The sequence below is a fragment of the Dipodomys merriami genome, unplaced genomic scaffold (assembly GCF_024711535.1).
Source record: "Dipodomys merriami isolate MVZ:Mamm:240054 unplaced genomic scaffold, mDipMer1.0.p SCAF_29, whole genome shotgun sequence".
Classification (NCBI taxonomy): domain Eukaryota; kingdom Metazoa; phylum Chordata; class Mammalia; order Rodentia; family Heteromyidae; genus Dipodomys; species Dipodomys merriami.
Genome location: NW_027204381.1, coordinates 4,506,790 through 4,575,852, shown reverse-complemented (window position 1 = coordinate 4,575,852; position 69,063 = coordinate 4,506,790). Strand labels below are relative to the sequence as shown.

At 39.2% G+C, this 69,063-nt stretch overlaps 1 protein-coding gene across 2 annotated transcripts; it reads right to left on the bottom strand.

Moving 5' to 3' along the window:
• Positions 1 to 16,288: 16,288 nt before the first annotated feature.
• On the bottom strand, positions 16,289 to 68,618 carry LOC138838842 (coiled-coil domain-containing protein 15-like). 2 transcript variants are annotated; one of them, XM_070038228.1, is made up of 14 exons: positions 68,069 to 68,618; positions 63,824 to 63,973; positions 62,879 to 63,058; positions 50,575 to 50,625; positions 45,860 to 45,982; positions 43,153 to 43,272; positions 40,867 to 41,457; positions 39,825 to 39,944; positions 37,273 to 37,395; positions 34,404 to 34,496; positions 32,412 to 32,515; positions 21,140 to 21,313; positions 20,227 to 20,375; positions 16,289 to 17,339 (listed from the first exon to the last, which is right to left on the bottom strand). In XM_070038228.1, exons 1-14 carry the CDS (start codon positions 68,246 to 68,248, stop codon positions 17,164 to 17,166), a joined length of 2,334 nt encoding a protein of 777 aa, XP_069894329.1. In that variant the 5' UTR covers positions 68,249 to 68,618; the 3' UTR covers positions 16,289 to 17,163. The 2 variants fall into 2 exon arrangements, with proteins under 2 accessions (XP_069894329.1, XP_069894330.1); XM_070038229.1 differs by lacking the exon at positions 68,069 to 68,618 and having other exon boundaries at positions 16,294 to 17,339; positions 62,879 to 63,061; positions 63,824 to 63,909.
• Positions 68,619 to 69,063: the final 445 nt, after the last annotated feature.

The following is a 69,063-nucleotide window of genomic DNA, read 5'->3' as shown; positions in this document are numbered from 1 at the left end:
AAAAGGCAACAGACACAAATAGCAGGCCATGTAAGGGGCTGAAATGCCTGGAGAGAGTTAACACAGCAGCTCAGCCAGATCCTAGGAGTACAACCATTTAAGTCTTTCAAGTCAGTGAGGTATTATTCAGGGTAGATGACTTGTGTGCCCGCGGCAATCCCAGAATGTATGATGGACACCTCTGGGGTTGTCCAGGTTAACCCCCCTGCCCCCACTTACTAAAGGATTCTAGAGTGAGCTGGCATCCCAGCTCAACCATCAGGCTGGAGTACAAATGAACCAAAAGTTGGCACTGGTGGCTCATGCCTGTAATCCTAGCTACTCAGGAGGCTGAGAACCAGGGTTCAAAGCCAACTCCAAGCAGAAAAGTCTGTGACTCATCTTTAACCAGCAAAAAGCCAGTTCATTATTATTATTGTCTGTTGTGGGGCTTGAACTCAGGGCCTGGGGGTTCTCCCTGAGTCTCTTTATGCTCAAGGCTAGAGCTCTACCACTTAAGCCACAGCACCATTTCCAGCTTTTGAGTGGCTAATTGGAGATAAGAATCATGTGTGGAATTTTTCTGCCCAGGCTGGCTTTGAACTGTGATCCTGAGATCTCACCCTTTCAAGTAACTAGTTACAGGTGTGAATCACCGGCATCCAACTCATCCTATCTTTTAAGGCTGTCTGTATGCATGTGTGGGTGCGCATGCACATGCACAAGAGTGCTCCTGTGCACATGCTGGTCCTGAGCTTAAACTCGGGGCCTGGGCACTGTCCCTGAGTTTTCTTGCTTAAGACTAGTGTTCTACCACTTGAGCCACAGCTTCACTTCCACCTTTTTGGTGGCTAATTGGAGATAACAGTTTCATAGGCTTTTCTATCTGGGCTGGCTTCCAACCACCATCCCCAGATCTCAGCCTCCTGAGTAGCTGGGATTACAGGCACGTGCCACCAGTGCCCAGCTCATATTAGGCCTTTTGATACCAAAAAGAACATGTGCTTGGAGTCAGAGCCATTTCTGTCTCACTTACTCACTTACTTCTATGAACTCAGTTCCCATTTCTTTCATACAGATATCAACCCTACAAGTTGGCTGTTAAGAATGTATAATAGTGCCTGGCCATATTATGTACATTTGATAAGTAAGGAATCATTAAGTGTGCATGAGCTTACATATTATATTAGGGTTAGCTATGACTACACTATGAGAAAACCCAATGGCCATAATAAATGAAAACAGAATATAGGGTTCAAAAGATCAGAGTCCTTAAAAGAAGTTAATGAGTTTAACAGGTTTGACCTGCAAAATCTTTTTTCTTTTTTCTTTTTTTTTTTTTTTTGCCAGTCCTGGGGCTTGAACTAGGGGCCTAGGCACTGTCCTTGAGCCTCTCTGTGCTCAAGACTAGCACTCTACCACTTGAACCACAGCACCACTTCTGGCTTTTTCTGTGTATGTGGTACTGGGGAATCAAATCCAGGGCTTCATGCACTCTAGACAAGCACTCTACCACTAAGCCACATTCCCAGCCCTGTAAAATCTTTTTTTTTTTTGTCAGTCATGGGGCTTGAACTCTGGGCCTGGGCGCTGTCCCTCAGCTCTTCAGCTCAAGGCTAGCACTCTACCCCTTGAACTACAGTGCAACTTCTGGTTTTCTGTGGTTTTATTGGAGTTGTTTCATGGACTTTCCTGCCTGGGCTGGCTTTGAACCGGGATCCTCAGATCTCAGCCGCCTGAGTAGCTAGGATTACAGGAGTGAGTCACCAGCTCCTGGCTTCTGTAAAATCTTAAATAGCATGTGTTTATATACATCGTAACTCATTGATGATTGTAAACATGTGCTGAACATAAAAGAAGCCATTGTCTTAAATGCCAGATGCTGAAATCTCATAAGAGTTCCTGTTAAATTCCTCCCAACCAACACAGTCAGCAGATAAGCAAGGTGACAATGTATCCAAAAGGATTTTGTTTCTTGATGAATGTTAATGATCTTAGCTTGCTCGGTAACCTTGATAGAGTTAGCCAAAAATAGAGGGTCAGCTTACTGAAGATGACAATGATGATTAATAATGGCCTGAAGAAGAGGCTTTAGAAATCTCATAAGCCAACCACAAGGCAACATTGTTTTCTAGATCATCGTAGGATGCCAGTGATAGAAGAATGTACATAAGACCACAACCTAAAAGCAAGTAGTCTTTACTGAATGGAAGAATAGGGGCAGGGAAATGTTTGTTATAATTTTCCAATGTTTCTTTGTTTAGAAGAGAGATAACAAGGACTATATGGCAATAAGAAAAGTGAAGGCGCCTCAGACAGCCTATCTTCACAAGCTGGGACAATTTTTGGTGGCTCTAGTCCTTGAATCATTTACTCATTTAACAAACATTTGTTGATTGTCAGCTATGTGCTAAGGATGATGCATGGATGAATAAGATAAGCATTCAAAGATTAAGCCAGGAGCTAGTGGCTCACACCTGTAATCCTAGCTACTTGGGAGACTCAGATCTGAGGATCAAGCTTTGAAGCCAGTCCGGGCTCACAAATTGGAGAGATTCTTATCTCCAATTAGCCAACAAAAAGCCAGAATTAAGAGCTGTGGTACAAGTGGCAGAGCACCAGCCTTGAGTGAATAAAGCTAAGGGAGAACACTCTGGTTCTGAATTCAAGCCCTAATAATGGCACAATTGTTTACTTATATTTATTTATTCATGGCTGTGGGGCTTAAACTCAGGGCCTGGGTGCTGTCCTTGAGCTCTTTTGCTCAAGGCTAGTGCTCTACTACTTTGAGCCACATCTCCACTTCCAGTTTTCTGGTGGTTAATTGGAGCTAAGAGTCTCACAGGGACTTTTCTGCCTGGGCTAGGTTGGAACTGCGATCTTTAGGTTCTCAGCCTCCTGTGTAGCTAGGATGACAGGCGTGAGCCATGGGTGCCCCGCTTTTTTTTTTTTTTTTTTAAATTACCTAACACTTCCTCTGCACTTCTGGATGATAAGGAGATAGCACACATCCCATTCTTCAGATAAGGAAATGTAACTTGCAGAGGAAAACAGACATGTCTGAGTCACACAGACAATAATGATGCAAAGATATCAGCTTTTTCATAGTCACTCCTCTTGGAGGATCAGACTCCCCCTTAGCAATGGGGTCGGCTTGTCACTGGGACCCATTCACCCGCAGACCTGTGGACATGCCTTTCTGCGCTACACTAGCACATTCTTGAATCTACAGGTCGGAATACACTCTTAGTGTCATGTTGTTAAGCAAAAGGAATCAAACAGGGACAACAGGTTGAACACATCAACATTGGACATTAGGTTTAGCAATCAAAAGCATAGGACTTAAAACCTAGGAGGCGCCACATAAACAAGGGTCCGGAGGTCTCCAAGGAAAGAGATTTACTAGCAAGATTAAAGGTCTGCATATACAAAGCAGCCCTTCAGAAAAAGGGCTGACACTATTCCTGCAGCCCCTTGATGTCTACAGCCGCAGGCAGACTCCAGCTCTGGACACACTCTGACCATTTTTTAATTTCCTCTGGTCTAGCAAAACCATCTAAATTCTCTAAAACCAAGTGGAGCTGTAGTTCCAAGTGGTAGAGTGCTAACCTTGAGCAAAAAAAGCTAAGGACAGCACCCAGGCCCTAAGTTCAAGCCCCATGACCCAATGAACCTGCTAGGTGTTGGTACCTTACATCTAAGAGGTTGAGCTCTGAGGATCACAGTTTGAAGCCAGCCCAGGCAGAAAAGTCTGTGAGACTCTTATTTCCAATAAATTTCTCAGGAAAAGCCAGAAGTGGTACTGTGGCTTAAGTGGTAGAGTGCAGGTCTTAAGCAAAAGTTGCCCAGAGACAGAACCCATCCCTAAGTTCCAGGACCTGCTCCCCCCCCCCCCTGGCTTCCAACTCCCTCCCCACCAAAAAAAATTCTCTAAAACCAATCTGAGAGCTTCGTCTTCCTACTTTATCACTGGCATTCTTGGCTGTAAAATATATACAGGACAAGCTGTAGGACTTAGAAACTAAGTCCAGTGTTGCAACTGAACTCAGGGCCTGGGTGCTGTCTCTGAGATAGATGTTTTGCTCAAGGCTAACGGTCTACCACTTAAGCCATCGTTCCACTGCTGGCTTTATGGTGCTTAACTGCAGGTACACTTTGCTGCCCAGGCTGGCTTTTAACTGCAATCCTCAGATCTCAGCCTCCTGAGTAACTATGATTACAGGCCATAGGCGTGTTCCCTTCTTTAAATTTCATCTCAATGTTTACAATATGTCAAAGTATGCCCATTTTCCCCTATTTTATGAGCACTTTTTAGTAAATCCTTTCACTTTCCTCCCTAGAATTGGAACAGGTTCTTTCCAGTTAATAATTGAGCTTTAGCCAGAGAAGTAGACAGGCTCAGCTCTAGAAAAATTAGAAAACACATCAGTGTCTTTCAAGTTCTTTTTTTTTTTTTTTTTGGTTGGTCATGGGGCTTGAACTCTGGGCCTGGGTGCTGTTCCTGAGCTTTTCAGCTCAAGGCTAGCTCTACCACTTGAGCCACTATGCCATTTCCAGTTTTCTGGTGGTTAATTGGAGATAAGAGTTTCATGGACTTTTCTGCCTGGGCTAGTTCTGAACCTCGATTCTCAGATCTCAGCCTCCTGAGTAGCTAGGATTACAGGTGTGAGCCATCAGTGCCCGGCTTTTCAAGTTCTTACCATGTCTTGTTAAGTCCTTGTCTCTTGCAGAGTGAGATTTAAGGCCCAGATACACCCCAAAATTTAAAAACCTAATTGTGTTTAAAACAAATGAACTATGAATTAACATATAAATCCAGTCAATTAGTGAACCAAAGCTGAGATTACTTATAAAAACTTCCCACAAACCAACACTTTTGCTGCATCTATAGAAATAAATAGATTTGATCTATTGAAAATAGGCTTACCTTGGTTATCAAGCTTTTCTTTGATACTTTTTTTAAATCAAAACTTGGGGGGAGCAGTAGAAAAGTTTTATATTTTGATAGAAAATCATGTCTTCCCTGGAGGAAACTCATCCAAAGTAATCTCATTTTAAAACTATTTTACAAATCTTTATATTGCAGAAAACTGGAAAAGGGCCGTTTGCCTCCACCTGGGCATTTCATTCAGCATTCCTTTATCCACATTAATTTCTATATTTTCTTAAAATCAATTATAATATCTACTTACTTCATGAATGAAGTCTTTAGCATTGATCATTTTTGACTGTGAGTCATAAACTATCTTTTTCTGAATTATCTCTTAGCAATTATGGGCAATTTTGTAAGACAGAAACCTATGTGCTAAACAGTTGTAGGTGGAATACTACAGTTGGACAGGTCATTGAGAAAACAAGTAAGTTTCCATACAGCTGGAGGTGGTAGTATTTTGTCTTGAGAGTGAGTAGGGCTTTCAGGCTAATTCAAAGGACATTTCAGGCAAGCAGAAGGCCAGTTAATTCTAAGGGACACTCCTGCCAACTAACATAAATGCTAGCATTCAGTTCCTGTCCTAAGGAAAAGCCATTAACCCCATGAGACTGAAGTATGGTCAGTACCCAACTCGGTACTGATCTCAGTGAACCTCCCTATAAATCATCTTACCTGGCAAAGCCCAGGCCAACTATGTGAAACATAGGCATGAGGCATAGCAGATGAGTGGGATGAGTGGGTCATCAGTTCAAGGCAACAAGTCCTGAAAGGATTCAATGGTCAAAAGAAAAAGGGGGTAGAGCAGGGGCTTCAGACAGTAGAAAACAGAAAACACATATTTACAACCATGTTCCTTGATCAACAGTTTTTCCAGGCTGAGCCACCATATGTAAATCTGTTAGGCTAATAACAAATATCACGAAGTCTTCAAAGACCAGGACTAGCATGAACTGCAGATTCTTATCGTGTTGCTTCAAGCTTCAATCCTGTATTACTTCTCTGGATCCATGGTTAATCTCAGGTCTCCTCCTTCCCTGTGATCCCCCTCCTAGACTTACTTGTTCTAGTCTCTTTATTTGTTGCTAACCAAAGTTCCTTACATTAAGAACAAGGGGTTAGAGCTACATTGACAAAGCAACCTGATCTCAAGCTCTTGTATAGGATATAAGTTTTATGTATAGGATATAAGTCCAATGAGCTTTATGTATAGAATATAAGTCTTAAAAGAATGTATTTGTTACCTTTATGGTAAATGCTTTGAACTCCTTGAAGAAAACCCTATGCCCACCTGGGAACAGAAGGCAGGCATGTTTTCCTTTGAACTATAAGTCAATCCTAGCAATATGATAAGGTGGGTGGATCTCAGTTAGATGAGGGTACCTAGAGCTTTGAACCAGGAAGGATTTAAACACAAACATCAGTTAACCCTCTGGTTGAGCAAGAGAGAGGGCCTGACTTACAATTTAAAGACACACCCATCTATTTGGCAAATCTCTTCCCTTAATCTTCAAAAGTCTTGTACAGACTTTTAGTGTAAGATGGAGCAATGAATAAAATCAAATAACCAAATGCAAATCAAATGCTATGTAACCTAGGGACATAAAAACTTCTCTTAAGCTGCAATATAAAAGACCAAACGGGATGTGCCTATGTTTCTATACTCAATTAGCTCATTCCCAGCAAAAATATCTGAACCAGCAAGGATTCTATGTACAACCAACCAATGTAGGAGAAAAAAAGCTTTGCTTCTTGAATGTGAAAGAATAGTATCTACAATGACTGACAGGGAACATACAATGGTAGTGATAATAAGGATAATGTAGGTAGTAGTTCAGATATTAGCATTTAATACTTACTATATTTACCATGTGCCAGACCCTTGGCTAGCTATTATACATGCACCATCTCACAGATTTCTCATAACTCTATGAATTAGCATTATTAGTCCCATTTTACAAATGATGCAGTTGCAGTTCAGAGAGCTTCAGTAACTGGCTTTAAGTCACATAGCTGTCATGTGATAGAAAGTAGGACTTAAATGGTGACCACAGTCTGTGTGTGTCTGTGTGCGCTGCATGCATGTGCTGGTCCTGAGGCTTGAAGTCAAGGCCAGCGCACTGTCCCTGAGTTTATGTGCTCAAGCTCGCATTCTACCACTTGAGCCATGGTGCCACTGCAACTTTTTTTGGCGATTAACTGGAGGTAAGAGTCTCATGGACTTTCCTGCCCAGGATGGCTTTGAACTGTGATCCTTAGATCTCAACCCCTTGATTTGCTAGGAGTACAGATATGAGCCACCAGCATCTGGTATGACCAGTCTTAACCACAGCAGAAAGTATGGCACAGCTATAGAGTCTTCGGAGAGCAAGAAAAGAGCTCTGACATCAAAGAGCAACTTTGTGTGCCAGTAGTGGGGCTTGAACTCAGGACTGGGGTGCTCCCCCTAAGCTTTTTTGCTCAAGGCTGGCACACTACCACTCGAACCATACCTCTACTTCAGCTTTTTGATAGTCAGAGACAAAAATCTTTCAGATTTAGCTGCCTGGGCTACCTCTGAACCTCAATCCTCAGGACTCAGCCTCCTGACTAGCTAGGATTATAGGAGTGAGCCACTGTTGCCTGGCTTTCAAAGAACAACTTTCCCATCTCTAGAGAGTCTATTCAATGCAATTGTTCTTTTCTGCCATTCCTGAATTCAATGGCATAAATATACTCAATGACATAAATATACTCTCTCACCTAAAAGTTTCAAGCTGCCTGTACTAAGTTACCATTTTGTCCTTTCTGTCTTCAATTCCTCATGCTCTCTGTGGCTTTGCAGCCTTCCTCCCTTCACTTTTGTAGATCCAAGAATGTTCCACCAGATACACTCTATAAAACCAGGTGGCAAGCTGGTTATCTGACTGCTCTGGGTGTGAGCTACGTAAAGGCACTTCCATGCAGACCTTGTCTCTGGAATGAACCTCATTTATATTTAATGAGTTTTTCTTATAGAAAGGCCATAAAAATGTTGTGACCTCTAGGGTTAGTCACGACCTAACAATAACTATGTCAAGTCTCAGGACCGAGGGGGAATGGAAGACAGTGATGGTGGTAACATTCCAGGCACAAGGTTTTGATTTTTTAATAAAATGCCTTTTCAATCCAAACAAACATGACAGTGAACAGTGTAATGAGCCCTACAAAGTTGTCAACAGAACTATTATCAAGATTCTGCTTCACGAACTTCATCTACTTTTTTGTCCCATCTTATTAAAGTAAATCTCAAGGCATAAATTATTTCATCCAGATATACTTTACTAGCTACCAAAAATCTCTGTATAGATGTTTTCTTATGTATAACCACACACCATCAACACACCTGACCAAATAGTTTACACGCTATTAAAATTCTTCTAGTGTTTCCAACCTACCCTTCCAGACTGTTCAGTCACATCAGGATCCAAATAAGGGCCATACATATTTGGTAGCTACTGCTACAAATCTGTTTTTCTCTAGAACCATCTCCCCATTGAAAAAACTTAGGCCACTCACAGACAAAACTTTATCAATTTCCTAAAAAATGACTCAGGTTCTAGATTTCTGCTTCCTTAGGGTATAATTTGTTTCTCCCTATTCCCTACAAATGGAATTTGCAAGGCTTTTCTTTTTTATATACTCATCATCTAGACTAGAAAATGATCTATTTCTCAATCCTCTCATGATGGTATAATAAGTACCATTCTAAACAAATAGAAATTAACTTACTAAATACAATGGACTCCTGAGAACATTAGGGCTTAATTTTCTTCCAGAATCTATTTTTAAAAGGCTGAAAAACCAGGCATAGTAGCTTATATCTGAATTCCCAGTTACTTCGGGGGCCTGAGTTTGGGAGGATCATGGTTCAAGACCCGCTCAGGCAAGAAGTTAGTGAGGCTTTATCTCAACCAATAAAGCAGCATACATGTATGCCATCCCAGTGACTCAGGTGGTGTAAATAAAAGGATTATAATCCCAACTGGCCAGGCAAAACACAAGACCCTATTCAAAAATTAACTAAACCAAAAAAGCGCTGGTAGCAGGCAAGGCCCTGAGTTCAAATTCCAGTACCATCAAGAAAAAGGAAGGAAAAAAGGAAAGTTAGCTTAAAGGGTTGAGCATATTCAGTTGCAACCTTTTTGGGGGGCAAAACCAGTTTATTGAAGGCAGGAGGTACACAGTAACTGCTTCTTTTTTAGTGATGCTAGGATGGATTAGTGAGTTCAGAGAATGACCTTATCTAGTAGGTTTAGCCATGTGATAGCTGTTTTCGTGTGTGTCTATGACAAGAACTGAATGAAAACTTTTAACAAGAGCGATGTCATCTTGAGACGTTGGAAGAGATGACTCATGAGATACAACACTGAATTGCCTTAATCAAAAAGAACTAATTGGATGTGTTCTCCTTGACGCCTTCCCTTAACAGTTCATTCCCACCTCAACAAAGCTTTAAAGACTTAAATCAACATATTTATAATCTTTCACCACCAGAAAGGATTCAGGATGCCCTGGGGACACTTGTTTTTGACCTCTTTATTTCCAAATTGCTCAAATGCTTTTTGTCTTAAAAAAAAAAAAGTCTCAAAAATATCAGTGATTGGCCACCAAGCACATTATACTCATTACACTTAAAAGAGAAATCATAGGAAATATCTTACTGCCAAAAGTGGAATATAAGTAAATAGAGAAAAATCTTATCTACCCTTTATTACACCTTAAATGATAAGATGATAAGTAGAAGCTTCTAGTCTGCACCTAATTGTTCACAGTCTCACTTCTGCCTATTATAAAACACCTAAGACAAGGTAAGGGTGAGGCCTAGATAATTAAGTAATATACTGAAACAACCCAAGGGAGAGGACGCACAAGTTTCCCAAATCAAAGCAACTAAAACAACATGACTCAGGTTGGACTGGATTGGCAAACAGATCCTACATGGTTTTGATGGTTGTTAGTACAGAAAACTGGTATTCTGGCTACTGTCACAATCCTAAATCTGTCTCCATCATATACATGACTCTGTCACCTGATATGGGTTCTGGAAATGAATAAGTTCCCTTGTGGGTAAGAGGTAAATCTGAGTTTTCAAGGAGTTGTGCCCCTCTTAACTCTTGCCTATGCTCTCCATGCCCTTCTGTTCTGCCTTCCTGTTCTAGCTGAACCCATAGAAGTTGATCTACTCTGATACGATCAGTGTTGGAGTCACAGAAGAGGAGAAAGAACACAAGGAAACCTACCACTAGTCCAAGAAGAGAAATAAACTGAAAAATGTGAGTCAAAAGTATAAAACATAATTAAAAATTCATAGACTGTTAAGAGGTATAAACCTCTCTTATTTTACAGATGAGAAAAGTATTGCCCAAAGACATTATTTGCCCTAAATCAACAGTGGCAATGAGAGAATAGAAAGCAAAGCAAAATGATTCCTAACAGCCTTTCTGAAGAAAGATTACAACCATTAGGGAACACAACTAATTATATAGAATTACTACTGATTTTAGAGAGGTCCCAACTGTCCTGATCACATATTATCTATAGAAAGCTGGGGAAGGCTCTAGATCGTATCTATTATCATTTTGATTCTGTGAATTGATTATTGGGAAAAGGAATCATATGTCATTGATTGTGAGGCATAGCCTTCACACTGAATATGCACTGAACAGAACCAGGCAAAAAAATCCCTTTAGGGACTAGGCAATTTAGGAAGAGAAAAAAATAGTCACTAATTAAATATGTATGCTCTACAGATATAAATGAATGCCATGAACAAAAAGTGGAAAAGGAGATAGGGATTGCTTGCATTGGGGAGTGAGTGGGAAGATCACATTTTTCAAATACAATGGAGCCAGACACTGGCGGCTCACACCTGTAATCCAAGCTATTCAGGCTGAGATCTGAGGACTGAGGTTCAAAGCAAGCCCAAGCAGAAAAGTCCATGAGAATATCTCCAATTAACCAACAAAATGCTGGAAAATGGAGGTGTGGCTAAAGTGGTAGAGCACCAGCCTTAAGTTGAAAAAGCTAAGGGAGAGCGAGATCCTGAGTTCAAGCTCCAGTAACAGCACATGCACGCACGCACACATATACTACACATATGCACAAGTAATATATGGAAAGGTCTTAAAGTGAAACTATTCCAGGTCAAAGTGGCAGATAAGAATGAGCAAGAAACTGGGCACCATGGCTCATGCCTGTAATCGTAGCTACTGAGGCTGAGATCTGAGGATCACGGTTCAAAGCCAACCCGGGCAGAAAAGTCTGTGAGACTCTTATCTCCAATTAACCACTGCAAAACTGGAAGTGGTGCTGTGGCTCAAGTGATAGAGCACTCACCTTGAGCTGAAGAGCACAGGGACAGCACCCAAGCCCAGAGTTCAAGCCCCATGACCGACCAAAAAAAAAAAAAAAAGAATGAGCAAGAGTTCTGCAAGAAATTGCAGAACATAAGGCTTCAAAAGAAATCAGGATCAGATTTTGTTTTTTTCCCCAGTCCTGGGGCTTGAACTCGGGGGCTGGGCATTGTCCTGAGCTTCTTTTTGTTTAAGGCTAAGTACTCTACCACTTGAGCCACAGTGCCACTTCTGGAACCCTGAGCTTCATGCAAGCTAGGCAAGCACTCTACTACTACTACTACTACTACTACTAAGCCACATTCCCAGCCCCCAGGATCAAATTTTGTAAGGACTCCAGCTTTTCCTGAGTAAAATGAGTAGCAAAAAGGAAGTTTGAGGCAGAGTGGCATGTGATCTTATTCTGAAGGACTGCTCTCTGAGTGCTGTGCTAAGAACAATCTATAATGGGCAAATATAGAAGAAAGAAAATCAGAAGGGAGCTAATGCAGTAACTTAGGTGAGACACACAATTTAGATCATGGTTGTAGCAGGGTTAGTCATGAAAAGCAGATTCATTTTGATTGTACTTTCAAGGAAAAGTCAACAGACTCCGCATATATATATATATATATATATATGTATGTATATGTGTGTGTGTATATATACGTATATATATATGTATATCGTATACATGTATATATGTATATATATGTATATATACATATATACGTCCCTTAGGTCTTCAGCTAAAGGTAAGAGGTCTATCACTTGAGCCATAGTACCACTTCCAGTTTTCTGGTGATTAACTGGAGAGAAGAGTCTCAAGGACTTTTGTGCCTGGGCTGGCTTTGAATAGCGATCCTCAGATCTCAGCCTCTTGAGTAGCTAGGATTACAAGCGTGAGACACCAGCGCCCCACTCAGAATCCATACTTTAATGGTCCAAAAAGTAGAGGACTGAGTTGTCTTTTACTGACATGAAGATGACTACAATAAGGGACATTTATTGTTCATTCAATAAATGAATTTTTTGTTGTTGCTGTTGTTTCTTTTGTTGGTTGTGGGGCTTGAACTAGCTCAAGGCTAGTGCTCTACCACTTGAGCCATAGTGCCTCTTCTGGTTTTCTGTGTAGTTTATGGGAGATAAGAGTCTCACACTTTCTTGCCTGGGCTGGCTTTGAACCATGATCCTTAGATCTCAGTCTCCTGAGTAGATAGGTTTACAGGCATGAGCCACTGGTGCCCGGCCAATAAATGAATTATTTACTGGATTATTAGATGAAGGAATAGAGAGCATAAGATTGGTCTGGATGTTAAATTCAGCTTCTGAGAAAATATGCCAGGTGTAAGCAGAGTGATTACTTAGAAAACCTAATAATCTATGAGAAAAGAGGTAATTTGGATCAGGTATCTGGCAGTGAAGATGTGAAATGTAGGGATACTCAAAATTTGCTGATGGAGTGATGAAGGACAAGACAAAGAAGAATCACTGGTCCATACAAGGTTTTGGGTCTCACTAACAGCTGGAACTGCTGGGCTAACTGACATGGGCAAGACTGTAGAAAGTACAAATGTGAAGGAAACTAACTTTGCAGAAATGTCAACTAGGCTCTATGAGTTATAAATCTGGAGTACAGAGTAAAGGTCAAAGTCCGAGAAATAAATTTGAGTTATCCTTATACAGATGATATTTAAAGCCATGAGACTAGAAAAAGAGCAAAAGAAAAGATGGGAAAGAAATCCAAGGACTAAGCTGTGGGACACTATATTGAGATCAGAGATGGGGGTAAGGAGAAGAAACTGGGAAGTAATGGCCAGTTGAAGTTGGGAGGGAGATCAAAAGCTCTGGTAGTGCAGAAGCTAAGTGCTAGTATACTTTCAAGGGAAAAGACAGATCAAGTGTGTTTAATTTTATCATCGAAGTAAGATGAAGTCTGAGAATGACAACTGGATTTAGCGATGTTGAAGTCACCTTAAGTAGTCTTTTGGTTTGATCATGTTTTGTTGTTTAATCATATTAGAGCTCTTGGTCTTCACGAATCCCAAGTGCTGAGATTACAGGTGTGTGGCAGCATGCCTCGCTTGAAAAGAGTATTTTCAATAGAGATGTGAAGACCAATGGTCTTACTAAAATGCAGTCAAGAGAATGAACAGAAGTAGTAAGTACAGAAAACTCAAGGAGTTTTGTTATAAAAAGGAAGCAAAGACATTTAGTGATAGCTGAAAGGGTGTGTGGTAAAGAAAGGTAATGTTTTCATTTGGGGGGTGGTGGGTTATTTGATTATAAAGGTAGAGAAGTTGTTACCACAGGTTGGTATAATGATAGAGACAGTCTAGTAGGGAATAATTAATGATGCAGAAAAGAGAAATGCTGAGGCAACATTCTTAAGTAGGTAGGAGGGAATTGAATCTAACCATCAGTTAAAGTAGGCCAAGACAGAACAAAGAGTTCTTCTATAGTAATACCACTGAACAGATATAAATAGGTGATAGGGATGATGGTAGGAACTTGTGCGAGGTCCAGTTTGTCTATTTGTTGTCTTATTGATGAAGGCCACATCACCATCTGAGAGTGAGAAAAAGGAAAAGCCAATAGGAAATCTGAGGAGAGTAAACAAATCAGTCCTTAAAGAAAGTTTCCATTCTTATTTGGTTGAAATGCCCTTCCTCCTCTCTCCCTCCTTGCTTTTCTTGCTGGGCATTGGACCCAGGGTTTCACATATGCTAGGCAAGCAAATTCTAGATCCAAATTTAATTGTTCCTCTCATTTCGAACTTAGCAGTCCCTGAGATTCATATCCAATTAACCACCAAAAAGACAAGTGGAGCTATGACTCAAGTGGTAGAGCACTAGCCTTGAGCAAAAAACCTAAGGGACAGACACCAGGCTCTGAGTACAAGCCTTATTACCACAAAGGCACAAACAAAAACAACAACAATAAAAATAAAAAATAAACTAGTAAACGAAGGCAATTTCATCAACCTGAGAAAGGGCATAGACTCAATGATTGCTCCTTAAAAAAAAAAAAAAAATCACAAGGGTTTCCACTTGGCCTATTTCTTTTAATTTTTATCTGTTCTATCTATCTATCTATCTATCTATCTATCTATCTATCTATCTATCTATCTATCTATCTATCTAATTTTTAGTGTACTGAAGATTGAACTCAGGGTCTTGTACTTATTAGGCAAGTACTCATGCAATCACCTGAAAAAATGTTCAACATCAAAAGCCATCAAAAAAATGCAAATTCAAAGCACAATAAGGTCACAACTACTAGGATGGCTACAGTCAGAGACAGGAAATAAACCAGTATTGGTGAAGATGTGAATTTGAATCTTTACTCTAAATTTTGGTGTTTGAAAAAGTTTGCATTTTCTCAGGAGGACACTAAGCATTGAACTACTATATAACCCACCAATTCTATTCCTAGGTATATGCCCAAGAAATCAAGCTATGTATCTACAGAAAATCCCAAACAATTGTTCATAGCAATACTCATAATACCAAGTAATAGAAGCAACTCAAATGTCCACTACCTGATGAATAGATAAAATGTCTATCCATAGAATGTTATATTGATACATGCTGTAACATGGTTGAATCTTAACATGAGGCTGTATGAAAATAAAAAAGTCACAAGAGATCACATTTTCACATTCCATTTACAAGATCTGGCCAACCTATATATATATATAGATACAGAAAATAGTTTAGTGGGTGTTAAGACCTGGAAGTGAGTTTCAGGGGTAGAATGGCTACTGATACATTCATTGTATTCTTAATTTTTTTTGTTTTTGTTTTTGTTTTTGTTGGTCTGGGCCTGGGCGCTGTCCCTTAGCTCTTCAGTTCAAGGTTAGCGCTCTACCACTTGAGCCACAGCGCCACTTCCAGCTTTTTCTGCATATGTGGTGCCGAGGAATTGAACCCAGGGCCTCATGCATATGAGGCAAGCACTCTACCACTGAGCCAACTTCCCAGCCCCTGTATTCTTAATTATTAAAAAAGGTTTGACTATGGTGAAAAACACATAACCAAAAATTTGCCATTTTAACAATTTTCAAGTGTACAGTTCAGTCCCTAGTGTTAAATATTCACAGTTTCATCCAATAAAATGGACCTCTACACACATTAAATGATAACGCCTTATTTCCTCCTAACTCCAGCTCCTGGCAACCAGCATTTTGTTTTCTCTCTAAGTCTACTTTTTGCAGTTTAAATGAGTGGAATCATACAATATTTTTGTTCTTGGAACTAACAGATTTCACTTAGCATAATGTTTTAACATACAATAAGATTTCCTTCCTTTTTAAGTCTGAAAACTATTCTCTTGTAAGTATGCTCCATATTTTGTTTATCCATTTATTTACTGATGGATACTTGGGGTATGTCTACCTTTTAGCTATTATGAAGAATGCTATTATGAATATGGCCACACAAGTATCTGCTTCAAATCTTGCTAGATAATGGAGCTTTTTTTTTAGTAGTGAAAATGTAATAGTGGTAAAGGTTGTACAACCCTGTGAATATACTAAAAACTACTCACTCATTTTAAATGGGTGAACTGTGTCATATGTGAATTATTTCAATAGAACACTAAAAATACAACTCTCTAAAAGATGTATTAAATTTATAATTACTTTAAAGATTTGACCTCACAAGATAATACAGTTAATAACCAGACAATCTTGCCATTCAGGTAATTTTGACTCGTTCAATGACCTGTGTAGAAGTTTAGGCTTTTTTTTCCCCCGGGTTGTGGGGCTTGAACTCTGGGCCTGAGTGCTGTCACTCAGCTCTTCAGCTCAAAGCTAGCACTCTACCACTTGAGCCACAGTACCACTTCTGGTTTTCTGGTAGTTTACTGGAGATAAGAGTCTCAAGGACTTTCTTGCCAGGGCTGGCTTTGAACTGCAATCCTCTGAGCTCAGCTGCCTGAGAAGCTAGGATTGTAGTCCTGAGCCACCGGTGCCCAGGTAGGCATTTTTTGAGTACTTTTTTTTTTTTTGGGGGGGGGGTCCGGTTGTGGGGCCTGAACTCTGGGCCTGGGCGCTGTCCTTCAGCTCTTCAGTTCAAGGCTAGCGCCCTACCACTTGAGCCACAGTGCCACTTCCGGCTTTTTGCTTATGTGGTGCTGAGGAATCGAACCCAGGGCCTCAAGCATGCAAGGCGAGCGCTCTTCCACTGAGCCACCTTCCCAGCCCTCAACTTAAGTACTTCTTTAGCACTGTATATTAGAGAAAATAGAAAGAAGAAACTGTTAGTACCTATCTTTAATTTATAATATTAAACACCTTTACACATTCTGTGTCTGGAAATGGTTGAAAAAATAACAAATCCATACTAATTGTGGCAATTCTTACTTGATTTGATCCAAGTTCACCAGATTTTTTTTTTTATTTCACATAAAAGATATGTAAAAGATAGAGGATTTATTTGACTTTTTACAATTAAAAAAAAATATATTAAAAAAAAGACCCTGAGGTTCACTTCATTGAAAGGGGAAAGAGTCAATAAATTAAAAAATAAAAAAAAGAAGAGAAATTTTTGAGAAGGAAATATATACCAAATTCAAACTGTTATATAAAATTGGGAAAGCCAACAGCTCAGAAACCCATTTCATCATTATTTTTTTTTTTGCTTTAGCCAGACATTTTCAACATGGTCAAGGCTCAAGACAGTTTTAGAAAGATTTCTCATAAGGTCCTCTGATCAGAGCAAGATAAGAGAAACCTTACCTGTCTGATCAAAAAAGAGACAAGTTTGAGTCAATTTTCAGTCTTGGTCCCAAAGCAGATATCTAATTATAAAGATAATTACTATGTACAACAGTATTTCTTTCCAGATACAACACCTAATACACTTTACAGTTTTTCTTGGTAATTTCTCAGAGATGAATTTAGGAGGAGGCTGAAATACTACTTGATGTTTCAGCTGACTTCAGATTCTTATTAGAGATTCTTTTCAAAGTCCGTCTGTTTGCAGAAGCAAAATTACGAATGGCACTTCGAAGAGTTGAGTTCCCCTCAGAGATATCTGCGGAATTGATGACTGAATATAATGCCCGATTATATGCTGCAAATAAAGGTTTCCACAGTGATGAATAAAGTCAAATTCTAATAAACTCGATCACCCACTTGTCTATTAGTACTACTTCTCTACCCAGAATTTCATAGGTATTAACTTTAACCAGTGAATAAATATTCATCCAGTACTTACAACATGACAAGAGAACGGAGAGCAGAGACACACAAAAAAATTAAGTCTTAGTATAGTACTTCCAGCCTCCAGGCATATACACCATGTCATCAGAGTGATGTCAGAAATGAACAGAGTAACTGAGGAGGGAGCATACATTCTCAGCAGTGCCATTTAAGGTGGGCCCTGAAGGATTAATGGTCCTAAAGAAGGCCTAGGTATATATGAGGTATAAAGGATGTTCAAAAGTATGACAAATGCTCCCTGATAAGTGGATGCTAAATCCAAAATGTTAGGTGATATGACAAAACTAACAGGACTTAAGAAACAAAGAACTCCCACTCATCTGGTCGAACCACTACTAAATATCCCCATGCTGCTGATCACATGTATGGTGTATAACATGTGAACACCGTTATATGTTATAGACTGTGATAGACAATTTGCTCCAGGAAAGTTAGAATGAACTTGTGACTTTAAATGAGCATCATTATTCCACAATACTGTGAAATTCCGGAAATTATGTAGTCACTTAATCACAATAAAAAAAAAAAAAGAGTGAAGTAAGCCAGGCACAAAGAAACACAGGTCCCATGGTTTCACTGATTTGCAATATCTAGTATATGTATGAGTCAAGCGGAAAAAGTCAGATAATGTGATATTAGGAAAATGAATCCTTAGATAGGTATTTTAATGTTTTTTTTCTTTCATGCATGTGTTTCTAACGCATAAGTTTATTTCTTTGTTGCTTTGTATGTCCCTCCCCCACAGTATAACCCCCGCTTTCAATATATTTGATGTCAGTACAACTTATGGAGGAGATGGGGAAAAACAAGTCATTTAAGGATTCAGGTGGACTTGTTGCAACAATGAGAAGTACAAATTGTCATGTCAAAAAGGAGCTTTACAATGTCAGTGGGGGGGGAGCGGGGGGGGGGGGGGGGAAGGATTTGGATGGGGGGAGGGGGGAGGCTGGGAAGGGAGGTGAAGGGTAAACAAAGGAGGAGGCTGCAATGCTTGGTAAGAAATGTATGCATTATCTTGCCCATGTAATTGTAACTCCTCTGTACAGTATGTTCACAAATAAAATAAAATTAAAAAAAAAAAAGAAAGAACCTCGGGGAAGGTAGGGAGGGAAGGGATGGTAGGGGGAAAACAATGGAGGGGGTAACAATGTTCAAGAGGAAGTGTACTCATTACCTCACTCATGTAACTGTAACCCTCTGTATAGTATCTTTACAATTAAAAAAAAAAGTATGACAAATGGAAACAGTAAAGCTAAAGTATGGCCTAAGGACACAGAAAACACGCTATGCATTTTATACTGTCATAAGAGCTTAGAGGCTTTAGAATAGGGAAATTAATGTGAGCTTTGTGCTTTTAAAATAACTTACAGGACTGACAGAAACTCATTCCATACAGGTGAGGAATACTAGGAATTTAAATACTGGCAGTATTTTCAGTATGTACATGAGGCCTACATGTGCTTACTGAACCTGTGCACTCTATAAGTCAGTAGATGAGCAAGAAACATTAGTGACAATAGGAAGGACTCTTATTTGGTCCTACTGCGACTTCTAACAGACTTCCTCATTTGCCTCACTGTCCCAGCAGAACTGGTTAGCAGTCTAATATGAATGTATATGATAATGAGTCTATATTAGGTAACATAAAGTATGTAGAAATCAGAGGATTCAATTAGAAGACAGAGTGCTAACTTAGATGAACACAAGAATCAAACTTTTATCCTCTAAGCTTGGTGTCAGTAGTTCATATCTGTAATCCTAGCTATTGAGGAAGTTGAGATCTGAGAATCCAGATTTGATACCAGCCTGGACAGAAACATCCATGAGACTCTTATCCCTAATTAATCATAGAAAAAGCTGGAAGTGGAGCTGTGGCTCAAGTGGTAGAGTGTGAGCCTTGAGCAAAAAAGAAGCTCAGGGACAGCTCTCAGGCCCTGAGCTCAAGCCCCAGTACCAGCACAAAAGAACCACCCAAAAAACTCTTTTGTACTCGAGTTAAAAAACAACAATTACAATGGAATGAGTTGGAACTATTTTTCCACTCTAAATGGGGACAAGATGATGACAAGACTCAAGGAGAAAAGAAAATTCACTGTAATAAGTATCACTCAAATAATTGCTTGTTTTTGTCGGTTGTGGGGCTTGAACTCAGGGCCTGGGCACTGTCCCTGAGCTTTTTTGCTCAAGGCTAGGGCTCTACCACTTGAGCCATAGAGCCACTTCTGGTTTTTGAGTGGTTAATTGGAGATAAGAGTCTCAGAGGGAAGCCAGGTGCTGGTGGCTCACACCTGTAATCCTAGGTACTCAGAAGGTTGAGATCTGAGGATCGTGGTTCAAAGCCAGCCCGGGAAGGAAAGTCTGAGAGACTGTTATCTCCAATAAACCACTCAGAAAACAGGAAGAGGTGCTGTGGCTCAAGTTGTATAGCGCTAACCCTGAAGAGCTGAGAGACAGTGCCCAGGTCCAGAGTTCAAGCCCCACGACCCACAAAAAAAAAAAAAAAAAAAAAAGAATCTCACAAGGACTTTTCTGTCTGGGCTGGCTTTGACCTGTGATCCTCAGATCTCAGCTTCCTGAGTAGCTAGGATTACAAAGCAAATAATTATTTTGTAAAGAGATTATCAGTAAATTCACTAATATATATTAAGTACTTTGTAAATATTAAATTATCACAGTCACTACTCTAATTTTTTTTCTACATTGCTATTGGATCCCATCTATTCTTTCAAGAAACTTACCTTTGTGATTTTTATAGAAAATACAATTGTTGGCACAGGTATCAGGATGAGCATCCCAAAAATCAGGACCACAACAGCATAACGGAGGTAAAGTGATATTGTACAGCTTCATTTTCTCCTCGACCTGGGCTCGTAAAGCTTCCACATATCTAGAAAAATAGACTATGTTGAGGTAAAGTGAACATGAACAGGCAAAAAGTAAACATGAATCTTGCTTTAAACCAGCTTTAACTGTTAAAACTAGTTCATCCCTGCACCTTGATTCCTCCTCTTTGCACTTGGAAATGGCACGAAGGAACATGCAGCGCTATTCCCAAGAGGTATTAGCCAATCAGTACATTTGTCAAAGTTGTATGTCCCCAAAGGAGGAACAATATGACACAAGTCAATCTTTTTTTTTTTTTTTTTTTTTTTGCCAGTCCTGGGGCTTGAACTCAGGGCCTGGGCACTGTCTCTGAGCTGCTTTTGCTCAAAGCTAGCATTCTACCACTTGAGCCATAGTGCCACTTCTGGCTTTTTCTGTTTATATGGTACTGAGGAATTGAACCCAGGGCTTCATGCATGCTAGGCAAGTATTCCACCAAGCCACATTCCCAGCCCCCCCCCCCATTTTGGGGGGGGGGGGGCTGGTCCTGGAGCTTGAACTTAGGGCCTGGGTAGTCTCTGAGCTTTTGTGCTCGAGGCTAGCACTTGAGCCACACCTCCTCTTCTGGCTTTTTTTGTGGTTAATTGGAGGTAAGAGTCCACAGACTTTCTTGCCCCTCTTCAAATCTCAGCCTCCTGAGTAACTAGGATTACAACATGAGCCACTGGTGCCCAGACAATCAATCAATCTTTTAAGAAAATTAAGAACAACTTCCTATAATTCTCCTCTACAGTCAGCCAGAACTTTATGCAATGTGTTTCAAATTACCTGATGTATTCTTTTTCTTTCTGTTGCTGTTTTTCTCTGGCTCCTTTTATTTCTTCAAGTTGTAACTGAGCTAAAAGGTCACTCATCTCCACAGAGTGTGGTTCTTTATGACATTTCATTCTCAGGATCCTCTGCTCTTCAGCATAACGTTGTTGCTCTTTCCTTTTCTTAATTCTGAGGATAAAAATCATAACATGATGAGGAATTTCATTAAATTGTTCTTTAAAATTAGCTTCTAGATCAAATAACAAGAAATGCATAAAGCAAGGAAATCAGGAAGTCAGTTTAATACCCCAAGAATGTCTTCAAAAATTCGTGCAGATTTGAGTTAATCTTATGATTATCTATATACATAGCTTCTGAAGAAGAAATCAGTAGTGACTATTTAAGAGATTTTTCTGTAAGAATTCTAGCACAAGAACCCTCTCAAGTTAAAACTACTAGTAATTAGGATTTCTGCTTCTAAAATGGAGTTAACAGGAACAGATCCACCATCCCAACAACAAAACAACCTTAACCAACCAAAAAAAAAAAAAATCCCCAAACTTAAAAATAATAAAAAATTAAATCAGATAAAATACAAGAAACAATGGTTTTCAAGACACTGTACATGAACCAACAAAAGACAGTGGTCCCTGACAGATGGGAAACAAAGCCAAGTCCCATAACTTCCAGATATTGCTGTCTTTAAAGTTTATAGGTGGTGGCACAGGTGGGAGAGCTCCAGTGGAGCCTGGTGGATTCTGAATTAGAGAGGAAGCTAAGAGTGCAGAGAGGACAACTAGCGCTTAACATATCAGAATGCCAGAGAGAGAACCCAGACAGCATCTCTCCTAGTATATAGCAGAGAACATACACACATATGCAAGGGGAAGGACCATTCAAGACAATAAGAAATAACACACATACATATGTTTAATCTGCTTATCTATTTATTTGCCTTACTATGGTTTTGAACGGGAGTCTTAGACCTGCGAGGCAGGTGCACTTCCACTTGAACTATGGCTCTAGCCCTTTCTGCTTTATTTTTCAAATAGGGTCTTGTGTTTTTATCTGGGCTAGCCTGCACCATGATCCACCTACTTATGCTTCCTGCATAGCTGAGATGACAAGTACACAGTATGTGCCCAGCTTTATTGGTTGAGATGGGGATCTCATAAGCTTTCTGCCCAAGCTAGTCTCAAACCATGATCTGATCTCCTGATCTCCTCAGCCAGAGTAGCTAAGGATTATAGACATGAGCTATCATGCCTAGCTAAAATACATTTTTAAGACTATATCTGCCATAGCTATTCCTCTGATGGATCTAGGCAAAGTGAATTATAAATCTTCTGGAAAGGATTCTCCATTGCGGATGCTATTAGGAACATTCATGATTCATGTGTAGCTCAGTAGTGAGAGGCATGCTTAGCATCTGCAAGGCCCTAAATTAAATCCACCACTCACCAAAAAGAAAAGAAAAGAATACGACTGATTTGAGCCTAGAACATAGAAACACATACTCAAAACAAATTAGCTATTTTTTCTGAAGAGTAATATGAGGCCAATTCACACTCCTACTTCTTCAAGAAAGCATGGTCTGATAAAAACTCTAGGCTTTTACCCATTTGTGACAGGCTATCAGACTCTAGGGGCATTAAACCTTTCATGCTGTTAGATTAACACAGGGAAATGTTAAAATCTAGAAGCCAATCTACAAAGGCTGAAAGATCAGGCACTAGAAAAACAGGCAGGATATGGTAGATGTGGGACTAAATTCATCCATATTCAGGCTGCCCCAGGAGAGAGATAAGGTTACTTTTAACAAGCGTTTTCTTTCAATTGCCCTCTCACACTTGCTAGTATTTCCTGAGCAACAATTGTAAATCTAAATTGAGTATTTCTCAAAGAGCATAAAATAGTTTTTATGGTATGAGTGAAACTCAAATGTTACATAAAGTTGTAATAGGGTAGAGGTAAGAAATCTCATTATTGCAACCCGGGCAGAGGGAAATCTTTTTATATGACTGAATATTAAGATTTAGAGGAATATAAGGCAGCACACTAGGAATGTGGCAAAAGGAAAACCAGACACATACATATATCAGAATTGACTTCAAAACATATGCTTGTATTGTTCTCTTCAAATAAGCTAGAGAATTAAGGAAAAGATGGAATTTTTTTAAAAGTGTGTGTGTGATTGTGTGTGTGTGGGTGCGTGTGTGTGAGGCCATGCCAATCCTTGGACTTGAACCCAGGCACTGTCCCTGAGTTTTTTGGCTTAAGGTTAGCAGGCCAGCACTTGAGCCACAGCTACATTTCCAGCTTTTATGGGTGGTTTAATTGGAGATAAGAGGCTAAGAGACTTTCCAGTCCAGGCTGGCTTTGAACTGTGTTCCTCAGATCTCAGCATCCTGAGAATCTAGGATTATAGGCAAGAGCCACTGGCACTTGGCTTTAAATTCAAACTTTAGAGGATAATCCTAAAATCATAGCTATCAGTTACAGATCTACCAACATAGAGATCTTATTCTAAACAGAGTAAAGAAAAGTACTCTGAAGGGCTGTGCTCAGTGCTAGAGTGCTTGCCTCACATGCATGAGGCCTTGGGTTCGATTCTTCAGTACCACATAAGCAGAAAAAGCCAGAAGTGGCTCTGTGGCTCTAGTGGTAGAGCGCTAGCCTTGAGCTGAAGAACTGAGGGGCAGCGCTCAGGCTGAGTTCAGGCCCCGCGACCGACAAAAAAGAAAAGAAAAGAAAAGTATTCTCAGAGCCTAGTTCAATGGCTCATATCTGCAATTCTAGCTACTCAGGAGGCTGAGGTCTAAGGGTTGCGGTTTGAAGCCAGTCCAGGAAAGACAATTCCCTGAGACTCTTAACTTCAATAAACCGGCAAAGCTGGAAGTGGAGGTGTAACTAAAGTGGTATAATGCCAGCCTTGAGTGAAAATGACAAGCGAGAGCGGGAGACCCCGAGTTCAAACCCCCTAGAACTGGTACACACACACACACACACAGAGGTACTTAGGACACTGATAATTTGTTAAGTTCAATAACGTCAGACTTCTCAACATAAATAAATAAAAATCAAATGTAATGAATCAAATTGAATTTTTCAATGATGAAATGCAAAGAGTAAAATGAATAACAAAAAAGATAAACGCAAATTCATAATGTGTTAGCTCAAGTACTAAAAGAAGTAGCATAAACATTTGTTGGTGGTGTGGTGGTGGTCATGGGGCTTACGTGCTTTCCCTGAGCTCTTCAGCTCAAGGCTAGTGCTCTACCACTAGAGCCACAGCGCCACTTCTGGTTTTTGAGTGGTTAATTGGAGAAAGTCTCACGGACTTTCCTGCCCAGACTGGCTTTGAACCAAGATCCTTAGATCTCCACCTCCTGAGTAGCTAGGATTACAGGCATGAGCCACTGGCTAGCATAAACAATTTTATATAAAGTTCTTACAAGAATTATTATCTCTACCAGTAAAACCTAAGCAAACATACAAGCATTGTTTTTCAAGGTATATCTTAGGTCTTGGTAATAGGACAGTTCCTAGAAATGATGTCTTCTACTCCATAGCTACTCCTCTCCTCACAAGGAAAAAATTATCTAGACTTTCTGTCTTTAGTTCCACACTTCCTTATCCACTCCAAAAGAGCTTTAAGATCATTCCACCAAACAGCTCTAAATTCACAATCCATTTAGCACATATATTCTCACAAGAACAATATTGTCCCTAAAGTGACAAAGGAATTTTTAGATATTACAATAGTCTGTGGCCCTCCAAAAAGCCAAAGTACATTGAACAGAAACACATTATATCTATGTATTAAAACTGAGAGTGGGAGGCAAGTGTGGAAAAAAAAAATGTTAAAAATGCTCCACAAAGGGAAAAATAGTGGGGCTGGGAAGGTGGCTCAGTGGTACAGCGCTTGCCTTGCATGCATGAGGCCCTGGGTTTGATTCCTCAGCACCACATAAACAAAAAGAAAGAAAAAACAGCCGGAAGAGGTGCTGTGGCTTAAGTGGTAGAGCGCTAGCCTTGAGCTGAAGAGCTGAGGGACAGTGCCCAGGCCCAGAGTTCAGGCCCCATGACTGAACAAAAAAAAAAAAAAAGTGAAAAATAGTGAAGGCTGAGACACACTGATGGATCATTACTCACTTTCTTTCAAGTTGTACTCTGCACTCGCATAGCTGACTATTCCTTCTTTCTTGAAATTTTCTTCTATCAGTCTCTGTAACAATCTGGACCAACCTTCTCTGCCTCCTTTGCAAGCCCATCTTGCAAAGTTCTAGATCCTATACACTCTCCTCTTCTTACATTATACCATCTCCCCAAGTTACAGAATGTACGTCCCCTGTTATGTTACCACTACAACCACCTGTAATTCAGAAAGCTACATAAAGATCTATTACAAATCATGTCCCTATGATCGAAACCTACTTAACTTAGCTGTCCATTTGACATCTCCATTGGATGTATTTTCTTGTTGAATAATTACTTTCTAAACAAGCTTCTCTTCCAATGTCTTCAAGTCCTCTATGTAAACATGCCTTTTACTTATATACAACAGAAACTAAAGAGGTCAAAAATCAATATCAATACCTCTGTTTTCTCACAATGATGTGAATACTATTATAGCAGTTCTGCTGCTTATGCTAAAAGGTATTCTGAAACCAGCATCAGATTTTCAGCAAGAGAAGTAACAATGTAAGAGGTTGCAAATTGATGTATGAACTTAATATACTGGATGTGTGCAGAAATAAACAACAAGAAGACATCAATATTAACATTTTAAGCATATCCTGGAAACACTGGAAAACTATGGTAAACAATATGAAAATATATTCTTAGTATATCAACAATAACACATGAATTCTTGTCACTCAGTTCTCTTCTACATCATAAAGTCATACTTCATCCTTTACAAAATTAAACTAAAATAAAGACCTAAAACTCAACTGAGGGCTTTGACTCTTTGGAATCTTTCTTTCTGAGCAGTCACAGAAACTTGACACCACCAACATTTTTAAATAAAAAAAAAATTTGCTTCTAAGAGAAAGAAACATTTATTTCAGAAGTGAAGTTAGAAAAAAATAACTTTTTAAGGAGGTGGATGAAATCTACCGCTCTGACACAACAGGATTAAGGTATAATCTAGCAGTCTAAATCTTTGCTTGCTGATCTTATTTTCTGTTCAAACTCTTTCTCTATCAGACCCTGATGCCAGGTGATTTCAGTCCCTCAGTGATTTCAGAAATCACAAATAGTAAGAATGATCACAGACTTCCCTGCCTGGGCTGGCTTTGAATCACAATCCTCAAATCTCAGTCTCCTGAGTAGCTAGGATTACAGGCATGATCCACTGGTGACCTGCAATCTGAGACTTATTTTTAAATTCCCCTTGACAGAACTCAGTTAACTTACTTAAAACAGCTTTTAAAGGTGCCTTTTACTCATTGCTACCTTTGCATTATCTTATGTGACAGGCCACACTACAGACTTTAAAAGGTAAGGTGATGGCGTCAAATGTAGATTTAAACCCCAGTTCTTCCATCTCTAAGTGTGGACTTTATATCAGTCATATCGCTTAACATCCATAGGGCTCATTTTCTCTTCTTTAAAAGGAAAAGAATAATCAAATCTACTTCATAAGTTACTGAAATGAGTGAATGGGCTAGTACCTCTAAAGCACTCAATATTATGCTCAGCACATTGTAAGCACTCAATGGATGGTAGTAGCATTGCTACCTGTGGAATTGCTGTATGGATTAAATGAGATGTTATCAGCGTAAAGCTCTTGAAATATAGTAAATCCTAGATATTTATTTTTATTTTTATATTAATTTCATTCTCTTCTCTAAGTGTGCTACTTCATAGCCTGCTAACATTTAGTCTTAGCTATTCCCAGAATGCCTCTAATGGTGCTCCTAACTGTTTTCAGGGTAAAGTCCAACAACTTCCATTTTCTAACATACTAAGCTCTTTATGATCTTGTAGCTCACATCAAGCTTAGAAGTGTCATATTTTCTCATGAATAGCTTTTGCAATGTTCGCTCTCTTATCTAATATTCCTGTCCACTCTTTCCCATCTTCTTTGTATTATACCATTCCTATTAACTCTTCAGTCCAGGAAGTCTTCCTTTTCCTTCTCTTATCTCAAACTTCCCAATTTGATTTCAAAATGTTTTCTGTGCTTCTGCATCATTCTTGTGCTTTGTCTGTCTTCTAATGGTAACAGGAGCAACTAACATTTATTGACCAAATGCTATATGCCAGATTCTTTGTCAAGCACATTTACAGATTAACTTACTTAATCCTCACAGCACCTTTATGACATATATAACATTATTATCCTTATTTTGTAAAGAGGACACTCATTTTACAAAGAGTAGCATAGGTTAACTTTCCCAAAGTCACACAAATAGTGGATAGTGAAGCTAGAACTTCCACATATCAAGTTCCTACCTACCTACTGTAGTCTTGTAACAGTATTAGGTATTATAATAATCCAATTGGTTATATGCTTCTCCATTCCTCAGTCAAATCTATCTAGTAGGTTCTTTTAAAACGAAGCTCAAGCCTTCTGTGTCATATATCCCCTAAATCTAGCAAGTCTACAAATTAATACCAATTAGTAGAAGCTTAATAAATAGCTACTAAGTAAATAAAACCAAATCATTAATTCTTATACAACTGGTTGAGGTAGTTATCAAACTCATATTTACAAAGCAGAAAAAAAATGTTTACTTTAGAATGCTACTAACAGTTTTTGTCTCCAAATTCACTCATATAATCATTCATGCAAAGACAGCATAAATGGCTTAGCTTCTCCAAGAAGAAAAAGGCAAAAATAACTTCTAAGTATCTGCCAACTATCCACTAGATAGTTTCAAGTATTTTGTGCCATCTGTAAAGCAGAGACGTATTTTTTCTGAGATCAAGACTATAAATCCAAGAAAAGAAAAAAAAAATTATCCAGCAGGAAATGAGAATTAAGTAAAAGCCTAAAGCAAAAAACCTTTCAAAGAAGGTCAGCAGTAATGCTGCTAAAAACACTTCTCCCCGCCTGCGCCACGTGGGAGGCATGCCATACGAAGATCTACATTAGACGTAAAATACCTATAGCAAGAGTGTATTGATTTCAGCTAAATGAACTGAACAAAATACATTTCCATTCTACCTTCAACCCAATGAGCTGTAAAATGTTTATATATTGGCTCTACATAACTGAAAAATTTTAATGCAGACTGGATCAAAATTTAGCTAAAAGATTAATATCCAAAATATACAAAGAGCTCTCTGCTAGTCCAACACTCATCACCTTGATCTGGTCCAGAAGTTAACAAAAATCAAGAAGGCTATAATTATAGTTTAGTTAAAGCTTATTCTGTAGCTAGTTCGGCCATCTCCTTAGTAGTATGGTATTTTTTATTATTGTAAAGAAATGGATTTATAATGACATTTTCATGCATATATGTTTATGTAAGTACTTTCATCATATTCACCCCTAATTACACTTTCTCTCCTTGTGCACTCCTGCTGCTCCCCTACTCCTCCCAAATAGTACTCATTCTACTTTCATGTCTTAAAAATCTACCTTATATATATGAGAGAAAACTTAACAGTATTTGTTTGTGTCTATCTTTTAACATGTTGCCAGTCACCGGTCAGTTGTCAGCTTCAGAGCTGCATTTACTTTAGAGATGCTTCCTTTCTTTGCATAATCAGTCGCTGCTGGTCTGATCTGTGCACGGAGAAAGTCCCACTTGTTCTAGAGACACCCCCACCCCACCCCATGTGTGCACCCAGAGGAAACAAATGTCCAAGTCTAGAGGTTCCCAACAGTACGTTAGAGACTGGGGAAAACAAACAGTACACTGAGCTCTGTGCTACAGGAGAATGGAAGGAAACTAGCACTCTGCCAGCCTCAATGTTTTCCAGTTAAACCACCAATTAAACCACCTGTGGGAGGGAGGAGGCTGGGGAAACTGCATAACCTGCTCAGAGTTCTCTCTCAGCTGACCCTCTCATCTGCAAGAGGTATACTATGGGTCTGAAGAGGCAGTTCTGGAGGCCAACCAATCCACGGGCAATGGGCTTCGGCTTAACACTCTTAAGTCTTTGTGGTGATTCAGGGGAAATAGGGCTTCCCACCTCTTGCAACAGAGGAAAAGCACTGACTACTGTGCCCTCCACAACTTTCTCACAGTGGGTCTGTGTCTGAAGCATGCCTTCTCCATAACTACCTCTCATGATACATGAGAGGGTGGCCCAAGATTCCCCAACTTGTAATTGCTTCTTATTGTACTCCCTTACCCGAGATAGTATCTGGTAAACAGAAAACTATGAACAATAGCTCTCGTGAGATACTGGACTGACAAAATGGCTTTCCTATCCAGTATGGGACTGTCCCACCAAATCCATAGACTAGTCTGAAAGCTTGTGAGAAGTGTCAGGTATTCTGCAGCCAGGACTGCCAATCTGTTGTCACCAGGGTTACCTGGCATGCCTTGTGATGTGGCTTCAGCTTCTCCTGTCCTCCCCGGGACCCAGGGTTGGTGCTCTTGTCTGTTTCCTACTTGTTTCTACATTGTCTCCTGTTTCTCAGTGCTTTTCAGCTGTCCTGTTCTGTCATTATTGATTAGTGATGCTCTTCCTGTCTTCCCTTTATAGTCCATCCTTTACTGCCCTGACTCACCTTATTCATGACAGTCACATGGAAGAAGGTTCTAATCTGTCATTTTGTCCCAGAACCTAAAACCAACTGAGAAAAATTTTTGTGTGTATACCAGTACTGAGGCTTGAATTCAGGGCTTCATGCTCTCATTTGACTTTTTTGCTATGGCTAGCACTCCACCCTGAAACACATGTCCAGTTCTGGCTTTTTACTGGTTAAATAGAGATAAGAATCTTGTGGGCTTTATGTTCCCAGTATACCTTTGAACCATGATCCTCAGATCTCAGCCTCAGGATTATAGGTATCAGTGGTTGGAAAATTTAAATTACTTTTGAACTCCTCTCTCTATGTGAAGCCTAACTGGCCATCAAGTTGCATAGATTCTATTTCTTAAAGTATTATAAATAAATCATTCTGTTGCCATCATCTCTCAATGCAATTACTCTAATAACCTCTTATCTCTACTCTCTGCCTTGCTTTTCTTCACACTGCCAGAGATCTTTGTAAAATACAAATCAGATCATAAGACTTTTGCCTTAAGATTTTCAACACCTATATTACAGCCATGTGCCACTTCACTTTTACCAAAATTTAGCCACTGTTTCAAAAATTCCTCAAACATAACCAATGTCTTCAACTACAGTGCTTTGACTATTTGGCAAATTCTAATTCATCAAGCTTGAGTATTAACTGATTTAAAAAGCCTCCTTAACTTTCATCTAGATGATCCTTGCCTCACTTTGAGTACTATAATTTTTTTTTTTATAATTTTTTCTCCCTCCTTGCTTGGTGCTCATTTTTTCACCATCAACACCAACACTACTATCATCAAGGTGGGGATAATAACTTTTTTTATGGTACCAGTACTAGGGCTTGAAATCACTCAAGACCTGGGCATTATCTCTTCGCATTTTCACTCAAGGCTAGTGCTCTACTACTTGAGCCACAGACCTATTTCTAGCTTTTTAGTGGTTAATTGGAAATAAGAGTCCCTCAGATTTGTCTGTCCAGACTGGCCTTGAACCTCAGATCTCAGTCTCTTGAGTAAGCTAGGCCTGCAGATAGGCATGAGCCACTGGAAACTAGGTATTATAATCCTCATATTATAATTACAGATACTGAGACTTAAAGTTACATAACCAATGAGTGGTACATCCAAACTTAAGTCAATTTTATTCTTATCCACGCTATGAACAGCATTATCTTGCCACATATTCATAATACCACATATTCAAATTTTATATTCTTAGCATATAGTATAGTGCTTGCCAGATAACAAGTTCTTAGTAAATGGGCTTTGCTACTGAAAAGTGAAAATAAAACAGACTCTATAGAAATACCGTTACTTCCTTTCACTCTCATTTGGATAATGTTAGTTTCTAATGGAGCACTCATATTCCCTTATCCCAAAACATATTTATCCACCTAGGAAATACTGTCCATACCAAATGTTGGCAAGGATGTAGAGCAATAAGAATTCTCACTGCAGTTAGCCATCAAAAAGCAGAGAAGTATGGCTCAAGTGGTAGAGCGCTAGCCATGAGCAGAAAAGCTAAGCAAGAATATAAAGGCCTGGAGTCAAGGCCCAGTCCTGCTCTTTCCTTCCTCAAAAGAAGTTTCATTCACATTTGGTGGGAATACAAAAATGGGTCACTTTGCACAATTTAGATGTGCATCTAAAATTGGTTGAAAGCTAGACACAGTAATTCATGCTTTTAAAAACAAAGGTGCTCAGAAAGTGAAGACCAAGAGGGTCATGATTCTAGGCAAGCCCAGGCAGAAGCTGGTGAAACTATCTCCATCAATAAAAAAAGTGGGGCATGGTGGTGCCGGCCTGTAATACCAACTATGTAAGAAGGGTAAATAGAAGGATTGGAGTACAGGCCAGCCAAAGCATAAATGCAAAACCTTATTGGAAAAATAACTAAAACAAAAAAGACTGAGTGTGTGGCTCAAGTGGTATAGAACTTTCCTACCAAACACAAGGCCCTGAGTTCAAATTCAATGCTGCATAAGTAAATAAATAAATTTATTTTATTAGTCAACTAATTTTATTGGAACAACTAGTTGTTCACTACTTTCAATAAACTACCTAGATCAAAAAAAAAAAAAAAGTGTCTCACAGACTTTCCTGCCTGGGCTGGCTTTGAACCATAATCCTCAGCCTACTGAGTAGCTAGGATTACAAGCGTGAGCCACAGGTGCCGTGCCTGTTATACACTTATCTCCAATTAACCACCAGAAAACTGGAAGTAGCACTGTGGCTCAAGTGGTAGAGAGCTCACTTTGAGCTGAAGATTCAGCTCAGAGACAGCACCCAGGCCCAGAGTTCAAGCCCCATGACTGACAAAAAAAATAAATAAAAAAATAACTGTTTCCAATATATGTCAGAAGGTAAATCATATCCTAATTCCTTTTAAGTCCTCCTCTCCTCTCCTCCCTTCCTTCTTCTTTCCCGCCCCTCTTCCTTTTTTACTTTTTGAGACGAAATCAGCGCTATGCATATGCTCTATCACTAAGCCACACACCCAGTCAACACCTGATAACTTCTAAGACTTAGCCTCTAAACACAACTAGTAAATTAAGCCTCAGAATGAGAATCAAAGAACTTACTTTTCAATTTTTTTCTTTTGTTCTCTTTCTCTTTTTTGTTCCTTCACTTGCTCTCTCTCAATATCCATGAACAGTCTTCTGTATCTCAGATACTGCTTTTGGCGCTAAAAGCAAGAAGTAAAAATTAGTAAGATTCTGTTCTCAGAGAACTTCACAAGGAAAGAAGGTAATCTTACCATATAGACAAGAAAACTATATGAAGTAGAAGTAACACAGAGTTGAAACCCTTTTGTACAACTACTTAAAAATTTTAAAAATTTTGGGTTGGGAAGGTGGCTCAGTGGTAGAGCGCTGGCCTTGCATACCTGAGGCCCTGGGTTCGATTCCTTAGCACCACATAAGCAAAAAGACAAAAACCGGAAGTGGTGCTGTGGCTCAAGTGGTAGAGCACTAGCCTTGAGCTGAAGAGATGAGGGACAGCATCCAGGCCCAGAGTTCAGGCCCCACAACTGGACCCCCCCCAAAAAAAATTTTTTTTAAATTTGGGCTGGGAAGGTGGCTCAGTGGTAGAGCGCTTGCCTTGCATGCATGAGGCCTTGGGTTCGATTCCTCAGCACCACATAAGCAAAAAGAGAAAAGCCGGAAGTGGCGCTGTGGGTCAAAGTGGTAGAGCGCTAGCCTTGAGCTGAAGAGCTGAGGGACAGCGCCCAGGCTCAGAGTTCAGGCCCCACAACCGGACCCAAAAAAAAAAAAAAAAAAAAATTATGTGCATCTCATCATACAAAATAACATTTATCAAAATGAACTCCACATAATGGAAACAAGAGATTTTTTTTCTTTGTTGCTGTTTTTGTTTCTTTTTTGTCTTGTTTGATCATTTATATAGTCTTTGGGAATATAAGAGTCACAGAAATGGAGGGAGAAAGGGTAAACAAATATAGCTGTGGTATCACTAGAAACTGTGTTGAAAATGAACTATACAACTTATGGTAGGGACAGGAGGGACGAACTGGAAGAGAGCAAGGGAAGGGGTGACAGTGTCCAAAAAGAAATGTATTCTTTACCTGATTTATATAACTGTTAACCTCTCTGTATATCACCTTTATAATAACAATTTCTGAAAGTTTTTAAAGTATTTTTAAAGAAGAAACATGAAACCTGTCTCCCATGACTCAGGATAATCACACATATTTCCAAACACACAGATACAATAATAGGCTGAAAAAAGAAGCATTAATCTAGTTCTCCCTTAGTATATAGTGCCATGTCAATAGAACCTAAGGAAGTGATCGTACTTGATATAGTAAGATATGGAACATATTTCCAAGTAGTAAATGCCATAAAAATAGGGCCATGGAAAGAATGTAGGAGGAATTTTAAGACAGAACAATATTCATCCAACTTTCCAAAATTAGAATTATACTCTACACCTAGACTAACATGGCAGGGAGGAGAGCAGTAGGGCTGAAGTACATCACAGTATCACACTCATAAATGGAACAAGTACAATAAAAAGCAAGTGCTACTATACTATGTGTGACCTGTTCACACCTCTCGACCTATAAATTCTCTCTTAAGGACACAGCCTACTCCAAAGGCTAAAGTATATAAGTATATCTATATGCATACACTAGGACAGTATGAAGCTTTTTGGCAAAATTATTAAATCAAATTTGTAGTTCTCAATATTTGGAATGCATCCGAATCAGCACTGATAGTTTTTAAAAAGATAAATGCCTTAAACCTATTTTCAAATAGTAATTCAGTATATCTGGCTTTCTCTAGGCATCTGTATTTTGAAAATTAAAAATAAGGCTCCACATCTAATTGGTGGATGGCCATTGTTAGAAATGGAAATTTAAACTAACTTGAAAGGGGAAACAAAAGGAAGTTATAAATGTACATTTTCCCTCTGAATCAGTGACCAATTCATACTGGCTGGAGAAATTCACTTGAATCAGTGCTCTTATGTCACATCTATGTAGCTTAAGTCCTAAGAGCTTATAGAAAAGTTATTAGCTCTAACTTCACATGTACCATATTATTATATACCTCTTTCTTGTCTTCTTCTTGATCTACTCCAGACTGAAATGACAGTGGAACTTGGAATTCAGTGCTCAATCCTGACTGATCTTCATCAGAAACCTGTCAGAAAGTCCAGTCACACAAAGTAACAAAATTACCACAAGCTAGCCCTGTGAATCCTCTCGATTTTTTTATCTATTGATTCTATTTTCCTACAACTTTGAAGTCAACTAGATAAACAAAACACATATAAAATAAAAGCAAAATAGATAAAAAGAGGCAATTTCAGAAGGAATTACACTGATCACAAACATGAAAAAGAAACCCATAAAATGAGAAGACATTTGCATCTATCTGGAGATATACTATCTATATACATATACACACATATATATGGAGATATATACATATACACATATAGACAGAGATATATTATATATATATATATATACACATTAACACAGCCTGTACATAGAAAATACTAAGAAATTCCGTAACTCAATAACCAAAATAAAAACAAGCCAATTTCTAAATGGACAAAGAATTAAAAAAAACATACCCCTAAAGTGGTGCTGTAGCTCAAGTGGTAGAGCGCTCGCCTTGAGCTGAAGAGCTGAGGGACAGCGCCCAGGCCCAGAGTTCAAGCCCCACGACCGACAAAAAAAAAAAACAAAAAACATACCCCTAGCTTCAAGAAACCACTAAATAGAAAAATACAGCCAGCACTTCACACCTACTTTGATAGAAAATAATTTAAAATAAAAATATGGTGTCTGGGATTAGAGCTCAATGCCAGTGTGTTTGCCTGGCAAGAGTAAGGCCCTAGGTTCAATTCTCAGTCCTTTAAATGACAAAAATGACAAGTGTTAGTAAGGAAGGGTGTGTGTGTGTGGGGGGGGGGGTTGTGTGTGTGTGTGTGTGTGTGTTGTGTGTGTGTGTGTGTGTGTTTTGTTTGGTTTTACCAGGTCAGGGTCTCAGTTTATGTGGTACTGAGGAATTGAACACAGGGCTTCATGAATACTAGACAAGCACTCTACCATTAAGACACATTCCCAGCCTGTTTTCTACTTTTATGTTTTATCTCACTTTCCTATGTCTCACTTCCCAAACAATTAGCCAATAAAGTCAGCCTTGCCTGAAAATAGTAAGGGTAAACATCACAGAGCAGTACTAGTCATACTATCTCCTGGTTAGTAACTTCGACCTGCTGACATGTTGCCAATAAATCTCTTTCTTCTTTCATTACTCTATTTCTTGAGTTATTGACTTCTCAGGAAACAGCAGAACTGGACATTTCATGGTTACATACCCATGTTCATTACATTGTTATGTGTAACAAACAGGAGGTGAAAACAATCCAAGTGTCCATCAGTGGAAGAGTGGAGGAGCAAAATGCAGTATATGTACACATGGAATATTATTCAGGTTAAAAAGGAAATACTGTCCGATATAACAGCAGTATGATGAATGAAACAAGATAGGCACAAAAGGATAAATACTGTCTGATTCCACTTTATGAGATATTTAGAGTAATCAAACTCATAGGGACAGAAAATAGAATGGTGGTTTCTAGGAGCTGAGGGAAGAAGAAATGGAAATTATTGTTTAATGGGCATAGAGGTTCAGCTTTACAAGATGAAAAAGTTCTGTAGACAGATGGTAGTGATGGTTGTGTAACAATGTGAATGCATTTAATGCCAATGTTTTTGTACACTTGAAGATGGTTAAAATGAGCTATATGTGGTGGTACATGCCAATAATCTTAACACTCAGGAGGCTTGATGAAGAGGATCATGAATTCAAGCATGGCTCACACCTGTAATCCTAGCTACCCAGGAGCCTGAGATCTGAGGATCACAGTTCGAAGCTAGCCTGGGCAGGAAGACTCTTATCTCCAATTAACCACCAGAAAACCAGAAGTAGAGCTGTGGCTCAAAGTGATAGAGTGCTAGCCTTGAGCAGAGAAGTTCAGGAATAGTGACCAAGCCCTGAGTTCAAGCCCCATGACCGACAATAAACAAACAAACAAATATGAAATCATAAAGTGGTAAATTTCATGTTAGGTATATTTTTACCACAATTTTTTAAACGTACCTACATTCACATGTATATAAATGCTTATAAGGAGACAAAAAGAATACATTCATCTCTTGACAGTGATTAACTTTGAAGAGATTTCCTTCCTTTTTGTGCTGGTTTGTATTTTGTTTTTAGACAAGCTCTCACTAACTTTGCCCAGGCTGACCTTTAACTTGAGATCCTTCTGTCTCTACCTGCTGCGTAACTGGCATTATAAGTGTGTACCAACATGCCCAGATGACTTGGGAATATTGCCAAGAGGAAAGAGCTAAGAAGATGAAAGTGGTGAAAGATACATTTATAACAAAGGATAATTAATAGAGCAAGGATATAAGGGGTTGGGGGAAAGATGACAAAGGATTCCAATGTAGTTCCAAAAACGAACAACTCTTCCTCTGAAATAGAATAGGCAATAATGTAAAAAAGAAAAAAAAGGAGTTGGGAATGTGGCTCAGTGGTAGAGTGCTTGCCTAGCATACATGAGGCCCTGGGTTTGATTCCTCAGTGCCACATAAACAGAAAAAGCTAGAAGTGGCACTGTGGCTCAAGTAGTAGAGTGCTAGCCTTGAGTCAAAGAAGCTCAGGGACAGTGTCCAGGCCCTGAGTTCAAGCCCCAGGACAGGCAAAAAAAAAAAAAAAAACCAGATAAATGTTTACAGCTTGTATTTTCTTTACAAAAGGCTGAGAGTGTGGAGGTACAGCAAGAAGCTTAAAAGAGTATTCAAGGCTAAGACCAGTCAGTGTCGGGCAATGACAATCATTCATAAATAGCTCAATTTCAAAGAGTTCAATCCAGTTACTTTGTAGTTTGCCCTACCTGTCGTCTTCTGCAGGTATTTCTCTGATGCCTATATGGAAGATGCTGATGACCCTGCAGAGGGAAATCCTTCTGACGTCTTTCAGCTGTCCCAACAGACAGCTTGTGCCTAAAGTATGGGCTCTAAAAGACACAACAGCACTTATCAAATGGGAGTAGTGAAATTAATTGAGAAAATACTATGGCTTCACTAATAGGCCTGAAGGAATCTAAATAGGTCAGAATATTCTGATATATTATGGCATAAAAGTAGACATACTTCTTGTTACTCTTATGGATCACAACTGCATAAAACAATCTTAAATTTCATCTATAAAGCAAAAAATAGTATTAGTATCTATCTGCCAGGGTTATTGTGGAAGTTAAAATAACACATAGAAACTTATAAACCATTATGGCTATGGTAGGTACATCATAAAATAAGCAATTATTTCAGATAATAACATCACTAATATTAATAAGAGATAATATTATCATCATCTCTGTGAACATCTAACACAGCTCTGACAAGCTGAGCCCAAACTCTTATAATTCTTTTTTCTGCTGCTAGCTCTTTAGTGTACTCTGCCCTACTTGCTCTCTGGCAAGAGCCTGGATCCTGGAATTCATGTAAACCATATTCCTGGCACTCTGGAAATAACTTCTTTTTCCATCAGTCATCTGTCACATCATATGATGCCTGTTATTCCTGTGCTAAAAGACATATAAATGTTGATATAAATCATCTAAGCAGGAGCATTACACCTGCAGCAATACAAAAAGCTTCAGAGGAGAGGACTGAAGTGGTATCAGTAAGAATGGTTGATATATCACAAAACATTATATTTTTCCCCATTATTAAAGATTGCCCTGTCAATGTTGAGCAGAAACCTAAGCAGTTTTTCCTCTGTTCCCTACTCTTTGCTATTATCAGGTTCTATTTATTCTATGAGAGAAGCTAAGTCTCAAATGTTAGGTAAAATGTCATGATAGCGCTCCAGAGGCAAGTCTTCTTGCAGTCTCCTGTTTTTCCAAATATGAAGGCTGTTTGCCATACTTGTTTTATAGGAACATAAAATAGGCAAGTCTAAACATATGATGGGCTAATCACAATACCACAGACTTCAGTGACAATACTAAAGTAATGATACAAGGTAAGAATAGAATACAGCTAGAGAGATGTGTGTGTGTGATTTGTGCGTGTATTTGTGTTTAACATATAATTTTTAAACAAAGCTTTTCTTCCTCCCTCTTCCTCTCTCCCCACCCTTTGCTCTTCCTTTCTCTTTCCCTCTCTCTCTTCCTTTTTCTCCCTCCCTTCCTTCCTCTTCTCTCTCCCCTCCAACTTTTTCCAGGAGTTTGAATCAAATATGGATTATTCTGGTACATGTGAAACTGAAGATATTTTACTCTTAGCCTAATTGTGGAGGTCTACAAAGTCTACAGAGTACACATACAAGCTAGCTGATACATTAAGTCCAAGAACAAGTAGTCTTGTTTCTCTGTTTTAAAAAGTATATAGTCAGGTACTAGTAGCTCATGCCTGCAATCCTACTTAGGAGGCTGAGATCTGATCATCATAGGTTGAAGCCAGCTATGGCAAAAAAGTCCATGGAACTTTTATCCTCAATTATCCACCAAAAAAAGCTGGAAGTGGAGCTGTAGCACAAGTGGAAGAGTACCAATCTTGAGTGAAAAAGCTAAGGGACAATGCCCAAGACCTGAGTTTAAGAATCCAGTACCAGTACCAAAAAGAAAAGAAGTATATATTCCTCCTTCTCTAGATGCTACTCTACCTCTTCTCTAGAGGAGACTTGGTCCTGGATTTTAGGTGGAACATACTGATGATACTCCAGAAGCAACTCTTTCCCCTCTCTTTTGTCTCTCATAAAAGACGAGGGTTGTTGGAGAAATATGTTCTAAGAGAATGACAAGAATAGAAAAAAATAAAACAAGGGTAATATGCTACTCCTTAGGTTCCAGTGAAAACTTTAGGGAAAAAATATCAGGAAGAATATTTGATATTTTGTCATCAGTGAGGATGTTTTACTTTCAATCCAACCTTGTAGACTTTAATTCTAGATCCTATATTGTTCATGTAAGGAAACTATGTTTGTGAAAATACTGTGACTAATCCTTATCAACTAGTTTAATGTTATCAGTCTTCAGATGGAAGAAATGATTTGATTTGTATGGTTCACTAGACTAGTCTCTTGTACTATAAGGTGCAAGGTAGAAGGAACCAGACATAAGTGAATCTAATTAAGGTATATAGTATGAACAAATGGATATGTCAGAATGAGATCTCCTTGTACATTTATGTCAAATAAAAAGTAAATGTGTGTGTATGGGGGGGGGGACAAAGAGACCATCAGGAACTGAAATGCAAACACTCTATGCCCATCCTTCTCAAAGCAAGGGCACTGCTCTAATAGGATTTAGGAATACTAGTAATGTGGGAAGTAATCAAAAATAATATATGCTTAGATTAGCTTCAAAGTTCCTGATTCTATTCCTTGTATACTAATATTCAGATACTTTATGTCCCATTTCTTTATCTCTTTCTGCTCTACCTGGTCTCCTATGAAGTCCTGGAACCTGAATTTAGATGGCAGATACTGATGATCCACAGAAGGGACTTCTCTCCCTTTTTCATCTGTCCTATCAGAGAATGGCTCCTGAAAGCGTACTTTCTGAAAGAGAAAAAAACACAACTATATATTGTTTAATAGGAATAATAGTATAGCAGTAATTTTCGAGGATTTGTTGGGAGTCTTAAGGGTGAATGATGAAATATTATGAATAAAACTGAAAAACATACTTCTTGTAATAGAGAATAATCTTTGCAAGCTCCAAACTAAACCCTAAACCATCTAGTTCCTGCTGGTTTCTGTCATGTTTCTGTTCTAGCTTATCCCTGGGAGCCCAGATGATGCCTGCATAGAAAATCCCGGTGGACATGCAGAGGAGGCTCCTCTCTCCCTCATCTACCTATCAAAATTGATGCTGGCTGATTTAAATTTACATTCTAAAACAGAATAAACAAAAAATATGAACAGTTCAGTGAATGGGAAAAGCGGGGAGAACAAAGAAAGGGGTGACATTGACCAAGAAGCATGTACAACTACTTAATAATAATAATTTTAAAAAGAATGATAAGTTAATTTAGATATAGACTTAAGGTCAGAGTATAACTGGACAATTTTTGGAGTAAAACAAAAATTATTTCCTTCCTACAAAAGCACAATTATATCAAATTTACTTCCTATTGATTCCCTTCTTCTGTCTACTCTATCTGTGGTAGAGAGCTGGCCTCAGAAGCTGAATAAACTTTGAGAATACTGTGGGCCACTCTTTTATCCATTTTTCACCTGCCAAAGCAGATAATGGCTGCCAGAAACATTTTCTTAATTAGTAAGATTTTAAAAACAATAAATTATCTAGATAGGAGTAATACTGGAACACTTGTTATGAACCCTGAAGTTTTGGGAAACCAATCAGGAAATCCTTAATTACCACCTACAAATCTCCAAGTCAGTGGCAATATAATGCTTTCAAGTCCCATACCAAACCCGATTATTTCTTGGTATTAAATTTTTTTCAACTTGATTTTACCTGATTTTTAGATTGAAAATCATGCTCCTGATATTGGTGTAGAATATTCTGATCTTTGAGGAGAAAATCTTGGACTTCACATTTGGGTGGAATATTCTGGTCTGTAGAGAGAAAACCCTGGTTCTGATATTTAGATGGAATACTCTGGCTTTTGGGAAGAACGCACTGGTCTTTGAGTAGAAAATTCTGGTCTGTTTGTAGAAAGTCTTGGTCCTGACTTTTGGGGAGGATATGACAATTTCTAGGTAGAAAATTCTGGACCTGATATTTAGGTAAGATATTCTGGTCTTCATGGAGAACACAGTGGTCTTTGGGTATAGAATGCTGGTGATGACAATTGGAGAGCAAATCTTGGACAACCATCTCAATATTCCCATCTTCTAGCTCAGTACTCACAGTTTCTGTTTTCATAACCTTTCCTTCTGGCCCAGGGGCCTGAGAATCTGGCTCGATGGTTGGAGATTTGAGCGCTACACTTTGAATTTCTGCTGAATAATTCTGAGTTTCTGAGAGATCACCTTGAGCTTCTGGAAGACAATCTTGAGCTTCTGTCAGACAATCTTGAGCTTCTGTCAGAATATCCTGAAGGTCCTGAAAGTACAACTGTTTTTGTTATCCTCTTCCATCAGAACAAATAGTGGATTTTTGAATTTTACTTTCTAAAATTAAGCACCAGATATAAAATATTAATAACAAAAATTTAAATTTTTCTTTTTTTTCTCTTTTTTTATGGCCAAGATGATGTACAGAGGGGTTAGTTACATAAGTAAGGTAATAAGTACATTCTTGTCCCCTCATTTTTCTCCTACTTTCCCTCCCCCCCAACCTCCCTCAAGTTGTACAGATCATTTCCAACTTATTGTCTTGTGAATATTGCATTGGTTCCCCCCTTGTCCTTTGTCTCACCATTTTGTTGTTCCCTTTCCCTTCCCTAATTCAAATACATGTATATACAATACCAGGGTACCAAAATCAAATATGGTGACAACAAGGGATATACCACTGGGAGAAGAATATACAAAAGAAACAAGAAATAACATGGTACATAAAAACAACAATGAAGGAAAACCTCTTGTGTCCAAGTCTTGGAGTTCATTTTGCTTAGAACATCATCTTATATGGTCATATATATATACAGCTATTGAGCTATTCTGCTCATCTGCTAAGATTATCCTAGCCATACACTAAGGGAAACCATGGAACCTATGTTTCTTTGGATCTGGCTTATTTCACTAGCCATACAAGGACTTCATATCTAAAATATACTTAGAACTCAAAAAATTAAATCCCCCAAAAACAAATCTTCAAAGAAACAACCACCTCATTAATAAGTAGGCTAAAGACTTAAAGAGATTTCTCTGAAGAGGAAATAAGAATGGCCTATAGACACATGAAGAAATGCTCAACATCTCTGGCCATAAAAGAAATAAAATCAAAACAACATTGAGATTCCATCTCACCCAAGTTAGAATGGCTATAATCAATAATAATAACGAGATGCTGGAAGGGGATGTGGCCAGAAGGGAATGCTACTGCATTGTTGATGGGAGTGTAAACTTGTTCCACCACTCAGGAAAGCAGTATGGAGGTTCCTCAAAAGACTACATATAGAGAGCTGGGAAGTTGGCTCAGTGGTAGAGCGCTTGCCTTGCATGCCTGAGGCCCTGGGTTTGATTCCTCAGCACCACATAAGCAAAAAGAAAAAAGCCGGAAGTGGCACTGTGGCTCAATGGTAGAGTGCTAGCTTTGAGCTGAAGAGCTGAGGGACAGCGCCCAGGCCCAGAGTTCAGGCCCCATGACGGGACCCAAAAAATAAAAAAAAAATTTAAAAAAGACAACACATAGAGCTCCCCTATGACCCAGCAATCCCACTTCTGGGCATTAACCCAAATAACTACAAACAAGGCCATACTCAGCTCCCAGCACAACTATATTTACTGCAGTATTATTCACCATAGCTAAGATTTGAAACCAACCCAGATGCCCCTCAGTAGATGAATGGATCAAGAAAATGTGGAATATATACATACATACATATATATATATATATATATATATATATATGTGTGTGTGTGTGTGTGTATATATATATATATACATATATATATATGCGCACACACACACACACACAGTGGAATTCTATGCTTCCATCAGAAAGAATGACACTGCACCATTTGGAAGGAAATGGGAAGACTTGGAAAATTTAGATTTTTCAGTGAGATTACTGAGGTAAAATGTGAATTCTAAACTTAGTCTAAATTACAATTAGTATACTTACTGCTTTACCTGAGCTCTGCTGAAAGATTTATCTTTATCTTCAGAAAGGTGATCTTGCTGGTTTCCACAAATCAAAGCTCTCTGTTTCTCATCTGTCATAACAGAAGAAATGTCATCATGGTCAGATTCCTAAAGAAAGAGCAAACAAAAACAATTAAAAATTTTTAATACACTAAAGGTAGCTATTACTGGCAGAAATTAAAATTAAAATCAAAATCCTATGTTTCAGAATACTGCTAACATGGTTTTAGTGGGACAGCATATTCAAACTGCATGAAATGCTTATGACACAAAATTATACAATAAAACTATAAAATACTGTTGAAAAGTTAAAGATCTAAATACACAGAAAGACATCCATATTTATGGACTGGGATTGTAATCATGGCAATATTGGTGGATGTTCTGGTGCATGCCCGCAGTCCCAATCCTTGGTAGGCTGAAGTACAAATCCCAGAGCTCAAAACCAGCCTGAACAACATAGAGACCTCATCTCAATTTAAAAAAGCTTATTTCGCCAGGTGCCGGTGGCTCACACCTGTAATCTTAGCTACTCAGGAGGCTGAGATCTGAGGATCGTGGTTCAAAGCCAGCCTGGGCAGGAAAGACCGTGAGACTCCTATCTACAATAAACCACTAGAAAACCAGAAGTGGCACTATGGCTAAAGTGGTAGAACACTCGCCTTGAGCTGAAGAGCTGAGGGACAGCGCCCAGACCCAGAGTTCAAGCCCTACAACTGACCAAAAAAAAAGCTTATTTCAAGTAGAGGAAAAACAAAGGAGGAGGCAACAATGCTCAACAGGAAATGTCATTACCTTATTCATGTAACTGTAACCCCTCTGTACACTATCTTTACAATAAAAAAAGAAAAAAAAAAGAAAAGCATATTTCAAAATTGACATATTCAGTCAAATATTTCTTTCAAAATGTTAACTGGCTTTTTTTCTTTTAAGAAATAACTAAAAGCAAATTGTAAAATTCATATGGAAATACAAGACACTCTTAATAGCAGAATATGCTCAAAGAAGAATAAAGTTGGAGGCTTTAAAACCTACCATAAAGCTATATTAATCAAGACAGTGTGACACTGGCATGTGAATACACATATAATACAGAACTGAGGATCAGAAACAATCCTTATATTTATAGGCAGTTGATTTTGAAAAGGATATAAAGACAATCCAATGGTGAAGAATAATATTGTCAACTATCATTGTGAAGACAATTAGATATCAAAATGCAGACCATTTCTTACACTATACATAAAAACAAACTCAAATGGCTTACATACCTAAAAGTATAGGCTAAAACTATAAAATTCTTGGAACACAAAAGAATGATACTTCCTAACCTTGGATTAAGAAATGGTTGGGGGGAGGGGAAGGCAGAGAAGGTGGCTCATCGGTAGAATGCTTGCCTTGCAGGCATGAGGCCCTGGGTTCGATTCCTCAGTACCACATAAGCAGAAAAAGCCGAAGTGGTGCTATGGCTCAAGTGGCAGAGCACTAATCTTGAGCTGAAGAGCTGAGGGACAGTGCTCAGACCCAGAGTTTAGGCCCCATGACCGACCGGAAAAAAAAAAAGGTTAGATACTATACTTAAAGCATAAATAACAAGAGGACTGGAAATGTGGCTCAGTAGTAAAATACTTGCCTCACATGCATGAGGCCCTGGGTTCGATTCCTCAGCACCACATAAGTAGAAAAAGCTGGAAGTGATGCTGTAGCTCTAGTGGTAGAGCGCTAGCCTTGAACTGAAGAGCTGAGGGACAGTGCCAGGCCCAGAGTTCAAGCCCCACAACCAACCAAAAAAAAAAGAAAAAGAACTGGATTAGACTACAATTAAAATAAAAAATTTGTCCTGCAAGTGATAATACCCCACAGAGACATTTATGTTTATAATAAGGGATTTATGAGTAAAGTATAAAAAGGACACTTAAAACTTGGTAATAAAAGCCAGGCACCATGGGGCTGGAAATGTGGCTTAGTGGTAGAGTGCTTGCCTAGCATGAAGAAGCCCTGGGCTTGATACCTCAGTACCACATAAGAAGAAAAAGCCAAAAGTGGCACTGAGGATCTTAGTTGAATCCAGCCCTGGAAGGAAAGGCTGTGAGACTCTTATTTCCATCTAACCACCAGAAAACAAGAAGTGTGTGGCTCTAAGTGGTGGTAGAGTACTAATCTTGAGTGAAAAAGCTTGGTGACAGTTCAAGACTCACAACCAACAACAACAACAAAAAAAAAACACCTTGATAATAAAAACAAATAAATCAATTAAAAATACTGCAAGGGAGCAAGGGAAGGGGTGACAATGTCCAAAAAAGAAATGTACTCTTTACTTGAATTATGTAACCATAGCCCCTCTGTACATTACATTCATAATAACAATTTTAAAAAATTAAACAAATAGCCATAGCATTTGCACAGATATCTTCTCCACAACAAGGACCAATATAGGCAGTACACATTTTTTTTTTCCAGACGTGGGGCTTGAACTCTGGGCCTGGTAGCTGTCCCTTAGCTTTTCAGCTCAAGGCAAGTGCTCTGCTTGAGCCACAGCACCACTTCTGGTTTTCCGGTGGTTAATTGGACTTTCCTTGCCCAGGCTAGCTTTGAACTATGTCCTTAGATCTCAGCATCCTGAGTAGCTAAGATTATAGGTGTGAGCCACCGGCACCCAGCTGGCAGTATACATTTTTTAACTACATTTCTCTACCTGATTATCCATAAAGTTTTGGTAATGTACAGTAGTTAGAAGATCTTGATGATTGTTTAGGGGGAACTCTCTTCTTGTTTCTGTATTTATCTTGATGTTTTCTGGCTTCTTAGAAGGTGTTGTCTGGAAAAAGAAAACCAATATATAACATAAATGATCTAGGGAAAACAATATCCTCATGATAGTAACTGAAACTTTGTAAATAATCTGGAATGATCTTAATAGGTTATTATAGGCTTATATAGAATAAAGGAAAAATACAGTTCTACTTCAAATGTACAAGCAAATCACAAATCAACATATGGAACAAAACAAGACTAGGAAGAAAACATGTATACTTTATTAATGACCATTGCCACCATTCTAGCTAATAGCCATTTAGAAGACTTATGACTTTAGACTTGGCAATCTGACAGAGGACAAGCAAGTATTATGTTCTACTCATATCCTCAAATCTGGAACAACCAGAGTAATATCACTGAAGTATAACAAGGAAATGAAAGCAGGACTAAACGGGGTTCTACATTGTTCTTTCTGGTTGGCAGATTCCCACTTCACACAAAAAATAAGATCATTTAAAAAATTTCAGCTTGAAGGAAAAGACTTGTCAGTGATAAGAAAAATTTCACTAACTTCTTAGCTCATTCCCAATTATATGAAGTGGATCTGTTTCTGTTGTTTTGCTCCTATAAACAAACAAACATGTATTCTTTGGAATCAAGTCTGAAATCATTATCATCATAATGAATACACTTAAATGGCATCCCTGACATATAAAACTGGTTTGTACAAGGATGTTATTTCAGAATTAATCCTATTCTTTCTGAAAAAGCACCAATCAAAATACTGCTATAAAATAGCAATCTCTAGTACCAATCCTGTCTTCCTAACAGTATCTTGGAGTAAGCTTAATAGCCCAAACATGATAGGCATGAGAACTGTTAAGCCTCTGAGAACAACTGAGGTACAAAGAAAGGGTATTTCCATACTCACAACAAGATAACACTAGAAAAATGTAGCTTTACTGACTACAGGTAAGATTAATTGCCAAATGAGAATATACATCTATATATATTTTCTTTTTTCTATTTAAATCATAAATTTTTAAATTATTATTAAGGAGGGATGTATTTATAGTTTGGTAAACTAACTGCAAACATAAAGACAAAATATTTGGTGACTGTGCTGAGATACTTAAGGAAAACACAACATTATGTAAGAGTGGTCCCCTAAGATTGTCACCTAATGACAAAGCCCTTAGTTTGCATTTTATTTACACAATAACAAAACCAGTTGGCACATATTTCTCTAGGCCATGTCCCTGTCACTAAGTGATACATAACTGCATGTAACCTAAAATAAACCAATTAGAAAGTGAAATTGGGAAAGAATTAAGAGATAGTGACAAAAATAAACAGACTAAAAAAGAATACTTGTCTATTTTACGAAATGCTTACTATCAAACTTGAATGCCAACCTGGGTGCCAGTGACTCATGCCTGTAATCCTAGCTACGTAAGAGGCTGAGAACTGAGGATCTCAGTTCAAAGCCATCCTGGGCAGGAAAGTCAGCCTGTAAGACTTTTATCTCCAATTAGCCACCAGAAGACTAGAAGTGGTGCTGTGGCTCAAGTGGTAGAGTGCTCACCTTGAGCTAAAGAGCTTAAGGACAGCCCAGGCTCAGAGTTCAAGCCCCAGGACCGACAAAAACAAACAGAAAAAAGAAACCTGAATGCTAAAACTAAGTAACCACAGAACACATCTGAATTGAACACCACTTTTGTGAACTCTGAATAAACAGGCACCAAAACAATGACATTTACAAGTAAAGGTTTAAATAGCCTTTTAAGTCACCTCCATATTTAGATTCCAATTATTTACTCTAGAACTGAAGTCAAAAGAATTCCTTTATTAAAAAAAAAAATTAGTGAGCTGGGCGCCAGTGGCTCATGCCTGTAATCCTAGCTACTCAGGAGGCTGAGATCTGAGAATCATGGTTCAAAGCCAGCCCAGGCTGGAAAGTCCATGAGACTCTTATCTCCAATAAACCACTAGAAAACCGCAAGTGGCACTGTGGCTCAAGTAGTAGAGCGCTTGCCTTGAGCTGAAGAGCGCAGGGAGAACGCCCAAGCCCAGAGTTCAAGCCCCACAACCAACCAAAACAAACAAAAAAATAAATAGTGAGGGGCTGGGAAGGTGGCCCAGTAGTAGAGTGCGTGCCTTGCATGCATGAGGCCCTGGGTTCAATTTCTCAGCACCACATAAACAAAAAAACCGGAAGTGGCTCTGTGGCTCAAGCGGTAGAGCACTAGCCTTGAGCTGAAGAGCTGAGGGACAGCGCCCAGGCCCAGAGTTCAGGCCCCATGACTGACCAAAAAAAAAAAAAAAAAAAAAGGCACCGGTGGCTCACTCCTGTAATCCTAGTTACTCAGGAGGCTGAGATCTGAGGATCATGAAAAGCCAGCCCAGGCAGGAAAGGCCATGAGACTCTGATCTTCAATAAACCACTAGAAAACTAGAAGTGTCACTGTGGTTCAAGCGGTAGAGCGCTTGCCTTGAGCTGAAAAGCTGAGGGATAGCACCCAAGCCCAGAGTTCAAGCCCCACAACTGACAAAAAAAAAAAAAAAAAAGAGAAAAAGAAATTAAAAATAAAAGACAAAGAGAAGAAAATTAAGGTCACCTATAATAACAATAAACTGATATAATCAGTATTGCCAGTGATACAGTTTAGTAGTAGAGCACTTGCATAGCATGTATGAGGCGCTGGGTTCAATACCTAGCACCACAGATATTTCTTAAAGAAAAATCAGCATTAACCTTTCATGTCATTTATCTATTTATGAAATGACTTTTATTTAATAAACTTTAATTTTTATTTGTGTGTGTGAGCAGATTCCGAGGCTTAAACTAAGGGCCGAGGTGCTATCCCGGAGCTTTTCGGCTCAAAGTTAGCACTTTATCACTTGAACTACAGCTCTACATCCAGCTTTTTGGGGTTAATTGGAGATAAGAGTCTCACCAACTTTGCTGCCTGGACTGGTTTTGACTTGTGATCCGCAGATCTTAGCCTCCTGAGTAGCTAGAATTACAGGATGAGTCACCAGCACTTAGCCTCTCATGTAATTTATATCCAGACTTTTGTCTATCTACAAAGCATCCTCTCCCTAGCACTTTATTTTGCTTTTTCTTTATAACACTACTCACTTGAAAGCCAGCATTTACTTGCATGTATATAACATACACCTGTACTGTACAGAAGAAAGAAATTCCCTATGAGATCATTGTCTGTATTTTCATCAATATAAAGTGCTATTTCTGGAACAAAATCTAGCAAGTAAACATTCTACAAATATATATATATATAAGACAAATATTAGATGTGTACAAATATTAGATATGTAGATATCACTTATCTATAATTTTATATCTATTCTCATTTAACTATGTTGTACTTTCCCCTAATTTCAGATTGTCTTTGAACATGATCCTTTTTTGCAACTGCTCTATGCAGATATATTATAATTTACTCGAGTTTCCCCAACCCTGGGGAAGGTTATTTCCATTTTATAATTTTTTTTTTGTCGGTCGTGGGGTTTGAACTCTGGGCCTGGGCGCTGTCCCTCAGCTCTTCAGCTCAAGGCGAGCGCTCTACCACTTGAGCCACAGCGCCACTTCCGGTTTTCTGGTGGTTTATTGGAGATAGGAGTCTCACGGTCTCTCCTGCCCGGGCTGGCTTTGAACCGCGATCCTCAGATCTCAGCCTCCTTAGTAGCTAGGATTACAGGCATGAGCCACCAGAGCCCGGCGGTTATTTCCATTTTAAATTATACTATGGTGCAAATAGTTACCTGTATTTTTTACCTGTATTTAAAAACAGTGTATTGGAAATTAATTTTTTTTTTTTGGGTCCGGTCGTGGGGCCTGAACTCTGGGCTTGGGCGCTGTCCCTCAGCTCTTCAGCTCAAGGCTAGCGCTCTACCACTTGAGCCACAGCGCCACTTCCGGCTTTTTTTTTCCTTTTTTTTTTTGTTTATGTGGTGCTGAGGAATCAAAACCAGGGCCTCAGGCATGCAAGGCAAGCGCTCTACCACTGAGCCATCTTCCCAGCCCTAATTTACTTCTTCAATAGGAGATTTTTCTTTCTATCTTCTTCCTTTTGAAAATACTGAGGTTGCTTTTATGTTTGCTAGTCCCTGCCTTATACTTGCAGGAACTTAAGTTACTCTGCCAGCTCTTTTTTGAACTGGTTCTTTTTAAGACAGGGCTCCTTTTATGCCCAAACTGGCTGGATTATACTTCCCTGCATAGCTAGGATGACAGATACATACATATCACTGTATTGAGATAAAGTCTCTGAAAATTTTGTTTGCCCATGTTGGCCTAAAACTGTTACCCTTTGGATCTCATAAACAGCTAGGATTACAGGCTTGAGCCATCATACCTAGTCTAATATCTTTTTTTTTTCTTTTTGCCAGCCCTGGGGGGGTTGAACTCAGGACCTGGATGCTGTCCCTGAGTTTCTTTTTGCTGAAGACTAGTGCTCTACCACTTGAGCCACAGCTCCATTTTGGCTTTTTAGTAGTTAATTGGAGATAAGGATCTCATGAATTTTCCTGCCCAGGCTGGCTTTGAATTGTGATCCTCACATCTCAGCTTCCCAAGTAGCTAGGATTACAGGCGTTGGCCATTGGGGCTAACATCTTTTTTTCACTCACCGTTTTAAAGGATGCCAGCTGATATCGTGCCTGTTTCATGGTATGACTAAGCTGTCAGGGAAAGTTGGGGGGAAAAAAAAACAGAAACAAGTTAAAGTCTTAATACCAAATGGACTAAGCACCAGAAAATAAATCCCTATTATTTAAAAAAGCCAGATCTAAGAAAATTATTTGCAAAAGAGACTTTGATCTGCTGATAATGTTTTGCCTTATTATTATTCTAAAATAACTTGATAATTTCATAACTTAAGAATTGCTACTGGGGCTGGGAAGGTGGCTCAGTGGGAGTGTTTGCCTTGCATGCATGAGACGCTGGGTTCGATTCCTCAGCACCACATAAGCAGAAAAAGCCAGAAGTGGTGCTATGGCTCAAGTGGTAGAGTGCTAGCCTTGAGCTGAAGAGCTGAGAGACAGCACCCAGGCCCAGAGTTCAGGCCCCATGACTGACCGGAAAAAAAAAAAAAAAAAAAAAGAATTGCTACTGAAATGTATTTTTAAACAGTATATACTTTATATTAACCTTGTGCACAAAATTCCAAACTTAAAATATGAGCTATTGCACTTGCAAATAGACATCTTCCTTACTTTTTAGTTATCTTTAAACTAGGAGTTATCTTTTAATTAGGAGTTATTTCTCTAACTGACCTTCATTTGCCTTCATTATTCCTTGCTAGAAACTCAGAACTCTAGTTCTAAAAACTTTGTTTTTTATTTATGGGACTCTCTTCACTTCCCCCAATGTTTGATCTCCATCTGTGTGAAGAAGTTACTGTAGAGCACAAAAATCCTTAAAGAATCAAGGTGTTGCCAAACACTGGTGGCTCATACCTGTACTAGCTACTCAGGAGACTTGAGATCTGAAGATCACAGTTCAAAGTTAGCCCAGGCAGGTGGACTCTTACCTCTAATTAACCATCAAAAGCCAGAAGTGGAGCTGTGGCTCAAGTGGTACAACACTAGACTTAAGCAAGAAAGCTCAGGAACAGTGTCCAAGCCCTGAGTTCATGCCTCAAGACCATTGCCATCCTCCCTCCCCGCCAAAAAAAAAGAATTAATGTGTTTCAACTACTCTAAGTAACATCTGATAAATGACTATTTATATTAAAGTTATGTAACATCTGATAAATAACTATATTAAAGTTGTGTTCATTCCTTAACTCTAGTAATTCAATATATACTTATTTTGATTTTTTTCAGGACCACATCCTATCTTATCTACAAAAAAATGTCTACTCAGAAGCCAGGTTTGGTGGTGCATGCTTATCATCCTAAAATTTGGGAGGCTAAAGTAGGAGGATCACAAGTTCCAAGAAAGCCAGAGCTACATCTCAAAAATCAAAAGTCCCTTTAGGAAAAAGAAATGAATTATGTATCATCATGTAGGATAAGTACAGCATTAGGCCCTATACAAATACTTCCATAGTAAGAAAATTATGGCAAGGTCAGGACTATTTCTAACCCATTAATTAAAAGTTTAATGGTATCAGGTCTCCCTTGTAGGAAAATGAGGACTAGGATTTATAGGTATAAGGAACACATACTGATTTTCACTAATAAAGATAGGGATAAAAACACTATTTTTCACTACCAGTCTTGTTTTACTACAGCATTTCATTTCCATTTTAGAGCTGCTTCTACAGATCCATAAATAAATAAGCTTGAAACATTAACCTTGCTTTATTCTATCAAGAGAAAACCTTCTAGATCTGATTAGTTACAGAGTTGGCTAAAAAGGCCAAAACACAGCTATTCACAATGCAAAGAGATATACATGCAATTGAAATTATAAACAAAATACAAAGCTACAATATGCCTGCTTTTAAACACTTTCAGGTACTGTGGGTGCTACTGGCCCGCATCATGTAATGGAAGATCAAAAGCTCTTTTGTAACCATTAAAAGGACTTCTGAATCTTCATTTCCCTTCAAATCTTAACTGCTAGCAATTATGTTTGGCATGACATTTGTTGAGTTTCTTTTTTGTTGCCCAAAATCTTCACTAAATCTCATCCTTGTAATTGTGGCTGAGGCTACAGGAGGCTGAATAATGGACAACTAAAGGTACAAGGGCCTAATCCCTGAAATTAAAATGTCACTTTTTTAATATAAGGAAAAAGAACTTTTGTAGACATGATGAAGTTAAGGATCTTGAGATTAGGTAACAATCCTGGAGTATCCAGATAGGCACTAGATGCTGTCCTAAGTGTATTTGTAAGACAAAAGAAAAGGTACAGGCAGAGCAGCACAATGTGGTCACAAGCAAAGAAAGACAGTAGGCATTCCTGGGAATATCAAGGAACAAATTTTCCCCTAAAAATCTGTGGAGGCAGCACAACCACAATGACACCTTAATTTTGGTTCAATGAAACTGATTTTGGAGTTCTGGTCTTCCAAATTGTGAGAAAATCCACTTTTGACGTTTTAAGCCATTCAGTTTAAGTTAATAAAATCTGAGGCTATCATAGCAGCCACCAGAAATGTAACTGATAAAAGAACCAAAGTTAATATTTGTAAGCATTATGTAAAAACAGAAAATAGGGGACTGTAACTATAAAATTGTGATAATTACAGCAAACAAGTATGTAAGTACACTCCTCTTGCTGCAAGACAATAGTGATCATTACAACTGTAGATGCTTAAAAGAACATTTATACCACCCGGGGCCGAGTGCCAGTGGCTCACGCCTATAATCCTAGCTACTCAGGAGGCTGAGATCTGAGGACTGTGGTTCAATCAGGCAGGAAACAGGCAGGAAAGTCCACCTGTGAGACTCTAACTCCAATTAACCACCAGAAAACCAGAAATGGCCCTGTGGCTCAAGTGGTAGAGCACTCTCCTTGAGTTGAAGAGCTTAGAGACAGTACCCAGGCCCAGAGTTCAGCACCACAACAACAACAACAAAAATTTATACATGTGTACCTATAATCTGTGTATGAACACTCAAATACAAAACTTATTCCAATTATATTTTATAATAGAACTAAACCATTCATTCACCTGTAACTGTTAACTATAATTAATATACATTAACACCAAATCTCAGATCAAGACTTAAAATAAGAAGCCGGGTATCGGTGGCTCACATCTGTAATCCTAGTTACTCAGGAGGCTGAGATCTGAGGATCATGGTTCAAAGCCAGCCTAGGCAGGAAAGTCCGTGAAATTCTTATTTCCAATAAACCACTAGAAAACCAGAAGTGGCGCTGTAGCTCAAGTGGTAGAGCACTAGCCTTGAGCTGAAGAGCTGAGGGACAGCACTCAGGCTGAGTTCAAGCCCCACAACTGACAAAAAAAAAAAAAAAAAAAAAGATTCTCTGACAAAGTATACTGTTCACAACTGCACAGAAAACCTAAGAAATGGAATTATCAGTACAACTCCAGATAAAACAAAAAGCCAAAGAAGGAAAAGTAATCAGTTTACTACCTGGATTAACTGTAATGTTTACAAAGTCATAACACTGTAAATGGTATCATCTAAGCAAAATTACAATAAAACTGTAGAGGATGAGGGATGGAAAAGTACATGCATAATGGCAGGAATAGGTAGAACAAAAGCTAAATCCTCATCTTTTCTAGTGGGACATCAATAAAAATGCCTTTTAAAAAACACTAAAATAAAACCACTATAAGTACATTACTTAGAAATATGAATGCTAGCACCAAAAGAAAAAAACCTGTTTTAAATAGTCAAATAGCTGCTTTGGCCAGGGGAATGAATGGACAAAGTACTTCGGTGCAATATTGTGCCCATCTTCTTTTACTTGTTTTAAACTATGCGCGTATGTAATCTCAATAAAACTAAAAATGGAAAAAAAGAAAATATTCCTTGACAATTTCCCTCACAAAGCCATAATTCCATGAGCAATGTAAGTATGCAGCTTCATTTTAGGTTCTCATATTGCAGATATATACTGCAGATATGCAATACACACACACTCTCACTCTCTCTCTCTCAGGAATATGCTAGAAAACACTGGTCTAGATTTTCTGGCATCTAGTAAAAAAAAAAAAAAAAAAAAAAAATCAATGCCAAGAAAGCTTGGTTCTTATTGACTGGTAAAGACATATTCCAGAGGTACCACACAACCAATTGTTGTGCCTTCTAAGGGAAACTGACAACCCCACAAACACTAATATAGGGAGACAGCCTGTATGGCAGCCTCTTTCCCAGCAGCTGTAGCTGACTGGAACCAGGTTGGTATATCAAGTAATGTAGATCTTAACAGTGTTTTCTATATTAAATAATAAAACGGTCCATTTCACACACAGAAACCTAACTATTAGCAAGAAGATTTTATCTGATGTAACAAAAGCTATACGACATAACAAATTTTGAGATTTATATCTTAAAATCTAAAGAAGGTATAGTCCTATATTAAAAATTAAAACATCAAGCTAAGTATACAGGATAAAGTTTGACAAATATGTATGCCTACTATGACACTTTTTTGTTCATATTTTCTTCAGTTTTTTAAGTAATTGTTCATATAAATTTTTACTTAAAGATTAGAGAGAATTTATCATATTAAACAGTTACTTAGGTCACACAACAAGATAACAGATAAGATCTGACATTTATAGTATTTCAGCTACTTTATTGTCGTAAGCCTATACCATTGTTGTTGGTGGTAGTGGTCATGGGTCTTGTGCTCAAGGCTAATGCTCTACCACTTTGAGCCACAGTGCCACTTCCAGTTTTCTGGTAGTTAATTAGAGATAAGAGTCACTGAATTTTCTGCCCAGAATGGCTTTGAACCATGATCCTTACATCTCAGCCTCCTGAATAACTAGAATTTCAGGCATGAGCCACTGGCACCTGCAGTTTGCCTATACCAATTTTTTTTTCCTGGTCCTGGGGCCTGAACTCTGGGCCTGGGTGCTATCCCTCAGCTCTTCACCTCAAGGCTAGTACTCTACCACTTGAGCTATAGCACCATTTCCGGCCTTTTCTATTTATGTGGTGCTGAGGAATCGAACCCAGGGCCTCACACATGCAAGGCAAGAATTCTACCACTGAGTCACCTTCCCAGCCCTATCTATATCAATTTTAAAAGCATGTGATACCATAAAGATCTACTCAAAGCTGAATTTTATTCAAGAGCAATGTGGCTTATTTGCAAGCTAGTTATTTTTAAATGTTCCACTTTTCAATAGCCACAAAAAGCTGAAACTCATACAAGTCTCTTATTATAGTCCATAAATCCCAATGTAAGGCATCAGAGTTACATAAGCTTTCTCTTTCACTGTCCATACCTCTCTATAGGATAGCCTGTAAGCCAGAACCTAATGCAACAACAACAAAAAAAAAAAAGGCCAATAAAGATTCTTTATCAGCTGGGCGCCAGTGGCTCACACCTGTAATCCCAGCTACTCAGGAAGCTGAGATCTAAGGAGCGGTAGAGCGCTCCCCTTGAGCTGAAGAGTGCAGGGACAGAGCCCAAGCGCAGAGTTCAAGCCCCACAACCAACCAAAAAAAAAAAAAAAAAAAAAGATTCTTTATCAGAGATAAGGAACTAGGAAATATCCAGAGAAAATCAGACAGAACTTGAGCCCAAAAGGTCCCAAACTGAAGAAAAGACACAAAAGGAGCCTTAAGTATACCAAAGTTACAGTTGTGATGAAGTGAAAAGAATACCAGCTAAGAGTGGGAAAGTAAGTCAATGAGAAAGAATCATCTATGAAGAGACAGGAAGATCAAAAAACTGGCTGGGAGACAGACCAAGTAAATAATCTCATGTTGCAATTAAAACAGCTAGAAAAACAGGAAAAAATGGAACCTAAAGCTACTAGAAGAAGCCAGATAACCAAATTAAAAGCAGAGATTAACCAATTAGAAAATCAGAAAACCATAACCAAAATAAACCAAACAAAAAGCTGGTTCTTTGAAAAAATAAACAAAATTGATGGCCCATTGGCTAGATTAATTAAAAAAAGAAGAGAGGAAACCCATATTAATAGGATTAGGGATGCCACGGGAAACATCACCACACGTACCCAAGATATCCAAACAATTCTAACAGACTACTTTCAAAAGCTATACTCTCTAAAGGAAGAAAATCGGGCAGAAATGGATGCATTTTTAGAGAAATACAAGTTGCCCAAACTGAGCAAAGAAGAAGTTAACCAATTAAATAAGCCAATATCCTATAATGAGATACAGGAAGCTATCAAAAGTCTTCCAACAAAAAAAAGCCCAGGACCAGATGGATTCACAGCAGAATTCTATAAGACCTTTAAACAAGAACTAATACCCATACTCCTCAAGCTCTTCAGAGAAACAGAGAAGGAAGGAGCTATCCCAAACTCATTCTACGAAGCCAATATCACACTCATCCCCAAACCAGGCAAAGACCCAACCAAAAAGGAGAATTACAGGCCAATCTCCTTGATGAACACAGATGCAAAGATCCTTAACAAGATTCTAGCTAACAGAATCCAGAAACACATAAAAAAAATAATTCACTATGACCAGGTAGGCTTCATCCCAGAGACACAGGGATGGTTTAACATACGTAAGTCAATAAATGTAATCCAACATATCAACAGAGCCAAGGTCAAGAATCACATGATTATCGCTACAGATGCAGAAAAGGCCTTTGACAAAATTCAACATTCATTCATGCTAAAAGCTCTGGAGAAAATAGGAATAGAAGGAACATTTCTAAAAACAATAAAAGCCATTTATGACAGACCAATAGCCAATATTATACTTAATGGGGAAAAGCTACAACCAATTCTCCTAAAATCAGGAACAAGGCAAGGATGCCCACTGTCTCCACTCCTCTTCAATATAGTCCTAGAACCCTTAGCCAGGGCAATAAGGCAAGAAAAAGATATTAAAGGGATCCTCATAGGAAAAGAAGAAGTTAAACTATCCCTTTTTGCAGACGACATGATACTATACCTCCACGATCCCAAAAACTCCATCCCCAAACTCTTAGAAATCATAAATCACTTCGGCAAAATAGCAGGATACAAAATAAACCCACAAAAATCAGTTGCCTTCCTATACACTGATAATGTACAGGAAGAGAGGGAAATAAAGGGAGCAACCCCATTCACAATAACCTCCCGAAAAATAAAATATTTAGGAATTAACCTAACCAAAGATGTAAAAGAACTATTTAATGAGAACTATAAAAAGTTAAAGAAAGAAATTGCAGAAGACACTAGGAAATGGAAAGACCTCCCATGCTCCTGGATAGGCCGACTTAATATAGTAAAGATGGTAATACTTCCAAAACTAATATACAAATTCAACGCAATTCCTATTAAAATCCCAATGACGTACATCACTGAAATACAGAAAACAGTCCAAAAATTCATATGGAACAACAAAAGACCTAGAATAGCCAAAACAATTCTAGGGGATAAAGACAATATGGGAGGGCTATCCATGCCGAACTTCAAACTCTACTACAGAGCTATAATAACAAAGACAGCATGGTACTGGCACAAAAACAGACCCGAAGACCAATGGAACAGAATAGAAGATCCAGAAATAAATCCACAGGCCTACAGCCAGCTGATATTCGACAAAGGAGCCAAAGACATACAATGGAAGAAACACAGCCTCTTCAACCGCTGGTGCTGGGAAAACTGGGCAGCCACATGCAGAAAACTAAAAGTGGACCCCAGCCTATCACCATGCACCAACATCAACTCAAAATGGATTAAAGACCTTAACATTAAACCTGAATCTCTGAAACTACTGCAGGACAGAGTAGGAGAGACACTTGAACTAATAGGCACAGGAAGGAACTTCCTGAACAGAGTCCCAGGGTCACAACAAATTGGAGAGAGACTCGACAAATGGGACTACCTTAAAATAAAAAGCTTCTGCACAGATAAAGCTATCGCAACCAAGCTAGAAAGACAACCAACTAATTGGGAAAAAATATTTACCAGCAATATATCAGACAAGGGGTTAACATCCTGTATATACAGGGAACTCAAGAAACTAATCCCTCCCAAACCCAACACACCAATTACTAAATGGGCAAGGGAACTAAAGAGGGACTTCTCAAATGAAGAAATAAAAATGGCAAAGAAACACATGAGGAAATGTTCATCATCCCTGGTGGTGAAGGAAATGCAAATAAAGACAACCCTGAGATACCACCTTACCCCAGTCAGAATGTCCCACATCCACAAATCAGCCAACGACAAATGCTGGAGGGGATGTGGAGAAAGAGGAACGCTATTACACTGCTGGTGGGAATGTACACTCATACAACCACTTTGGAAAGCAGTCTGGAGGGTCCTTAGAAAGCTAAAGATTGACCTCCCTTACGACCCAGTCATACCACTTCTAGGCATCTACCCTGAACAACAGGAACCAATATACAAGGACACGTGCACCTCCATGTTTATTGCAGCACTGTTCGCAATAGCTAGGATATGGAAACAACCTAGATGCCCCACCACAGATGAATGGATCCAAAAATTGTGGTATCTATACACAATGGAATATTATGCAGCCATTAGAAATGACAAAATAATGGCATTTGCAGGGAAATGGATGGAGCTAGAAGGAATCATGTTGAGCGAGGTAAGCCAAGAACGAAGAGACAAACAGTACATGGTCTCCCTGATAAGTGGATGATGAATCCAAAATGTTAGGTGATATGACAAAACTAACAGGACTTAAGAAACAAAGAACTCCCACTCATCTGGTTGAACCACTACTAAATATCCCCATGCTGCTGATCACATATATGGTATATAACATATGAGCACCGTTATATATTACAGACTGTGATAGACAATTTGCTCCAGGAAAGTTAGAATGAACTTGTGACTTTAAATGAGCATCATTATTCCACAATACTGTGAATTTCCGGAAATTAAGTAATCACTTAATCACGATCAAAAAAAAAAAAAAAAAAAAGAACCTTGGGGAAGGGAGGGAGGGAGGGGATGGTAGGGGGAAAACAATGGAGGGGGTAACAATGTTCAAGAGGAAGTGGAAGTGTACTCATTACCTCACTCATGTAACTGTAACCCTCTGTATAGTATCTCTACAATAAAAAAAATTAAAAAAAAAAAAAAAAAAAAAAAAAAAAAACAACTGGCTGGCCTGAAAATGTCCAGGTTTTAGGACTGGAAGACTCATTTCCTAGGAAATCCCTGACTCTTGAGACAAATCAAGTTAATGACTAAATGCTAGTATAAATTCAATTATATCATTCTCTTATCATCACTGGATCTTACATGCAGAAAAACATTCACTTGAAGACCTTTAAAGGAAGTTTGAATTTGTGTGAGGTTCAAATTGTATTTTGATTAACCCAAGTCCCAGTGTCTTTTTTTTTTAATAAGTTTTTTATTGTGAAAATACCATACAGAGGGGTTACAATTACATGAGTAAGGTAATGAGTACATTTCTTATCAAGCATTGTTGCCTCCTCCGGTTTTTCCTCTACCATCCCTGCCCTCCTATCTCCATGACTACACTCCCCCACCCCCAAAGTTGTAAAGTTTGTTTTTCAACATAGCATCTTGTACATCTCATTGTTGCAATGGGTCCACCTGTATCCCTATTTAAACAATTTGTTTTTTTCCCTTCCCTACCCCAAATTATACCAACATCAAATACAGTGAAAACAGGTTATACTATGGGGGAAGAACACACAAAGCACCAAAAAAAATCACCTTATAAATACGTCAGAAACAATAGCAAAAAAGAAGAAAACCACTTGTGTCCTTGGGGTTCATTTAGCCTAATATCATCTTATCTGATGTTTTCTACTTGTCTCAGACACATACTAGTTATAAGAGAAACCATGGAGCCAGGCACCAGTGGCTCACACCTGTAACCCTAGCTACTGAGGAGGCTGAGATCTGAGGATCTCGGTTCAAAGCCAGCCCGGGCAGGAAAGTCAGTGAAACTCTTATCTCCAATAAACCACCAGAAAACCGAGGTGGCGCTGTGGCTCAAGCGGTAGAGCACTCATCTTGAGCTGAAGAGTGCAGGGACAGAACCCAAGCCCAGAGTTCAAGCTCCATGACAGACCAAAAAAAAAAAAAAAAAAGAGAGAGAGAGAGAGAAACCATGGGCCTGGCTTACTTTATTTAATATAATTTTTTCCAAGTCTTTCCATTTCCTAACAAATGGGGCAATGTCATTCTTTCTGACAGAGGCATAGACTTCCACTTCCATAGATATACCACATTTTCTTGATCCATTCACCTACTGAGGGGCATCTGTGTTGAGTATTCAAAATAGCTTGGTACTGGCACAAGAAGAGACCTCAGGACCAATGAAATAGAATTGAAAACCCAGAAATGAGGAACCCAGAAATGAACCCGCAGACCTATGGCCACCTAATCTTCGATAAGGGAGCTAAAAAAATAGAATGGAAGAAAGACAGCCTCTTCAGTAAATGGTGCTGGCAAAACTGGTTAATCACTTGTAGAGAAAACTAAAGCTAGATCCTTATGTATCACCCTGCACCAGAATCAACTCCAAATGGATCAAAGACCTCGGAGTCAAAGCAGACCCCTGAAAACATTACAGGACCAAATAGGAGAAAACCAAGTTCTCCTCGGCACAGACCAAAATTTTCTTAATAGAGACCCAGTGTCTTTTTATCTTTTTGTTCTGCACTATTTGGGATTGAATTCAATGACTTTCCAAGACAGGCATGCTCTACCACTTGAGGTATTTCTGCAACCTTTATGTAATGTATACTCTTGAAACTTTTTCTTGCTTGAATTAGCCTGAATTCTTGGAGCAAAAAGAGCCTAACTAAAATATTAGTGTTTTCAATGACGAGTGACAGAAACTTAGTAGGTTATTTCCTATCATTGGAATCTTTACTTATCTACAAAAGGTAATGATTTTCAGATTAAAAAGCTAGAAAACTGGAATTGTAATGGAGAACTAAAAATGAAAATAAGGAGCCAAGTATGGTGGCTCATATACATAAAGTTTGAAAATAAAATTAAAGTATAAGATAGTAAAAAGTTTAGTAAGAAACAAAAAGCTGACATAAACCATGCTAGAAAAGAAATAATAGTGAACAGTTTATATTTTTTTAATTATTATATGGTGAGAATGAAAAAATAAGATGTCCTTCAATTCTCTACTAATGCACAGTAATCAAGGGACACCATAGAAACTCAATCCTGAAATATAAGTCCTTAGTTCATCTCACTCTAATATTATTTTGAAGTATATTCCAGACATCAAACCATTGCATCCTTAAATAGTTCAATTAACTTTAAAATCCTTGCAACTCAATGATTCTATATTTATATAGTTTCAAGACACAAGGAAACTGAAAAGACCATTAGCATTTAGATAATGAGTTATGTTTATCATTTATTTAGTCTATTCTAGGAAACTAAAAAAGCTAGTCCTTAAACAATTTCATTTTTTAGTTCCATAATGACATCTAGTGGATAAAAATTGTAAAAGAAATGGTAAAATTTTAAAACACTCATTGTCACAGAGTTGTAAAGGCAAAAGTTCAAGGTGTAAAATAGTTAATTGAATATGCTTTATTAGTATGCTTTCTTCCAATTAATTAATACACTTAATATTAATATACTTTATTAATACACCTTTTCTTTTCTTTTCTTTTTTTGGTCAGTCGTGAGGCTTGAACTCTGGGCTTGGGTTCTACCCCTGCGCTCTTCAGCTCAAGGGGAGTGCTCTACCACTTGAGCCACAGTGCCACTTTTGGTTTTTCTAGTGATTTATTGGAGATAGTCTCATGGACTTTCCTGCCTGGGCTGGCTTTGAACCATGATCCTCAGAGCTAGGATTACAGGTGTGAGCCATCAGTACCCGGCATACACCTTCTTTTCAAGGAAAAAAGGTAGCAAAACAGGACTCAAAAACTTTTTAGTATTTTGTAACACTTTTTTATTTATTTATTTATTTTTTGGTCAGTTGTGGGGCCTGAACTCTGGGCCTGGGTGCTGTCCCTCAGCTTTTCAGCTCAAGGCTAGCCCTCTACCACTTGAGCCACAGTGCCACTTCCGGCTTTTTCTGCTTATGTGGTGCTGAGGAATCGAACCCAGGGCCTCATGCATGCAAGGCAAGCGCTCTACCACTGAGCTACCTTCCCAGTTATTTTGTAACACTTAAAGCTTTTATAACCTGACTTCCTACCTAACTCATGCTGCTATAGGGATGTAAGGTTGGCACCTGGGCTGCAGAGCAAAATCCTGTCTCCAGGAAAAAAAAAGATAATAAAAAGTGAAGCTGAATGGGATCTTTGTTCCATATCCTAGATTTGGAGGTTGAAAAGAAAAAAAAAAAAACTAGACTGAAAATAAAATGAATGTATACTTACAGCCTGGGCTTGCTGGAATAATTCACTGTGATTCTCTCCATTATCTACTGTATCCCCAAGCATCTGGGAAGGAGGTAACACAGAACTTCCAATAGCAGCATTCAAAGTACTTGGAAAAACACTTGTCCTTTTAAGAGTTCGATCTGAAGACTGCATGGCTATAGAGCCTTCTTTTTCTACCTACTCAAAGGAAAAAATGGGATAATGAGTTTCCATTCCAATTCAGTGCTCCCTTTAAGCAGCCAAGATTTTCATTTAGAGCAGAGGATGGGGACATAAGGCTTTAGCTTCAAGAGAAACTAACATTTACCAGCAACTACTATGTGCTAATAAATTATTTAGGTTATTATAATCCTGTGAGATAAGGTTTTTGTTTTTGTTTTTTTGGTCAGTTGTGGGGCTTGAACTCCGCCTGGGTGCTGTCCCTCAGCTCTTCAGCTCAAGGAGAGAGCTCTACCACTAGAGCCATAACGCTACTTCCCATTTTCTGGTAGTTAATTGGAGATAAGAGTCTCTTGGACTTTCCTTGCCTGGGCTAGCTTTGTACTGTGATCCTCAGATCTCAGCCTCCTGAGTAGCTAGGATTGCAGGTGTGAGCCACCAGCGCCTGGCAGGTATCATATTTTTTATTGACAAGATGCTAATAAATTAAGTAACCTACAATCACATAGCAAGTAGCAAAGTTAGAATTCAAACAAGTCTAAATTTAAAATTCTGAAATTGTTACTAACTCATTTGGTGAAAGCAAAAAAACAAATCAGAACATGGGAATATGAATTTTCAATATGAATTTTCAATATGAAAATCTCTTGTGCCCACTAGAAAACTGATTATATAAAGCATGCAATCAAAAGAAAATCAATTCTGTTACTGTTACTGCCTAATAACTTAGCTCATAAGACTTGCCATTCAGTCTATTAAGGCTCAGTTTTCTTTTGCACTTACTGCTTCATAAGACTTCTGAAGCTGTTGCTTTTTTCTAAGCCTGACTTGTTGATTTACTCGGGATTTGACTTGTCTCTGAAAATGTTTCAAAGCTTCTTGTTTTCTTCTTTGTTGTTCCTTTAGTTCTTCTTCAATTATATATGCTGAAGTCTTTAAAGATGAAAGAGAAAATGAACTTAATGGGCAGTTTTATTTATTAATGCTACTATAAACACAGACCTAAAAAAATAATTCAGCCTATAATCCAAACCTCCCAGAAGAATTTAAACTATAAACTATAAGTAAGGATATCAACTTCAGAACCAATGATCTAGACATAGCTAGTCAGTATCAAGAAGTTAGGCCAGGCCTGAAAGCAAGGGCCAAGAAGCAGAGCACAACCCAATCACAAGCTAAATAGGAACTGTGTGAACATTCAAATCCTAGTGTTTTTTTTTTCTTTTATTAAACTAAAACTAAACATGATTTCATTAGTGAGTCAATTAAATCCACTTGGGTTGCATATTGTCTAAAATTAATGAACAGTATTAATAGACCAGACTGCTCACTACTTACCAAATTCGTCTTATTATAAAATGTCTTCACACTCAGAATTATGATCTATTTTTAATTCCACACAGTAATAGTCTACACAGTCTTTACAAGACTAATATTCACACCCACTACCTCCTAAAACACTGACTTCCTCTGAGCTTTTATGCTATGGAACCTCTCATTTTACTAAAGTTACTGTACACATTACTTATTAATGCCCCACTAGATTATGAACTCTGAGGGCAATTCCACAAAGTATTCTAAATGACTTAGAACACCTTTCAATGTCAGTCCCTGGTCTGCAGTCATCTCCTCTAAGTGCTCTGAATATTAACAGTAAACAAAATAAAAGCAGTTGGCAATATTAATGTTTTGATTCTACACCTAACTCCTCATTGCCTTCCTACACTATACATACTATTAACAGAATGGAGTGTTTATATAATATTGAAAGAACACATGAATGTGATCTCAATTTGTATGCCCAAAGGAATGAGGCACGGTGTTGGCTCTGAGACTTCTCAAGCAAGGTCATGAAGCAACTTCTACCTGGAGGTCTACCTGGAGGTCTTAGAATGTTCTCTGGATGAAGTCAACAACATACAAGAATTCTGATTATTCTGCAACTACCATGTTTCAAGGAAGCACAGGCTAGTCAAACAGGCCATGTGGAATACAAAAAAACACCAGCCAGCTGAGTACTGGTGGCTCACACCTGTAATCCTAGCTACTAAGGAGGCTGAGATCTGAGGATCTCAGTTCAAAGCCAGTACAGGCAGGAACATCTGTAAGACTCTCCTCCAATGAACCACTAGAAAAAGGGAAGTGGAGTGGTGGCTCAAGTGGTAGAGTGCTGTCCTTCAGCAGAAAGCTCAGGGATAGCACCCAGCCCCTAAGTTCAAGACCCATGACCAATTAAAAAAAAAAAAAGATACCAGCCAGCCCTCAGCCATTTTAATCATCCTAGACTCAATGCCAGATACGTGAGTAAGAAAGCCATCTTGGACACTACAGCCTATATAGTGCCATATGACAAAGAACCAAGGAATTCAACCAATAGCTAAAACCCACTCAAGCTGTCCAGACGTCATGTCCAACTATTTAAGACACCCAAGTTGAGCAAAGGCAAAGCTTCCCACTGTAGCCTCTTAAATTCCTAACACACAGTATTATTTGCCTTATGCCCCTAGGTTCTGGAGTCATTTGTTATACAGAACAAGACAACCAGAACAAGCCGGGCGCTGGTGGCTCACGCCTGTAATCCTAGCTACTCAGGAGGCTGAGATCTGAGGATCGCGGTTCAAAGCCAGCCCGGGCAGGAGAGACTGTGAGACTCCTATCTCCAATAAACCACCAGAAAACCGGAAGTGGCGCTGTAGCTCAAGTGGTACAGCGCTCGCCTTGAGCTGAAGAGCTGAGGGACAGCGCCCAGGCCCAGAGTTCAAGCCCCACGACCAAAAAAAAAAAAAAAAGACAACCAGAACAAAAAATAAAATAAGGTAATAGCCATATGCAATATAAGACATAAGTGATTCTGATGCTAGGCTTTCAACTGTCAGGGAGTGGGGCTCTATGGCATTTCTAGGAATCCTGATGGCCTCTCAGTATTTTGTGGAGAAAAATTAATAGGAGTCCCCTTTTAGGATAAATATAATTCTTAGCCAAACTTTAGAAGTAACTATTTATATCTCCTTTGACAGTGCTACAACTGTCAATAAAGGTGGATATCCAGAGTAAATAAGCTAAAGCAAGCGTTCTAGAATGATTTAAACAAGTTAAAGGAGAAATGTTTGTACATGTTCTAAATTAATGTGTGGGAACTTAAGATTCAATTTAAGATTCAGCACAGAAAAAATATGACGATCAGGGTCAAATTGTAGGCAGTTTGATACTACTGACATTACAGAGATGTCAAAATCTGAGGATTTAAAAAGATGTATAACTGAAATGTGAAAATATCTTTTTGTATCAAATCTTACTGATTCTTGATCCCCCTTTTGCAAGGTTTTTCCTCTCTATTTCTTACCTAAAGAAATTTTAATAATATCCTTCCTGCCTTAATTGTTACAATTATATTCCAGCTTGTACCTTTGGATCCAATCTCTCCCTAACTTTTTTTTTTTTGCTGGACATGGGGCCTGAACTGTGGGCCTGGGCTCTGTCCCTCAGCTCTTCAGCTCAAGGCTAGCGCTCTACCACTTGAGCCACAGCGCCACTTCCAGCTTTTTCTGCTTATGTGGTGCTGAGGAATCGAACCCAGGGCCTCATGCATGAAGGCAAGCATTCTGCCACTGAGCCACCTTCCCAGCCCTCTCCCTTTTTGAAACGTTGAAGCAAAAAAATCTAAGTAAAAAGCAGTTTGATCATGAAATTACCTGTAAAAATTAAAACAATAAAGTCAATCTTTTCTTCAAAACTTCCTATAATTTCCCACCACCCTGATTTTTCATAATCCTGTCAACCACTATGCCGCTACTAAACCTTTCACATCAACCGATCAAATCTACTTTTAGAAGCCTGAAGATAATTGTATTGCAATACTATTGGGGGGGGGGGGGCAGGACTAAGGTGAAACAAGTATCTTCCAACCATTATTAAGCATCAAAAACTAGAGGTGCCAGGGCTGAGAAGGTGGCTCAGTGGTAGAGTGCTTGCCTTGCATGCATGAGGCCCTGGGTTTGATTCCTCAGCCCACATAAGCAGAAAAAGCTGGAAGTGGCGCTGTGGCTCAAGTGGTAGAGCGCTAGCCTAGGGCAGTATGCAGGCCCCACCACTGACAGAAAAACACAAAACGAAACAAAAAAACACTAGAGGTGTTGCGGTGGAGGGGGGGAACTGGGTTTGATTCCTCAACCCACATAAGCAGAAAAAGCCAGAAGTGGCACTGTGGCTCAAGTGATAGCTAGCCTAGAGGTAGCCTAGAGCATGCAGGCCCCACGACTGACATAAAAACACAAAACAAAACAAAAAAAAAAGAACACTAGCCGGGCGCTGGTGGCTCACGCCTGTAATCCTAGCTACTCAGGAGGCTGAGATCTGAGGATCGCGGTTCAAAGCCAGCCCAGGCAGGAGAGACCGTGAGACTCCTATCTCCAATAAAACCACCAGGAAACCGGAAGTGGCGCTGTGGCTCAAGTGGTAGAGCGCTTGCCTTGAGCTGAAGAGCTAAGGGACAATGCCCAGGCCCAGAGTTCAAGCCCCACGACCGACAAAAAAAAAAAACAACACTAGAGGTGTTGCAGTGGAGGGGGGGAACGTGGGACGTGAGATGGGGGACGGGGGACGGGGCGGGGTGTGGAGGGGAACGGGATGACGACACTCTTGCCTGTACTCTTAGTTTCAATTGACTGTGGCTTGAGGAGTTTTTTCCACAAAAACCTCATCTCAATCAAGAAACTGAGTGTAATAATGGTGCACGCCTATGATCTCAGCTACACAAGAGGGCAACTGCTAAAAACTTGCCCCTGCAGGGGAAAAAATGCAAGGCCCAGTCTGAAAATTAACTAAAGCAGAAAGACAGGAAGGAAGGAAGGAAGGAAGGAAGGGAGGAAGGGAGGAAGGGAGGAAGGGAGGAAGGGAGGGAGGGAGGGAGGGAGGGGCTGGGGATGTCGCTTGGAAGCAGGAGACACTGAGTTCAAACTCCTGCATCACGTTCAAAGTAAGTTGATCGGGAAGGCAGTGGCCGGGGAGCCGGGGCAGGCCGACACTCACGTGCGCCGGGATCTCCTTGCACTGCGGGGAGGCCGGCTCCACCCACGCCCCAACCGGCGCTACGACCTCGCTCCTCTCGGCCAACACGGCCAGCACGTCCTGGCTCTTCCTGGGGTTTAGGGCCAGGGGCAAAGCTGTGGCACTCCGAGGCTTCTTGAGCGGGGCCACACGTCCCGGCATCGGTGGCTCCTGGTGAGGGCGAAAACAACAAAAACAAAAACCGAAACGCCTAACACCTCCCCAACCACCGCGGCCAAAGCCCCCGCCTCCCCGGGGAGGCAGCGGCGCGGCCGGAGAGGGTGACCCGGCTCTGGAGGGAGAGGGGACCGGGAGAGAACCGGGGCCGAAGGAACGGGCGCAGGCCTGCCGGGGCGGGGGGAAACCTGGCCGTGTGGCAGCGTCCGAACATGGACGTGATTGGAGTCCAACACTGGGAGAAGGCCTGGACCTCTGGACGCTCCCAGACAGACAAAACCCCGGGCCGTGTACGCGGCAGCTGGCAAACAACGCAGGGATACCGAGGCAACCACCTCAAGTAAACCGCCACTTTGCAGCGGGACGCCCCGCCCCGCTGCGTCGCCCACTGCGTAGCCTTGTGCCCGCCCCTTCCGGGATTCGCGTCTACTGCTAGGGCTGGGAAGGTGTAAGGGGCGGGATTTGGGGCACCCGTGGTCCTGGCACTTCCGCTTTGTAGCCTGTTGACGGAGGAGGGAGATGATTGGGTGTACGAAAGGAAGGGGTGGGCTGATGGGTAATGATTGAGCTGAGGTTCAGCCAACCATCGTTGAGACCGGAGGTTTCCAAATCCCTTATTTCTACTATAATCAGGAGACTGAGGCTCGCAACTCATCTCCAAATTAATCACCAAAAAGCAGAAGTGGAGCTGTGGCTGAAGTGGTAGAGCGTTAGCCTTAACCACAAAAGCTCAGGGACAGTGCCCAGGCAACGAGTACAAGCCCCAGGACCAGTACAAAACAAAAACAAAAAATACTTAA

Coding starts and splice junctions, on each gene's coding strand:
- LOC138838842 (XM_070038228.1), bottom strand. CDS start 68,248: ATGCCGGGACGTGTGGCCCCGCTCAAGAAGCCTCGGAGTGCCACAGCT. Junction 41,458..43,152: donor AATCTTTCAGCAGAGCTCAG/GTAAAGCAGTAA, acceptor TTGTACTTTCAG/GACCTTCAGGATATTCTGAC. Junction 20,376..21,139: donor AAAGAAAAAGAATACATCAG/GTAATTTGAAAC, acceptor CTATTTTTCTAG/ATATGTGGAAGCTTTACGAG.